General features: G+C 44.7%; 1 protein-coding gene and 1 long non-coding RNA gene across 5 annotated transcripts; one reads left to right on the forward strand and one right to left on the reverse strand.

Moving 5' to 3' along the window:
* Positions 1-12,967: 12,967 nt before the first annotated feature.
* SLC1A4 (solute carrier family 1 member 4) lies at positions 12,968-36,541 on the reverse strand. The gene is made up of 8 exons (XM_036095325.2): positions 35,693-36,541; positions 27,318-27,360; positions 25,065-25,127; positions 23,538-23,704; positions 19,655-19,888; positions 18,327-18,521; positions 17,888-18,022; positions 12,968-15,789 (listed from the first exon to the last, which is right to left on the reverse strand). Exons 1-8 carry the CDS (start codon positions 36,217-36,219, stop codon positions 15,555-15,557), a joined length of 1,599 nt encoding a protein of 532 aa, XP_035951218.1. The 5' UTR covers positions 36,220-36,541; the 3' UTR covers positions 12,968-15,554.
* Positions 36,063-46,000, forward strand: LOC118537693 (uncharacterized). 4 transcript variants are annotated; one of them, XR_013441763.1, is made up of 4 exons: positions 36,809-37,004; positions 39,784-39,905; positions 43,977-44,097; positions 44,621-46,000. It is a non-coding gene; the product is annotated as an uncharacterized LOC118537693 (long non-coding RNA). The 4 variants fall into 4 exon arrangements; XR_013441764.1 differs by lacking the exon at positions 36,809-37,004 and adding an exon at positions 37,098-37,226; XR_013441765.1 differs by lacking the exon at positions 36,809-37,004 and adding an exon at positions 38,205-39,526.
* The last annotated feature ends 11,524 nt before the right edge of the window (positions 46,001-57,524 follow it).

Below are 57,524 nucleotides of genomic sequence, written 5' to 3' on the forward strand. Positions count from 1 at the left end.
GTCTGGGCAATTTGTCTAATCTCAGCTCTCTGTTTTGAAAATCCTACAAATTAGTCTAACTCACAACTTATATTAGTATCCCAATCTATTGTATGTTGGTGTCTCCACTGAAACTTCTAAGCTAATATCCATTACAATAATAATAGCTAACACTGAATGGGCATTTACTATGTACCAGGCAGCATAAGAAATTCACATATTAATAATTCTCATTTAATCTCACCAAGAGTTTTATTATCAAATACTATTGTTAGTATTCATGTACTTTTTAAATCCCCATTTTCTAGATGAGGAAACTGAGATGCATAGAGTTAACTTCCTAAGGCCATACAACTAGCAGGTGATGGAGCTAAAAGTTGAACCCAAATAGTCTGCTTCTACAACTGGCATTCTTTTTTTCCATATCTTCTTTTTGCCTCTTCATGTCTTTCTATTCTTCTGCATGCTGTTCAGTGACCTTGGAAGCTAACCTGGATTACATCGGTGCACTCCCTTGCTCTCTGCCTTCCACTTGGATTTGGCCTGTGTGGAGCACCAGGAGAGCTCAGAGGATGGCTGGGGTATTTATTAAACTTCCATCGCTGTTGGGGTTCCCAAAAGATTGCTTTCAGCCCTCACCTGTGAGGTGACCCTCTCCATACAGCTCTTGCTGTCTCTGCATTCTGGTCATCAACCTCCCGGTAGGTCTAGAGTGGTAATGGCCCCAAGATACTTCACTGTTCTTGAGTTTTCCCTACACCTTGCCCCAACTGTGGATAGTCCATATATATATTTATATATATTAATTGCTCCTCAAATTGCCCAATTTGGCAACTGTTTCCGGTTGGGACCTTGATGGGCTTTCCCCTTGCACAGTAGCAAAATGGTTTGTAGCAGTCCCAAATCATACATCTTCACACCACGCTGCGCAAGGGAAGGGACAAGTTCTCGTTTAGTGGTTTGAAAGTTTTAAAGGGCAAGGGGGGGTAGGTGGTGTGGGGGACATATGGACTAAGACTTACCAATCAATTGCAGTGTGGACCTGATATAGACCCTAATTCAAATAAACCTTTTAAAAGTTACAACTTGTTTGGGGAGGCATGTTAATGATCAGAGACTGAGTAGGACTTTGCCAGCAATTTACAGTTGACCCTTCAACACCATGGGGGCTAGGGGCACCAACCCCCCCCATGCAGTCGAAAATTCACATATAACTTTGACTCCCCCAAAACTTAACTACTAATAGCCTACTGTTGACTGGAAGTCTTCCCAATAACAGTCGATTAATATGTATTTTGTATGTTATATATATTACATACTGTATGCTTACAATAAACTAAAGAAAATATTAAGGAAGAGAAAATATATTTACAGTACTGTACTGTAAAGAAAAAAATCTGCAGAGAAGTGGACCCATGCAGTTCAAACCCATGTTGTTCAAGGGTGAGCAGTGTTTAAGACAGGTTCACCATGGGAATTTCACAAGCCAATAGCATACAGGATAATGTTTCAAGCCAGTAAATAACACACTCCAAACCAATGATAGATTAATCACGTAATTGTTCCAGGCAAGGAAAGACAAAAGGAGTAAAGTCTAAATTTAATTGAGGTATATGATTATACTCAGCTGGTGCTCAGGAGAGATGGTTTAACCAACCCAGAGCTGATGTCCTGCTGCCAGTGCAAAAGTGAAAATCCCCGGTTGCTAGGGCACGTTGCTGGGGACGCGGGCCGAGGATCTCCTTTATGGTTGCTGCTCAGCTTTCACGATTGGAGGAAAGAGTCACCTTTACGGCAGCCTTTCCCAAGGCAGGAGCTAATTGCCCCAAGGTCTTCATAGAGCTATTTAGATCAGCAAAGTATAGTTGAGCCCAGACAAACACTCTCTGATAGTCCTCACAAACTCTTGGTATTTATAGCCTAACTTGCTGTAGTTGCTTCTTATGTCTTTATTGATAAGCCCCAGCAGGGGCCCCCTGCACTGAGCTCCTGAGCTCTTCTCAGTGAGAACAGATGATACCATCCTGACACAACTTACCTCATTCTTAGATCAAAACAACTTTACTTCTAAGAGATTTTTTTTTTTGGTCTTTGTCATAAGCAAGTGGATTAAAACAACTTCACTTAAGTCATAAACAAGTGGATTTGAAATCATATCAAACTAATACATATTGTAACTTTACAAAGCAAATGAAATTCGAACTGACCGGAGTTTGATTTTATTAAATAATTACCGTTTATTTTTTTAGATATGATAATGGAATTTTGGGGATTTCTTTAAAGAGTCCTTACCTGGGGGCGGCTGGGTGGCTAAGTGGGTTAAGTGTCTACCTTCGGCTCAGGTCATGATCCCAGGGTCCTGGGATCAAGCACCGCATTAGGCTGGGCTGAGCGCCCCTGCTCAGTGGGGAGTCTGCTTCTCCCCTCCCCACCCCTGAGCACACGCACTCTCTCTTGCTCTCAAATAAAATCTGAAAAAAAAAAACTTAAAAAAAAAGAGTCCTTACCTGTTAGAGATAGATATATACTGAAATATTCATGGATAAAATTATATGATGTCTGGGATTTGCTTCAAAATAATATAGGAGGGGGATGTGAGTGGATATAGATGAAAGGAGATTGATCAATGGATGATGAACATATGGAGGTTCTTTATGCTATTCTATTACTTTTGTGTGCATTAAAAAAAAAACTTTTACTGTGGGAAATTTTAAAGAAAGGAAAGAACCCAAGGTAACAAATTAGCAATTATTCCCCAGTCCCAGTCCCCCTAGCCTGTAGCCCATTAATGTGAAAAGATCCAAACTAGCAGTCTATTTGGCCAGTCAAGATTCAGTTTTCAAATTCTTCCTTAATAGAACTTTTCAGGTACGTTTACAATACATTTACACTTAATTAACATCCTATTAATTCTAATGGAAATGAGATAGTCCAAATTTAATTAATCATTTATGACAACCAGAGAAGGCCCTTTAAGTTAAAATTATTTTGGTTAAACGTTTTCTAAAATGTCTGTATCATTTCTCAGTAAGAAATTAAGTTACTAACAATTGTTTTTCTGTTTTTTTTTTAAAGATTTTATTTATTTATTTGACCGAAAGAGACACAGCGAGAGAGGGAACACAAGCAGGGGGAGTGGGAGAGAGAGAAGCAGGCTTTCTGCTGAACAGGGAGCCCGACACGGGGCTCGATCCCAGCACCCTGGGATCATGACCTGAGCCGAAAATAGACACTTAACCGACTGAGCCATCCAGGCGCCCGCAATTGTTTTTCTTTTTAATTTTATGACTCATTGTCGTTGTTAGGAAAGCTCAGGCACTGAGCTCGCTGTAATTTAGCCTAGGTTAAATTAATTAATTAATTATCTGGTGTTATTAGTGCTGATTCAAAAGCTCTGAGACTTCTTCTTTCGTAGATGGTGGTCTTCCGTGTTCTCTCTCCTCTTTGTCTCAGCCAGCCGGTCTGCTCCCCCGCCCCATGTGATTGTAATCTGCTCTCTGCTGTCCCTTCTCCACTCCTCATGGCAGCCTAACAGGGTGCCCTGTTCACAGTAGGCACTCAATAAGCACTTATTGAATTGGATTAAACCTGGGAAGAATGGAAGGTTGCCAGAGGAAATCAAATAATTAAGCTCATTAAACCATTACCCTTAATTTTAGACACATCACTTAAGCTGCTGAGTATCGTTTGGGAATTCATACCTGAGTTCCAGATGGTTGAGGTTGCCAGGTATGCGGCTGCTCAGTTAAATGGGGGAGGGTGTGGCTCTATTAGATATGAAAATGTATGTCTGCAGGCATGCATAATTGCTGCTAATTTGTACCGCAGGAAGAACAAAAGTAGCAAATTGGTAAAGGAGTTCTATTTCTACTTCTAAAATGAAGAATAGCCGTTGATTACCTTAAGTACAACCTCTACGTTCTTTGTAGATACCAGTGCATGAAAGTATGGTTTGTGAAATTCCACCAAGTTACTTATTGAAATTAAAACATTTTTATAAAAGATGAAATATATTGACTAAAACAAAGAATTAAGTAAATTATGTGGAAAGAAAAACAACCCATAATCTTCATTTAATTGGTCTTGCCTACTAAAACATTTGATCTTTATGCAATACATTTTAAGTATATCTTTAGTAGGCACTTAATTATTTCCCACTAAATATGTTTTGCTCAGGCACAATACCTTGGAGTCCACCTAGATTCCCTTCGGTCTCATCTCACATCCAATCCATCCGTAAATCCTACTGACTCTACCTTCAAAATCCATCTAGAACCAGCCATCTCAACACGTCTAACTGCCGTACCCCAATCCAAGTCACCACTCCTCCTCTCCTGAGCTTTGTTCTAGCTTCTTATCTGTTCTTTTTTTTTTTTAAGATTCTATTTATTTATTTCTTTGAGAGAGAGGAAGAGAGAGAGGGAGCATGAGCAGGGGGAGGGGCAGAGGGAAAGGGAGAAGCAGACTCCCCGATGAGCAGGGAGCCTGACATGGGGCTCGATCCCAGGACCCTGAGATCATGACCTGAGCCAAAGGCGGATGCTTAACGGACTGAGCCACCCAGGCATCCCTTCTTATCTGTTGAGCTTCCAGCGACGGTCTGCTCTCCATCCATAGCCGAAGCGATTATTTATAAGACAGTCTTCTATCTCTTCTCTGCTAGTTCCCCCCAGCAGCTCCCGTGACACATCAGTTCCCACTGCGGTCTACTTGTCTACACAACCTGGCCCCTGCCTGCCTCTCAAAACTCCTTTCCTCCACTCCCCCTCAGCCACTCTGCTCCAATCACGTAGGCTTTCTTGCTGCCCTTTAAACACACACTAGATATTGTTGAATGAATGCAACACAATGGCTGCTGAATAAGTGACACAATAATTATAATCAGCAACAATTAGTACAGCTGCTATGCTAGCCCAGCCCAGGGAGATGCTCTTTTACCCAGCGGGTCTAAACTGGTGGTTCTCAGGCTTTACCTGGCATCAGGATCACCCAGGGTGATTCTCCGATGGCTGGCCCACCTCTAGTTTCTGATTCAGTGGGGTTGGGGTGGACCTAAAAATCCGCATTTCTAATAAGTTCCTAAGTGATGCTGCTGATGCTGGTCTAAGCACACGCTTGGCCTAAATATTCTAGCTTGGAAAGCCAATTGAACATTCTGAGCAGAAACTTAGCAAATGTTGTCCTGGTGTTCCTGTCTACTCTTTGGATGGAAATATTAATTGTGGAAATGAAGGGGGGGAACCTTGGACCTCATTTTTTGACACTTAGCCACAGGGTGGCCCCCTAGCTCCAGTGACTCCATTGGTCCCCAGCTAAGATGGTTTGGGTTATTTGGTGAAGTTCCAAACCATTTGTTTTTAAAAAGAAAGAGAAGAAGAAAAAAAAGAAGAGAATTCAGTTGTAGGACCAGTCATTGGCTGTTCACAAAAGAATGCCTCCGGAGCAGGCTGGTGGCTTCTTCAGCAACAGGCAGTTCTGGGCTCTGTTGGAAGACACCAGCATCCCTCAGGTGGAAATGACACAGGTGAAAGTATGTTTGTAAGTGGGAGAAGGCAATAGTCAGAAGGTGAAAGGAGATTTCACTGTAGCCAACCAGGAAGCAGCATACACAGGACAAATGTGGAGCTCTGTGTAGCCCGTGGCACCCTGCCCATGACAGACACCGCACAGACTCATCAGCCCCTGACGCCCCTTCCAATCCCTTGCTACTATGGTGAGGAGGGCCTCTTCCCCTCAGCTGCCCTTCCCTCATGTCTTCACTTCTCTCTCAGCCAGATAAGCAGCTTATCTAATGACATTTTGTTCATCGGACATATTTTTCAATGATATAGTTTTAGCAGGGGCGCCTGGCTGGCCCAGTCAGTGGAGTGTGTGACTGTTGATCTCAGGGTTGTGAGTTCGAGCCCCATGTTGGGTGTAGAGATTACTTAAAAAGAAAATCTTAAAATATATATATATGTATGTATGTAGTGTTAAAAGTTTAAATGTGTTCTGTACATATGAATAGGCAACTGATCTTTTTTTCCTCAATAAGGGTCTCATTGAGGCTATAGGTTGACTGCTTTGGGTACTCCTGTTAAGCTTTACTTCAGTTTTATTAAACTTATGAGACCTATGCTTAATATCACAAACATCATCACTCTCAATTCTGTTTTTCTACTCATTTGAGGGATAAAAAAGAAGTGCACGTTCACGTAGCTGTAAAACAAATCCTGCTGAACAAAGATGGTGACACCACAGAGATCCACTGGCTGGTGGGCAGCCGCGCCATGAGAAGGTTTGAAGTGTTCATTCACTCATATGAAAGTCTGCGTTTGTCATAATAGGCATTTAGGGGACTCCTGAACTTGTCTGGAACAGGGGCACGTGTCCTGTAAGTGGGGGCTGTGGCAGACCCATTGGCTCAAGGCCCATTCTAACCTCCCTCAGGTGTAGCTTCCTGAGTTGTGAGGGCTAAGAAATTAGAGACCGCTTTCCTGGATTTCCTCAAAGCTCTGCCAAGCAGAGGCACCTGTGTGAAACTCAGAAGGTGAGCCTGGGAAGGTGGAAGTGGGAAATACAGGGTAGAGATACGCTGGGAGGTTGCAGTTGCTGACGGGGGCGCGAGGTGGAGGGGTGGGTGTCTTTCCCATTAGGTGGTTCCTAATGTCCCAGGTGTGGGGTGGTGGGCAGTGGCAGTGATGCTACTTCTGTTAGAACGGTTCTTCTAGAACTCTGAACTCTTAGCTGCATTTTTCCTGGCTACTAGCAACCTGCCTCTTTCCCTGTCCTCAGAAATTCTGTACACTCCTCACTAATACTGTGTAGTCAATGATTTTTTGCTTTTCGTCAGTACAGTGGATGCTGTTGTCTGCAACTTGGAATCCTTACTAGTGGAGGACTCTACCCAAATCAAAGCTATTCAGCCCGGGCTCAAGGAGATGCGTTGGGATATCATGCTCTTCAAATGCCCTGAAGTTGTGACACGTCTCCTGTTACCCTTTCTTCTAGTTACTGTTCAGTTTCCATCTCGACCTCTCATGTGCTCTGATGTTTATTAGAGGGGTTCTAGCTCTCCATACCTGACTGCCGATTTTTGTCTTGTGTCTTCATCCGGTTCCTCGAAGGTGTTCATCTGGACATCCAGCTGGACTCTCTTCCTTGGTGCTTCTGTGGCACCTCCCACCCTGTCACTTGGATGTCTTGAGAGCTAGTGCCATGAGAACAAAAACTACCATGGGGAAGTACACACTCTGACTTACATGACTCAAAATGAACCCAAGTGCTCCTTGATCTGGGGCTTACAATAGGGCATGCCATGAGATTTCTCACTGGCTGAGGACACAGGATAATTCTCCAAACACTGGCTAACAGGTATTATTTAAGAAAAAAAAAGAAGAAGAAGAAAAGAAGAAAATCTATGTTAACTCTTCTTCAATACTGTAATTCCTCATGTGAACGGCACTATCAGCTTTGCATGGAACAATACTAAATGTAGTATACTTTTATTGTACAAAAAGGCAGATGGCAGGAAGGTTGAATATAGGTACTAATAGCTGCCTAGAGAGGCTTTGTGTCAATAGCACTAACTAGATAGTGAAAGAAGGCACGTGTGCTAAGAAAAGACACGAAGTGGCTAGCTCTGATTCTAAGACCAAATGCCAATGTGTGTGTGTGTGTGTGTGTGTGTGTGTGTGCAGGGGGGCTTCCCCACACCACCAAGCACTTCCCCGTGTTTACCAGCCTGAAAGCTCTCAGCTCTCTGAATCTTGCCCTTCTGGGCTTTTATGCAGGCTTTGTTACATAGGCAAGATTAATTAAATCTCTGTCCACTGGTGATCAATTCAACTCCCAGCCTCTCCTTCCCAGAAATCAGGGGGTGGGACTGAAAGTTCCAACACTTGATTCATGATTGCTTCCCCTGGCAACCAGCCCCCATCCTTGGGCACTTTCCAAAAGTCACCTCGTCAACATGAACTCAGTTGTGGTGGAAAAGGGCTTATTATGAATAACAAGATGCCCGTTTTATCTCTATGGCTCTGAAGTTATTTCAGGAACTGAGGACAAGAGACCAAATATTATGATAAAAGATGCTCCCATTGCTCTTACCGCTCAGGAAATTCCAAGGTTGTGGGGAATTGTGAGCCAGGAACTGTGGACAAAGACCAAATATATATTTCTTATGAATCACCATGTTGCACTAACCCAGTGGTTTGCAGGCTTGGCTGCACATTAGGATCATCTGGGACTTAAAAAAAAAAAAAAAAAGTAAATGATCAGGTCCAAGTCCAAACCTAGACCAAATGAATCAGAATCCCAGGGTGGAGCTGAGGCTTTTTTTTTAAAGCTCAGGTGATTCTAATAAGCCCTCAAGTTTGAGAACCACTGGGTAGGGCTTGCTACTTTGCCACATTTATCCTTGTGATGAACGTGGCTTTTTCTCCCTCTCAGCAGGTGTCTGAGGACTTTAAGATGAAGTAATCACATAGGTTTTTCTAATAAGTCATATTTTTGAGTAGGGGCCAGCTTCCTATTCAAAGACCGCCTGTCTTACACAGATCAGGCCTGCTTGGTGTGGATGGGACCTAGACACTGGTGGAGGGAGCCACCCAAGCATGGTCTCCATGGCGCACAGTGCTGGTCTGCTGGAGCAGTGTCTGAGGGCTGAAAAAAAACAAGCAGTGGGCTGGATTTAACCTGTGGGTCACGGTTAGCTGACCTTTGCTCTAGATGGCCAAGATGCAGTTGGCTGAGAGAATTTCCGATGGGATGTAGGACACCTAAGAAAAGACAATGATCATCCAAAGCGACTGGTGGCCACTGCAGAGTTAGGTCTCCTACCAGGTCCTAGCCCCCACCCCCATTTGTTTTCCTAATGAAGTATGACTCATGTATAGAAACGTGCATGAAACCTATGTGTACAACTAAGTGAGTTATGGCAAAGCAGACACCCATCCAGTCAAGACATAGGATATTGCCAGCACTTCTAGAGGCCCCTCTTTCCCCTCTTCCAATCACCAAGCCCTCTCTCCGCCTGCAGAAGGCTACTAAACTGACTTCTAACTCTATACATCAGTTTTGTTGGTATAAATGTAGTAATACCATACACACCATTTCACTCCTTGGTGTCTGTCCTTTTTCAGTACTGGCCATTATTGCTCTTGTGTTTCTGGAAGGACGGAATGTAGTGCATCACCACTCAGGAGCTCCTGGGGCCACCCTTTTGTCATGAGATCGGTTCTCTTAGAGGGGTTTGGCTGGAGGTAAGTGGGGAGTGGGGGGCTATGAATAATCCAGCCAGCCTGCCCAGGGTGCTCTGCAGACTGGAGAGACAAAAGGTACGTTGATGCTACAAAATGCTTAGCAACAGACCCAGATGCCTTGTGACAGGCATGCTAGCAATTGGGAAAACCAGCCTGACTGGTAAAGTTGATGAAGCAGGTCCCTCTTGACCTCAACCCTATTGCCTCTGAGATTCATTAGTCTCCACTTATTAAAAATAATTTTTTAAGAGATTCATTTATTTATTTGAGAGAGAGAGCCTGAATGGGAGGGCACAGGGGGAAAGGTAACAAGCAGACTCTATGCAGAGCGCAGAGCCCGATGCAGGGCTGGATCCACGACCCTGAGATCACCACCCGAGCCAAAACCAAGAGTCGGATCCTTAGCCGACTGAGCCACCCAGGTGCCCCTAGAATTTTTTTTTTTTTTTACAGGTCATTCAACATGCTTTGAGTGTGAGTCCAATCTTTTAACTGCAACTCACTTCCAGATTCGGGTCTGTCATGTAGAATTGTGAAGCACTGCCCAACTCCAGGGAGCGTCATTTACATGGAATACAATGGAACCACACTGTGCAGTTAGCAGAATGTTAGTAGAATCGGTTGCCTGAATCCAGACCCCATTTTCATTTAGCCTGTGGTGTAGATGCTTAGGCCTTCATCAGGTATACATGTTTGGGGAGAGGTGCTTCAAAGTAATTAGGTGTTCCCATTAACCAGAAATCTTTTTTATTTTTCTTCCTTTTTTTTTTTTGGCCCAACACGCTAAAATGAGTGAGTCTTATTTAATGATTAAGAAGATCTTATAGGGGGCGCCTGGGTGGCTCAGTTGTTAAGCATCTGCCTTCGGCTCAGGTCATGATCCCAGGGTCCTAGGATCGAGCCCCGCATCGGGCTCCCTGCTCGGCGGGAAGCCTGCTTCTCCCTCTCCCACTCCCCCTGCTTGCGTTCCCTCTCTCGCTGTGTCTCTGTCAAATAAATAAATAAAATCTTTCAAAAAAAAAAGAAAAAAGATCTTATAGGATCTCCTTTGGGTATGTGTGGGAAGAATGGAGTGTAGTGGGAATGTGGGCAGTGATTACATTTTGAACATCAATTTTCTTTATCTGGGATGTATCTATGAAAGGAAACATCTCTACCTATAAATACAAAATGTATTTTGTAGGCAAATCCATAGAGACAGAAAGCAAATTAGTGGATGCCAGAGGTCCTAGGTTTCTTTTTGGGGTAATGGAAATGTTTTGGAATTAGAATGTGGTGATGGTTGTGCGACTCTGTGAATATACTAAAAAACACTGAATTGTATACTTTAAAAGGGTGAATTTTATGGTATGTGGACTATATTTCAATAAAACTATTATATTTTTTAAAAAGTGAAGAGACACTGCATCTTTACTGAGCTCAGGACACCCCTGAAACTATTTTTTCAAAGAAGGAAACCTTCTGAGCTTTATGCATGATTTTCTTTTTCCCCTAAAGGCAGAGCTTGGGGACAGTTGTGTCCTAGAACCTGGGGCAAGTTCACCTGTTACAGACCACCCGAGGGATCCCAAGGCTCTCATCTCAGTCTTGTGTCTTCCTCTAAATAATCCTACATCTGCTAAAAAACTCAGCCCAATACTCTTTTATATATTGTTTCTAAGACACACAATTCAGGTTTGAGACTCTGATTTGAGAAATTTTAGGATACTCAGTGCCATTCTCTGAAACGATGAAAAGCCAGTGAGGACTCATGGCTGTCTTTCTTTGAGAGGGGGAAGTTTTCTTTCAAATGACTTAAGATTCTCCCTCTTGCTATGTACTCACTTACTGGCAACCCCAACTAAAGGGGACTGCAGGTGAAAGGCCCCGAGATTGGGAGGTAGGCCAGAACCCCCACACCTAAACCTGCCTGCACCTTCCCCGAGCGTGATGAGGAGGCGTTAAGCTCGACCAGGAAAGCAAATTTCCGTCTGGACGACAGGGTGTTGCCGGCATCCTGAGTGGCAACTTGGAAGGATATAGGTAAAGAGAGAAAGAACGAGTAGAGCACTTCTTCTGTGAATAAGAGACATTCGAATGCATCCTGACAATTGTTTACAGGGCTGGTTCTTTCTAAGCAGTTATCCAAATATTTTTAGAACACATGTTCGAAATGGGCACGCTCCTCTACTCTACAGCCGCAGACCCACCAGCTGAAAGAGATCATCCTCTCTATCTCCTCAAGACAGCAAGGGATCGTACGTGAGCATGCCACTTGCTGGGCCCGCACATAAAGGGACATAGGCCGGTTGGGAACCTTTCCTGCCATTTTGTGTCTGAGCTGAGCGCCAACACTACCACAGCACGTGCCATGTGAGCACTTTATGTAAATTAACTCCTCTACTCTTCACAATAGCCTATGCCCCTCGTAAGATTATTGTCCCCATTTTAAAGATAAGGAGGCTGGGGCGCCTGGGTGGCTCAGTCGGTTAAGCGTCTGTCTTCAGCTCAGGCCCTGATTCCAGGGTCCTGGGATTGAGTCCTCATTGGCTCCTTGCTCAGCAGGGGGTCTGCTTCTCCCTCTCCCTCTGCCTGCCGCTCCCCCTGCTTGTGCTCTCTCTGTCAAATAAAATCTTATTAAAAAAAAGAAAAGAAAAGAAAAGGTAAGGAGGCTGAGGCTCGGAGGGGTTGTTGCGCCTGCGGTCTCAGAAAAAGCAAGCAACAGAGCTCGGATGGAGCCCAGACAGTGCACACTCCTTGCTATGTCACTCATGTCCTCCATGGATGCTGTGGGAAGTGCCTCTTAGCAGGCTCAGGTGACCCCACAGAACAGCACACTTTCCGCTCACCTGGGAAGAGGCAGCTTATGGAATTGCTCTTGATTTGGCTATATTAAAAAGCTGAAGCACTGAGTACCAGTCTCAACCTTCAAACACTCTTCAAAACCGAGAAGCAAGACCACTGTCCTCCAAAGTGGGAATCTGGTCATTAGTAACAGGCCCCATCAGGCCCTTGGTCTGTGTAAACAGCCCTTTGGGGCTTGTCCAGAAATTAAAACCGGTGTCTGTATGATATGAAGAGCTGGAAATGTCCAGGTCAGAATGGGACCTGTTTCTTCAGAGGCCCCAGAGCCTGGAAACTAAGGCTTCCAGTGTGAGCTTGTCGGATAATCTTTTATAAGAGGCTTCTAAGTTCCCTAATTGTGCTGGAATGTGGTGTCACTGAAAATGAGATTATATAAAAGAATGGGCTGGGTGTGGTGTGGATGATGGTGGAGGCCTGGGCAAGTGCCCCACGCAGGGACTTTCTCAGTAATTCTACGGACTAGGGCATTCTTCCAGCATCACTCTTGGTTTACAGATGCTCAGTTAAGGCCTGTTGACCCAGTTCTAACAAGACTTAATTTTATGAAGGTATGTAGCAAAACCACCACTTTTTCATGAGCCCTGCTAGTGTTGACTAGTAGGCATCCAGAAGCAGCTGGACACTCACCTTCCGCGAGCCCCATCAGTGACCGCCCTGCAGCAGCTTGGCCCACCCGAGCGGGCCTACCCTGCTTCAGGGGGTCAGGATGGCTAAAAGCAGCGAGAACAAAATCCATTCAGTCACCCCCAGGTGATCCCCTAGAAGGGCTCCATCGATAACTGCTACTTCACAACACAGGAATGGAATAAAGGAACGTGCAGATCCTAGTAGAAATATTGTATTCATTTTGAGGACTGCTATGTTTTAAGGCAAATGTCACGCACACAAAAAAGAGATGAACAGTATTTGAACAGTATTTATGACAACACGTTAGAAGAGCGGGGAAGACAGCTTCAGACAGTGAGAAAGTGGGATATTCCCCAGCCGGGTCCCTCCTGGTCTGATTGCTCCTACAGACTGAAAACCAGGGAGGCACAGGGCACCTTCTTCCTCCCGGCGCAAGGGGAGCCATCGTGGCGGATTCCTTACAGAAGCACCTGCCCCAGGCCCCGGCACTCTGCCTACCGCCTTGCCGGCTTCAGGACAGAGGAGGCACGCTCACTGGATGGGCAGCTCTAATTTTTACATTTCGTGGAATTTACTTTTAGACACAGGAAAATCAATTTGCAGAAGCCACAACACTGTGGTTAGTTCACCTCTATCCAAATTCAAACTTGCTTGGATTGGAGCTAAAACAATGTGGATACACACATGCATACAAGCATTTGTGTGCATATAGAACCATATCTATATATATGTGTGTGGAAGAAGGAAGGATAAGATCTACCAAAGGCGAAGGCGGAAAAACAGTGAATGTTCATTTGCAATTTGGGATCAAACAATGTGATTGTTTCCCCTTTCAAAACAGAAGGGGATCAGCGAGGAGCCAGAGGGTCAAGGTTTCCAGGCAGCTCTCAGCTCAGTTCCTGGTCCCTCTTGGCCTCACAGGGGATGGGAGCGGCTTGACTGGTTTAAAGAGGGGCCTTCCCACTGGCTGGGCCAGCTCTGTGCCCATGGCTCTTCCCCACTCCTTCCACTCAGGCACACACCCCCAATTTTAAAACGGAGGAGCTTGACTGCCTCTGTCCCCGCCCGCCCATTCTCAACAGCATGGACACACATCTCCAGGGCGTGTTCCCCTTCTGCAGGGTATGGGGGACAGCCATGCCACAGCAACAGGGAAAACAAGAAAACGCACGAGGCCAAACATCAGGAGCTGTTAATGGCCCGTTGTGGGGTGGCCGAGCCGGTGCCTGGGGTCTGGGAGTCACAGGGCAGCCAGGGACCCGGAATGTGCTGCCAGATGGGGTGGTGCATTCAGGAACACCTGAACAACATCAGGAAGAGGTTGCACTTGATGCTAGCAAATACCTACGAAGAGAACAAGCGGCATGATAGAGGTGCTAACGCACACAGAGAACGAAGTTCTGCTCAGAGAAGCTGTTTTTACCAGGAGCATGAGGCCTCCGTGAAGAAAGGTATCATTTGGGTAAAACATAAGAATAGCAAAGGGGTGTTAGCACTTGATATCCAAGAAGTGAAAGGGGTGTTTTCATGGATTCACTCAGTTTGCCTCACCAAATCCCTCTGAGGTAGGTAAGAGGCAGGTGACAACAGCCCATTTTACAAATGGGGTAAAGTGAGGCCCAGGACTCGCTGCAGGTCACACCATGGAGACAGTAACAGCCACAGTGAAAGAGCATTCTTGTGCCTTTCGGTCTCCCTGTCCTGGCAACACCGGTCTTCTTGAAAAAGCCCCCTCACCTAGATTCAGACCAAGTCAGCAGGTATCTGCAGGAACGGGGACATTTGGCTTACAGTTTTAAACTCTTGATCTACTGGCAGGAAAAGAAACCGAGCCCACAGCAATCAGCCAAAGCCAGGGGACCTGGGGACTTGGGAATGGGGGCAGCCCACCCCACCCCAATTAGTGAGTGGCTTAAGTGTTTTCATTTTTGTTTTTGTTTTGCACAGTGCAGCATTTTAGGGGGCTAGCTGAATTCTAAGAATGGATTGATAAACCAGCAGGTCCTGAATGTGATGATCATGGAGGAAGAGGCCCCTCTCGGGCCTGTTGCCAGATCAGATCAGAGTGGATGGGGATAAAGCTACAGTGTTGTCAGAGGCCAGGTCCTGGAAGCAGAAAACTTCCGTGGGGCTGGGACGAGACTGAGGACGACTGTGTGTACCTCTGTGTGTGTGTCTGTCTGTCCTGACAGGGTGCTTCCCTTACCCTTGCCGGCTACACCCCCCCCCCTTTCTCTGACCTCAGCATTGAAACTGTTTATTTCATGCCATTGACCAGAGACCCCCACAGTGCTAAGGCCATCTGGAGTATTTCTAACTGGACCACGTGCAGCGCCTCCAAGCCTACCAGCAACCGGTGAATCAGAACCAGCCACACCTCGAAGTTGGAAATCTCAACACCTCAAGTCGCAGCTCAGTGAATTCCAGCCAAGGGTAAGAATTTGGGAATTTTTCCAATTACTCTGGCTCACGAGGCAGCGTGACAGAGGACTGTAAGCCCCCTACGTCTGCCCAGAAAGCCCCCGCGCGCAGTGAAGGGCACATGTGCGTTGTTCCAAGCGCTAACCCACCCGGCCCTGGGAGCCCACGCCGCCCCCAGCCTGCAGCTCCAGGACGGGCTTCCGAAGTACACGCAGTTGCACCTGGACATGGATCAAGCCATATGGCAGAGCGTCCTGGTCTCCGGGAACCAGTTCCTGCCGGGAAGCCCAATGCCTGCACGGAGGCGCAATCCTCCAACCGGTGACTGGGCCAAAGCATCGCTTAGGGCTGAGAGTCGGTGAGCACGGTGCCCAGGCCGGCTGGCCGCCCTCCCACGGCGGGGCGCCACCGCCCCGGGGGGCCAGCCCGGAGCCAGCCCCCTCACAGAACCGACTCCTTGGATTCCAGTTCCGGGGCGCTGACTGCGGGGCCAGCGGGGTTCTGGTGCGTCACCAGGGGCGACGTCTCCTCCTCCGATTTGCAGTTGGGGACGGCCTCCACCTTCACTTCGCTCAGCTCCTGCTCCCCTTTCTTCATGGTCTTCTGATTGAGGTGGTGGAGAATGCCCGCACCCAGCGCGTCCCCTTCCACGTTCACCACGGTGGTGGTGCGGTCCCTGCGGGGGGAGAAAAGGCAGGCGTTGCCGCGGCTGCCGCCGGGCCGGGCCACCACAGCAGCCTGCGCGCCCTCGTCGTGCTACCCGGGGCCAGGCCTCACTGGGCTCTAAACGGAGTTTCTGCCAGGCTTTCTTATTCTCAGGAAAGCAATAGACCCTGACTGTGGAAAACCTGGAAAGAAGAGAAGTATAAAGAAGAAAACAAGTCACCCACCCACACTTCACAACTCCCAGCGAATCTAGTAACATCTTTCTCTGTATGTATTTTATGTGGAGTAGACACCATGGTATGAGAGTCCTGCGTAGCTGGGACGCAGAGTGTAGACAGGGTTTCGGACCCAGCTTCTCTCCTGCTCAGCAGTACACTGTGGGAACGCCCCTTCTTTTTCTCGCCCCAACACCGTGTCTCTGCTCAATGTTCAACTTCGCACGTATTCCATGGCAGTTGGCAAACACCGTCTCATAGCACTGTCCTTTCCAGGAGCTTGTCTTCCCACAGATGAGTCCAATCACCACCCATCTCTCCTGGGGCTCAGAGCAAGTACAGTGCCCGTTTTGGGGCAAGGAGTGAACTCGCCTGCGCGCACCGGAGAAGCTGAGGGCTGTGCAAGCAGAGGCTGCGGGGTGGTGGACGGCTCATGTGACTTCAGGTCTCTCCTGGGCAGTCTGCCTGGTGCCCTGTTCCTGACTAACTGCCTCTTAAGGGCCTGCCTTCCTCATGCAGAGGCAGCTGGCTGAGGAAGCAGACGGGGCCTCTGACACTCTGCTCTGGTCCTGTCCAACTCACCAGCTCAGGGACTGAGTTCCCTCTGATGAGCTGTGTGGACAATGTGGGTCTCTGCTGCACATTTCACCCTCCTTGTTCTGAGGAACTGTAAGGATTCTGAGAATTCCTTTCAAATTTCCAGGGCTTACACAAAAGGTTGGAAACCACCATTCCCAACCACAATGGGCAGAGCCACAAGCCCAGTGCCAGACTCCAGCGTTTAGGTGATGCCGTGCCTGGCTCTGGCTAGCTGGCCGGCAGTGTCTTTCTTCACTAATGTCTACTGAATGCTTTACCACAAGCCTGGAACTCTTCTATGCACTGTGGATATGCTAACTTAGTTCATCTCCAACACAGCTCTGGTGTAGCTTCTATTATTATTCCCATTTGACAGGTGAGCGGATCAAAGCACAGAACAGTTCCTTTCACACAACTAGTAAAGCTGGGATTTGAACCCAGGTACCTGGGCTCCAGGGCTCCAGGGTTTCACTTTCTTATCCATATGCTCTACTGCCCAACATTAGTACCTCAGGTGACCTTCCCTATATAACAAGTACTGTTTACACCTAAAGAAGGTATCACACAACTCAAGGAATCCACACTCAGAATCAACACTCACTGTCCTATGCCCTTATAGGAGCCCTGGTGATGGTGGCCTGAATCACACCTCCTTCCTAACTCCTCTTCCCCAATCCACTCACATCAGCTGGGTTCATCTTCACTTCCCTCGCCGAAATCACTTGCATGTTCCAGGCCAAGGACAATCATCCCCAAAGGCTCACTGCTCCAATGGCTATGACCCCTATGTAGCCAACAACCTCCATTAGACCCTCGTCCTGCCTGTGCCTACCCTGGGGGCCCAGCCTGGGTCTTGGACCCCCGTTTTCCTGGATGCTCAAACCAAGTTCTCCATAATGACATTTCATGGTCATTCATGGCCTTTGACTCTTACCCTGTTTAATTTTTCCTAGCTCTAAATTTTGTCTTGCTTGGGACACCTGGGTGGCTCAGTCGGTTAAGCATCTGCCTTTGGCTCAGGTCATGATCCCAGGGTTCCTGGGATCGAGTCCTGCATCGGGCTCCTTGCTCAGCGGAGAGCCTGCTTCTCCCTCTGCCCGCCACTCCCCCTGCTTGTGCTCATGCTCTCTCTCTGACAAATAAATAAATAAAATCTCAAAAAAAAAAATTCTGTCTTGCCAGCTCAACTGTAGGCTCCTTCACAAGGCATGTTTGAAGTTTCTCCGCATACCCCAGACCCAGCAGGGTGCCAAGCTCCTACGGAAGTCAACACAGACTTGCTTTTATTCAGTGCCCTTAGGACTTGCTACTTACACAATCCAGTCCACAGCCAGGATCAGAGAAAGGTCATGAGTGGGCAGCCCGATGGCCTCCAGGATAATGGCGATGGTGAGGACCCCTCCAGCTGGCACGCCGGCCGCGCCGACACTGGATGCTGTGGCTGTCACTCTAGGGGACGGCACAGAAGACTAGCCATTGACACAGAGCATGGTGTGAGCACAGAGAAATGCAATATGGCAGCTGTGGCTTAGAAACCGCAAACCACACAACCCTAGGTGCTGGGGCTGAGCCCTTCAGAGATGATTCACTCTCTTCAAGTAATGAACTCACGCTGTCATTCTCCAAATGGGACCCCCCCACCCAAGTCATGGTGAGATTGGTATTCCTGGGGTGTTTCAAAGGAGATCACACACATAACGACAAACCTCTGAAGTTTTGACCCAGACCTGAAGATGAAGAATAATGAACTTACAGAATCGTGAAAATCTGTCCTGCTTTGAGCTCGATGTTGTTGAGCTGGGCAATGAACACCGCGGCCACACACTGGAAGATGGCTGCCCCGTCCATGTTCACAGTGGCCCCGATGGGGAGGATGAACCTGCTGATCCTCTTGTCCACACCGTTGTTCTCCTCAATGCACTTCATCATGGAGGGAAGGGTTGCTGAGCTGGAAAGGGAGAAACGGCCAACCATGACAAGAGTCCTTCCCAGCCTGGCTAAGAGACTACTCAGCTCAGACCCAGGAACAGAGCAATTAGCACCATCCCACTGTCTGGTTTTCTTCCCTTGAAGTAATACTTCCCAAAGTATTCAATATCTGACTCCCTAGATTTACCTGTTATGTTATTTACCTGGATACACCTGTTCCAAATATTTCAAGAAACACCACATCACCTCATGGTGCAAAATGGTCTCAAGACAGCAAAGAACTATTTATTCTACATGCGCATCTCCTCTCTTGAATTGTTCCCCCCAGCAGTCAAAGGCAAACTATGACTTTTTTTTCCTTTTAGGCCAAGAAGTAGCAAGGGCTGTGAGAGCCTGGAGAGGACTATGTTCCTGGATAACTGGAAGAACAAGCCCTGCTCTCTCCAGCTAGCCCCGCGGGTGGCTGCCACAGCTGAGAAGCAGATTTGTTTCTAAGCCAGAGAAACTTTCCTCCCTAATTCTTTTTACCATCACCACCTTATCATAGAAATAGCCATTCAGGATGGGAGGAAACATGCAGCAGAGAGGCAAAAACCAAATGTATGAATGCAATGTGCAGCCATCCTTTGAAAGTTTTCTTTAACATACTTGGAAAGCCCAATTTTTTGGAAGCATTTCCAATAATGACAAGGTGCATCTTTTGTATTAATTAGATAATCCCACAATACTGTGGACTCCCAGAGAGCTAAGCACCCATTCCTCACCGTGATGCCTTGGTCTTATTTTCTAATCCATGTATCCAGAGGGAGAATTGGGCAGGCATCATTCTAGAAACTTCCCTGCAATGCATTTTGAGGTAAGTGGTTGCCTTCTTTTACTAATTAGGGTGAAGATCCACAACTGAGTTAAATAATGATCTGACCTCTAAGGAGCATGAAGGAGAAGGGAATGAGACAATCCCTCATTCTGGCAATCCCAGAAACCCACTTCCATAAAAGTGTAGGCTGGTAATTCAAAAAACCAGACAAGACTAATTTATAGTTTTCAATAAATCAAAATATGTCAAACGCTGGTTGTGCAGCTACGCCCGGACTCAGCTGGTCCCACGGGACTAGGACTCAGAGCAGCCGAGGGCGCCTGAAACCCACTCACCTAGAGCAGGTGGCAAACGCTGTTGCAAATGGCGTGACGAGGCCCAGGAGGAACCTGAATGGGTTTTTTCGCGTGAAAACAAAATAAATAAGTGGCAGAACAATTCCTCCATGAATAAAATGGCCCAATATAGATGTGAAGATATATTTTCCAAGGCTGGTCACCAGCACGATGATGTCCTTCATTTCCAAAATCTTGCTTCCGACCAGGAACATGATGCCCACGGGTACATACCTAGGGCATGAGCATAGGTACCTGTCAGTAAGAGTGATGTGATGATGGGACCGGGACATGCAGGCCCTTCTTGAATACACAACACAGGGACTTTCAACTAAGTGGTCTTCATTTCTCCCTAGGATGATGCTAAGGGCGCCTGGCTGGTTCAGTCAGTACAGCATGCAACTCCTGATCTCAGGGTGGTGAGTTCGAGCCCCAGATTGGGCGTGGAGCCTACTTAAAAAAAAAAAAAAAAAGAAAGAAGCTCTCTCTAGAATCATCCTGAGGAATTGAAAACGATGGGCCCATTTTATAGGCTGTGAAGCTGAGTAGAATAAACATGATAAATCACCATGGGTAATAGAGTCAGGACCAGAATCCAGATTTCTTTCTCCTTGGATATATTATGTTCTTAACAGAGGGATGCTACCAACCACATGGGCTCCAAAATGAAAAGCCGAGGAACTCCTCAAGATCAAAGCCTCTGGGACTGAGAACTTGACTTTCAGCCTTGGTCAGGCTTGTTCTGAGAACTTAGAAACGCAAAAGACTAACACCTATTTTGCAGAATTGCTGTGATACAGAACTGAGCCAAAGCTGGGACTTTTGTTAAGTTTTAAATTCTTTGTGGTTTGGAAAACATGATTCCGTGGGAAAAAGTCATTAACAATGACCCTCAGGGAACACTCCTCGAACGTGGAGATTTTTTTAATGGCAAGACGGGAAGAAGAAAGGGAAGGAATGAACTATGGGAGCCACAAAACCCCAAAGTCAGCTGTTTTAAATTAAAATAAATTTAGGAAGAATTTTATAACCATTGACTTTATTTGTAAGTTTCAATTACATAGATAATAATATCACATAGTTCAAATTTGAAAGGGTTCAAAAGGGCGAATAAAGTCTCCCTTCCACATCTGCCCCCCAAGTACTGAGTTTGTTTCTACCTTTACCTTATTCTTTTTAAATATTAGCCTCAAAACTGAAATACTATAGATTATCTTGCCATTGTTCTGCTGATGGACCTCCAGACTATTCCCAGGTTTTCATCATTATAAACAATGCTGCAAGCAGCCTCTTTGTGCCTACCTGCCTGTGTTCTCTAGGTAGAGACACCAAGAAGTAAAACTGCTGAATTATGGGGTGTGCATATTTTAAATTTTAGTAGATATCAACAAATTGTTCTCTAAAGTAGCTGTTCCAATTCATATTCCCACCAGCTGTCCAGGAGAATAATCTTTTCCCTGAACACTGGTTCTGACGCAGGGATGATTCTCCCCCTGTGGGACATTTGGCAATGTCTGGAGATATTTTTGGTTGTCATAACTTTGAGGAGGGGTGTCACTGGCATCTAGTGGGTAGAGTCCAGGGATGCTGCTAAACACCCCAACGTTCGCTCAAAACTATCCTCACTCTTATCAACGCCTAATAAAACCAAACTTTTCATTTTCCTAATCCTAGTAAGTTGGGCATCCCTTAAAATGTTTATTGATCATTCAGGTTTCCTCTTCTATGAATTGCCTGCTCACATACTTTGTCTATTTTCTAATAGTATATTCAGTCTTTTTTCTTTTTCAACAACCAGAACTCTTTGCATTAGTGCTTCTCAAATGATCTTTGGTGTATTTCTATCCAGTTGGTCATGGACCATATTCTTATAAAAGACAACAGAAATAAAATATTAGAAAAGTGATCATGTGCTTGGATGTTGTAGCAATATGAAATTGCTACAAAAGTTTCTAAACACTTATCCTCAATTTCCCTATAAATCTCATTGCAGCCAGATAAACAGTATGTGAACTTGTACCAGTCCTCTGGAAACTAATGCTTTGAGATGTGTGTGTGTGTGTGTGTGTGTTCATGTATACATTATATGTAAATATATATAAATTTTTTTCAGTGTCTTCTTTTGTTCAAGGTATCTTTTGTATGCAAACATTTTATATTTTGATGTAGTCAAATTTGGCAGCTTTTTATGGCTTTTACTTTTTGCATTCCATTTAGGCAGTTTCCATACCCCTATGTTTTCTTCTAATACTTTTAGGGGACCCCCTCTCCTCCTTTCTTCCTTCCTCCTTGGATGGTTTAATGCATGGGTTAGCACCCTGAATTTTATTGGAACAACCACATTCATTCATTTATAAATAGTCTACAGTTGCTTTCATCCTATAATGGCAGAATTGGTAGTTGTGACAGAGACCATATGGTCTGCCAAGTTTGCTGAGCCTGTATTTAATCAACTGAGGCATTATTTCTGTGAATAGTGCAGGATAGGCAGGTGCTTTGACATTACAGTAGGTAATTAGCAAAGGCAAGATAGCAAAAGAGCTGCTACTGGAGATCCCTCTCAAACCTGGTTGAGATCCTTTAACCAGGTAAGGCATTTTAAACCCTAATTCTGTGTGAGATGCACTTGCTGGGCAACAGATCTCCCACTGCAGTCAAACACACAGCAGGACCTGCCTTACTGAACACCCGCTTATATAACTAGTACATCGAATTGAAGGAATGACTATAAATTGGTTTTCAGATTGAAAACAAATGTCTTAACATCGCAACATCACTTTCTTGCATAATTTCCTTTAATCCAAACTTTGGGAGGATTTTAGACTAAAAAAAATAAGGGAAAGGGAAAGAACCTGACATGTGATGAAAACACTTTTTCCTTTCTGAAAATATTTTTCTCCCCAGAACAACAGCAGTCACATGAACAGTCATGTTTGCAATGATGGAGTCAGACTCTGGAATTTTTGATTGAGGAAGACAAACACCACCAGTGGGGGCTCTGGACTTGGCCTCCCCTTCAATTCCAAACTTTACTACCAAATTCCAGTCTTCTGTCCTAAGATCTGCCACCCCCATGCCATCTGAGAGAGAGAAGTTGTGGGATAGTTAAGGGTTGACGATAAGGAAAATGCTTCATGTATGAAAGGATAAACTACATTTCTGGACAATGTACCAGTAGAAGCTAAAACCCACAGAAGTTTGGTTCAAGTAAAACAGCAAGATGAAGTCTTTGAGGGATAGGCACTGGAATTGGTATGATTTCTGAGAAGTCACTTTGAGACCTCTGGTCAAATTTTTACTTGTTAGCCAGAAATCAATCCAATGGTTTTTATTTAACAACTGTGCTTTTATTGATGTTACATAAAGAAACATTTATGTGAAAAGAGACCATTCCAAGTTTATATATGCATGGGGTGAAAATGAATTTGTCTTCCATGCTGTGAAATATTATAGGAAGGGGCCCCTTTGAAGCTTGAAGTCTACTGTTTTAAGATAAATAAGCCTTATTTTATGCGGCAGGTAGCACACTTACGGAGTTCATTGCCCCACAAGATGATATGGGCATCCCACATGCTATGGATAATGGGGGACACTCATAAATAAATCACCAGTGATAGAACCATAAGGCGTCCCTGTGGGTGTTGAAGAAGGGACTGGTAACTATGGCACATGCCTGATTCTCTGAGGTCCTAGACAAGAGGAGAAACTGTCTCCACCTCCACAAGCCCCTGTATCACTGTACCAAGTTTGGCCCATGGTGCATCAACCATAGGCGGGCACTTAGCCGGGTAGCCCCACAGGGGTGCCCTAGGACAGCAGACTTGGGTTCTTTTCTGGATGGCAAAAGAAATGAGAGGGAGAGTAGCAGGCGGGCCAAACTTACCACATAATCCACGACACCAGCACCATTGTCGCCTCATTGAAGGCATTAAAGAAACGGATGAGCTCTTCTCCTTCAGAGCCGAGTTTCTTTAGGGCCACTCCTAACACTAGGGCAAAGAGGACCAATCCTAAAATGTTCATCCCTTCGATCTCGGTGCCAATGGGAATCTGTGGGATCAGAGGGGACAGAGGGTCTAAGTTTACAACAGATGAGTGAGAATTCAAGTAGTGGTTGGACAATCACTTCAAAGGGTTGCTTTTATTTTATTTTATCAAGTAGCATTTTCAACTCAGGACTTGAACTCATGACCCTGAGATCAAGACCTGAGCTGAGATCAAGAGTTGGATGCTTCACCGACTGAGCCACCCAGACACCCCCCAAAGGTTGCTTTTAAAAGAAGAGCTGGTTAATATAACATTGTATGTCAACTACACTGCAGTAATAAATACAAAAAAATAAATTAAAAAAAATAAAAGAAGAGCTGGTTGGTGAAAAGTTCCTTCAGATCGAGAGTCAATGATTTTAACTGTGCCTCCCAAATGTCAACAAATCTTGTTGCTAGACTGTTACTGTGGCCTCCTAGCTGACAAATTTCACAAAAGATTTTCAGGATATTCTTTCCTGAGTCACTGACTTAAAATAAAATATATGGATATACTATATTCCTTATTTTTTTTCCATAATGCTCAATCTCACTACTACAAGCATACATTGGACAAACGTATTATTCCATCAAAATACATGAAATTCTGAACGGGAAACATGTATCAGCATGGTAAAAAGAGAAAGAACATTTTTACCATAGATCTGAGTTCTAGTCCCAGCTCTGATATTAAATAACTTCTCTGACCTTCAGGTCCTTCATCTGCAAGAGGAAGTGATTTGGACTAACTAGTAGCTTTCAACTTTTTTTTTTTTAAGTACAACTTTTCCTCAAAGAAAGGCTGGTAGAGCTCAGAGCCCCTCAGCCCTGAGAAGCTGTATGTGTGGGGATGGGGAAAGGGCGAAGTACTTCCCTCTTCCCATGACAGCTCTGTAGCAGCACTGAATAATCCTTGGTTATCTTGGTCCCTCTCCTTGTCCTTCCAGCTCTATCATGAAGGCTGGGACCTTACCCAGTGTCCAGCCGATAATGGCTACTCAAAAAATATGTGTGAGTGAATGATGGCTATAGTGAGTTAAGCCCCTGAGACAAGTTCTATGTGTAGAGATAGGTTAAATCACCTATTAGTTATATTTCAGGATAGCAGAAGGGGTGTTATAAAATATTTTTTGAAGAAAGGGACATCAGTTCCAATTTGATGAAATGGATCTGCTAAAGATTACAATGCTGCAGAGGCTGGCCTTGGGCCATGTTGGTAAATGACCTAAGGAGCAAGCCTAATTATGTTCTTCAAATAAATAGTTCCTTCAAACCCCAGAGTTTTCAGCCCTGCTGAGAGGATGCATCTTGTATGCTCCTTCAGTTAAAAAGCATTATTTGCTTTATAAGTTACTAGTCACAAGTGATCTTATAAAGAGCTTTACCTTCTCATGGGTTACATTTCCAGAGCTCGTGTTGTGGGTCACCTCTCTATAATCAGTTGCATACTGGGAAAAAGAGAAAGAAGAAGATGCTGTCAGTTCACAGGTGAAGGCCGACCAGAGAATCTGAGAGGACTGCTGGACCTCTTGCTACTCTTCTTATTCACTCTGAGCGTTCTGGGAATTCCTCTCTTGGTTGGCCTAACGAGGGCCTCTGAGAACCGTACAAAAGTTACTTAAGACCAAGGCAGCATACATCCCAAGAGGCCTCTGAGTTATTTAGGGACCCACACCATTAGGGGCAATGATTTGGAGGAAAAGGTCTGCACAATTTCATGCTGAGAGTTTGATATTTCAAACACCTGACACTTTGAACTTTGGTATTAATTTCATAATGTCGAAGTTCACTTTTCAATGTGTCATTTTATTTTCATTCATATGTTTATGTTCCACTTTGTTCCAGAATTTATTTGAGCTTGACTGCTTTTCAGCATCTACTCCTTTTTTCTTTTTTTTAAAGATTTTATTTATTTATTTGAGAGAGAGAGAGTGAGAGCATGAACCAGGTGTGGGGGAGGGGGTAGGGGCAGAGGGAAAGGGAGAAGAAGACTCCCCGCTAAGCAGGGAGCCCAATGCACGGCGATCCCAGGACCCCAAGATCATGACCTGAGCCAAAAGCAGACACTTAACCTATTGAACCACCCAGGCGCCCCTCAGCATCTACTTCTAATCGGCTTGGCCTCCGCTCTCCAAAGCAAAGGATGTGAGACAAGATGGCATTTTTTGGCTAAGTCTTGTGGGAGACTCACTTATCAGAAGTGAAATGACTCTCCAAACTTAGGTCCTACAATTGACTTCACATACTTCTGCACAATGCATGCAGGTGTCTCCCTATGGCAGAATGCACGACTGAATGGAGTTTCTTATAAAATGCCTTTCCTGACCCCTTCTAAGGACACCTGGCTCTGAACTGTCAAGAGGAACCCATTATGGGGTACTGCTCTGTGCCTGCCTTTGATGCGGCCTGGTCTCTCTCACCTTTGATTTATAAAGCTTTCAGACAAGCAGCGGTGTTCAGCTATCCTGTGATTACAGGTGACAGGGGGAAAAAACCCACCCCATGCCTTCTGTGATAAGCACTGAAAGCCCCATAAACCTTTTGTTTTTTTCTACCTCACATTATATATATAAGCCACAGCTGTACTTATATGCAGATTTAAAAAAATATTTTATTTATTTATTTATTTGAGAAAGAGAGGGAGCGCACGAGCAAGGCGGAGGGGCAGAGGGAGAGGGAGAAGCGGGCTCCCTGCCGGGCTCGATCCCAGAACCCCGAGATCATGACCTGAGCCGAAGGAAGCCGCTTAACCGACTGAGCCACCCAGGCGCCCCGCAGATTTTTTTTTTTGGAAAGATAGAGAGGGAGAGGCTGTAAATAGAAACAGAAAAGTCTTTGCTTGGAAAAGGCAATGAGATAAGTCCATCTAATCTAGACCTTTATACTCCTTCTCCTCACATAGCATGGCTACAGGGATGTTACTTGCAGTCTTGCGAAAATTAGGAAAAACTAGAAACAATCTGAATGTCTATCAATAAGGGAGTGACGGAATAAAATTATGATATGCTCACACAGTGGAATAGGGCCATTAACATTATGCAGAAGGGCATTTACCGACATGAAGAAATGTTTATAATACGCCGCCTTAAAAAAGAGGTTAAAAACAGTATGTGTAGCATGTATACATCCTAACAAAACGTGTAGTACAATTGTTTTTATTTTTAAAACACGTGTGGCACATGCAGAGAAAAAACATATCTGAAGGATGTATACCAAAATGTTAATGGGTATCTCTAGGTAGTGATTATGAGTGATTTGTAATTTCTTCCATATTTTTGCACTTTTTAAAAAATTTTTTTACATGAGCATTTATTACCTTCATAATCAGAAAAAAAGATAAAAGTATATTTTTAAAAAATTCTAAAATATTTAAGGGATCCCCAAAATGTTATTTAAGAGTCTTTCTCAGGTGATATGAAAGGATGGTGGAACCAGTGGGATATTTTAGAAAACCTTTTTGTTTTTTGTCATTTCACTTGTTTTAACTCCAGGGTCCCCTCTACAAAAATTTAGGCCAGGGTTACCAAGTTTTGTTAACAATACTACCCCTCTCTGACCCACCTTACCTAACTCCATGGCATCATTTATACACCACCCCCATAAAAGTTTCTTATTTTTTGCAAAGCATCAAGCCTTACCGTACGGAAAGCGGCAACCACAAGATTTGAGGGAAACAGGTTTCTGTTGGAAAAGAAAGCACTTTGTCAGTGTTCTTAAAATTCAGCACTCAAAGTGTCCACTTTCAGATGCCCATTCCTGACAGCCTAACACACAGTGTTCCCTCTCTGTCCAGCAGTTACTGTGGTCCCTGCTTGATCCAAGCACCCAGCTAGGCCTCGGCTGCCGGGTCACAGTAGATACTCGGCACGCACTGATTTTTATCCTTACCTCCATCATGGTACTCCAGAAAAACTGCATCACTTCCCCTAGAAATTAAAGCCTGTCGCAGTGGTTTTCAACAGTAGTGGTACTGCCCACTGGTGAAATCCAAGGGAGTGTTTTCATTGTCAAAATAACTGGGGGGCATTCCTACCATTGGGGAGTGTGTATAGGGGGGAGTGCCAGGTCCCAGCCATTCATTCTACTGAGTGTGGCCCTCACACTTTCCAAATGTCCTATATGACATACCTGTAGATGAAAGCCTTATTTATAATTACCTCAGCCTAAACTCATTCCAAAACAAGGTATTTTTTTTTTTTTGCACAATTTGAACATACACTGAATTTTCTAGGAATGCAATTACTGTGCAAAACGTGGAATAAGTTTTATTTTGGTTTGTTCATAATGTTTCTAAAGATTGTTCATCTTTCAGGAAAATCACATCACCAATGGCAAATTGTAGGATCTGGGTCCTTAATTGCACACACTAGTATCAAGTACCAGCCGCATTTACAGCTGTCTCATTAACGGTGAACGTAAATTCAGAAGCAAACACCTAATTAGGATCTTTACATATTGAAACACATTAATTTTTATTATACTCTCCTTTTATCTTTCTGTTGAGTCATATTGATGCTTTGAAATTGAAATGAACTGAAATTCTATTTATGGATTTCATTTCAGGATGAAGGATTTTATAAAGTATTTGTTGTAAAAGGAGGGCAATAGGACTGGTCAAGTTAAGCTAGATTTTGAAACCAAAATCTATTCATGTGAACAGTTTTTATTGAGGGCCTCCTTTGGGTCAGGCTCTATGCAGGATCCTGGTCTTGATATATAACAAAATCCCAGTGATGGTCCATTTGTAAAAGACTGAATCATCCTTTACAATTATGCCAGACTTATCCATTAATACTTACTTCTGTGGCTGAGTTGTTTACCTAGCACTAGAATCTCTAGGCAACCATTTGCAGTGCTTTTTGTTTCAGAGGTAGGTAGGTCTGACTGCAACCCAGCTTGGCAAGCAATCTAAGACAGACTCCTGGTAGTTACACCTTGTACGATACCTTCCCCTTGAGTGGTGGGGCCTATGACTTGCTTCTAGCCAATAGAATTCAGCAAAGGTGATGGATGTCATTTTCATGATTAGGTTACATAAAATTGGGGTTTCCTTCTCGCTATTAGACTTTCTTTATTGCAACTCATTCTTTATTAAAACTCATTGAACTGTCACCTAAAATAGGTGCATTTTATTGTGTTTAAATCATATCTCAAAATTGCGTAAAAGGCTAAAAAATAGGATATAGTACTAACTGCAAAGAATTTACAACCAAAAAAATACATACGTTCAAAGGGATGACTGAATTTTCTATAGCTCAGCTCTCAGATATTAATCCCTGGGAAGGCACCACCTGGGGGCAGCGAGACATAGCTCATGCATCCACAAAATCATTCTCCTTTTCCTTGTTCCTCCTGCCCATACATACAATGGCAAGGAGCTGAGGCTGTGAAGTAAAGTAAAAACACTTCTCTGCACCATTCACAGATTGTGTCTTTGGTGTTGTATCTAAAAAGTCATTGCCATAATCAAGTCAAAAAATGGGCAGAAGACATGAACAGACACTTCTCCAAAGAAGACATACAAATGGCTAACAGACACATGAAAAAATGTTCATCATCATTAGCCATCAGGGAAATTCAAATCAAAACCACACTGAGATACCACCTTACACCAGTTAGAATGGCAAAAATTGACAAGGCAAGAAACAACAAATGTTGGACAGGTTGTGGAGAAAGGGGAACCCTCTTACACTGTTGGTAGGAATGCAAGTTGGTACAGCCACTTTGGAAAACAGTGTGGAGGTGCCTCAGAAAATTAAAAATAGAGCTACCTTATGAACCAGCAATTGCACTCCTGGGTATTTACCCCAAAGACACAGATGTAGTGAAAAGAAGGGCCATATGCACCCCAATGTTCACAGCAGCAATGTCTGCAATAGCCAAACTGTGGAAAGAGCCGAGATGCCCTTCAACAGATGAATGGATAAAGAAGATGTGGTCCATATATACAATGGAATATTACTCAGTCATCAGAAAGGATGAATACCCAACTTTTACAAAAACATGGATGGGACTGGAGGAGATTATGCTAAGTGAAATAAGTCAAGCAGAGAAAGTCAATTATCATATAGTTTCACTTATTTGTGGAACATAAGGAATAGCATGGAGGACATTAGGAGAAGGAAGGGAAAAATGAAGGGGGGGAAATTGGAAGGAGAGATGAACCATGAGAGATTATGGACTCTGAGAAACAAACAGGGTTTTAGAGGGGAGGGGGCTGGGAGGATGGGTTAGCCCGGTGATGGGTATTAAGGAGGGCACGTACTGCATGGAGCACTGGGTGTTATACGAAAACAATGAATCATGGATCACTACATCAAAAGCTAATGATGTATTGTATGGTGACTAACATAACATAATAAAATAGAATTTAAAAAAGTAAAAAGTTATTGCCATATTGAAGGTCATTTAGGTTTTCTATGTTTTCTTCCAGGAGTTTTAGAGTTTTCCGTTTTACATTTAAGTCTGTGACCCATTTTGAGTCAATTTTTGTGAAGGGTGCAAGGTCTGTGTCTAGGTGTCGGATGTCCAGCTGTTCCAGCACAATTTGTTGAAAAGATTATCTTTGTGCCATTGTATCGCCTCTACTTCTTTGTCAAAGATCAGTTGACTATATTTACACAGGCTCTCTATTCCGTTCCATTGGTCTATTTGACTGTTCCTTCACCAGCACCACACTGTCTTGACTACTGTTGTTTTATGTTAAGTCTCATATAGTCGGGTAGTGTCAGCCCTCCGACTTTGATCTCCTCTCTGCAAGCTTCTTATTCCTCTTCCCTTTGGCTTTTAAACACAGACGCTGCTGTGAATGAACTCTGGCTTCCTTACTCCTGAGCTCTCTCCTGCGTTCAGGCATCAGCTGTTTGTCATGTAAGCAGGTTTGCCTGCCCCTCAGAGCTCTGTCTTCAGGCACTTTTCCTAACTCCTCACATTCACACAATAACTCCGTGTGCTTTCAAAATAAGAAACATTTGAGCTGGAAGAGATTTTAGAGGTGGTCAAGATCAACACCCTCATTTAGCACATGGGGACACCAAGAACCCAGAGACATTAAGCTGGTACATCTCCCATTCATGCTCCACCTAGACTAACTGTCCAATACAGTAGTCATGTGGTTATTGGATACCTGAAATATGACTGGTGCTACGGAGGATCTGAACTATTTTATTTACATTGAAATGTCTTAAATGTAAACACTTGTGGCTAGTGTCTATCATACTGGACATTGTAGATCTGGAGTTTTGAGATCCAGAGTCTGGGAGTAAGAAGGACCAAATGGTCTTTCCATGCTTTACCTCTCCACAGTACCCAATTTCACTGGGCATTAGGGGGTATGAGAGGAGGCCGAACTTCTGTTAGTGGTGGTATACACACATGCAGCTCACACAATAAAGAACTTCAAAAATGTTCCTTCTTTATACATCTGGTACTGTTTGCTCTTCTGATCCTATTTAAATGTCAAGGGTGGTATGCATTTCCCTGTCCTATATGAGAAGAATGGAAAACAATTTACTTTTGCTTAGGTATATTTTTTTGTTCCAGAAATATTTCCTTTTATTTAAGTTCAAAAATTCTTTACTGAATTTATGAAAATTTCAAAGACTGTTCAGAACAGGATATGGCACGGTATGTACACCTGCTAAATATTTATCATCCTTAGTGTTTATTGTTATAGAGTTGGTTAACAGTGACATGCCCCTTCAGATCTTGGTACCCCCCCACAAGGCTGGGAGCAGAGGAAGGGTTGGGTGTAGTGGGCTTATACTCTGGTGACAGTGGGGGGCAGGGGAGTAATCTACCCTCTTTTTAAGGCCCATATCCAGTTTTAGATTCCAGCTGGAAAGGTTAATGCCAGGCCCCTGGGGTGGGGATTTTTGGGGAAATAAGATTAAAAACAGCACCAATCCTCTGTAACAAGTGGCCTGAGGGCTATCCCTGAGGGGCTGGGACACTTGAGAATATTAGCAAGACACTCCAATATTAACTCACTTAATCCTCATAACAAATGTAGGTAGTAGACACTATTATTAGTCTCATTTTACAGATAAGAACACTGAGGCATAGAGAGGCTTAAAGACTGTCCATACAGCTAGTAAGTGGTAGAGCAGGATTCAAACTCAGGTAGTTGACCCCCGTGTCTGCTTTTAATCACCCCCCATGCCGCCTCACTGGGTGTATGCTCTTTTCAGTCTCTGAACTATTCAGGTAGTCTCCTGGGTGGCAGAAGGAAAGGTGTCAAGGTAAAAGCTTTTATTATTTTTTTAAATAACAAGCTGCCACTTTTTCCCTTTAGTGACTAACTAGGCTGAGAAACCTCCATTAATGGATCCTTGTTAGATTTGCTAAGAGTCTTCTTGCCTATAGAAGAGAGACGTAGGCATATGCCAAACAGCCTGCCATGGCCAACATTTAAAAGAAATTATTCACTATTCACTCCCTTGACTACGATCTAGGGGCTAATATTAGAGCTCGGCCTCCGACAGGTTTCTTTGAAGCTATTCAAGAAGTGTGTTCTTTGCAGGTTGAGAGGCATCATATTCACACCAGTCCTTGACCAGGAAAGTAAGTCCCTCGTGCTTCCCTCTGTGAAGGGAAAGGCTCAAAGCACTGTCCACTGTTGAGAAAATGAGCACAAGAAAAAAATATAAGGCCTAGAAAACTGGGCAACAGGCAAAATCTCATTTGTGTCTACCAGGCAGGCACAGGGCTGCATCCTGCTAAGCTTTTGCAAAAGACAGTGGCCTGGGGCCAGAAGGAGCCCTCGGCCCCACCCAGGAGCTGTCCCTACCTGCCACCTCTGCAGATAAGCCTCTGGTTTTCCATTTGAAAACTACAAATTTTAACACCCAAGGGAATGTTAGAAGCCGGTGGTCTCAATCCTTTCCACTTATAGCGGAAGAAAACTGAGGTCGATGGTCAGCTTTGGAGACCACAAACATGCAATGCGGGGGGCAGGAATGCAGAAACTGGAATGTCAGAGAGGGTATGTGAGGATTTCTGCTCCCTTTTAGAATGGAAGGCTCTTCTGTGCTCAGTTTTGACTTTTCTACATTTTCCAAAATTCCCACGTGTTGATTTTTTTTTAAGATTTTTATTTATTTATTTGAGAGAGAGAGAGCATAAAGGAAGAGTGAGAGGTAGAAGCAGACTCCCTGCTGAGCAGAGAGCCCGACGCAGAGTTCGATCCCAGGACCCTGAGATCATGACCTGAGCCGAAGGCAGATGCTTAACCGAATGAGTCACCCAGGCACCCTCCCCCTTTTTTCCCCACAGTGTTGATTCTGATAGTCCAAAACATAGTAACTGTTCACTTCTTTTTCTCCAAGTTCCATGTAGTTCCCAACACACCTAAAAACATTAGCTTCAAGTCATCCTGAGCTCCCCCAAACATTCCCCCCCACATTTATTCTCTTTTCTTTTAGACTATGAAAAGAGGGCCATGCCCATAAGTTCATGTGAAACAAACACAACTTCCCGATAGCTCTGTAATCCTGCTCCATTTATAACCAGAGTAAGCATAGAGTGGGCCAGCCCTGGTCAAACAGCTTTACAGACATAACTCATGTAACGCTCAGAACAATCTTCCGAGGCAGGTACTTTCATGATGCCCGTTACAGAGATGAGGAAGCTGAGACACAGATATTAGGGACATGCTCTAGGACTCACAATCAATAAGCCTTGTTAGGGACCAAGAAGTTCCATAATGACTGAGTTCCTCATAACCTGTTTCAGCGGCTCTTTGGTGCCGAAAGGACTGCGCCCTGCCTTTACCAAGGAATGTGCCCAGAGTCCCATAAAATCAGTATCTGCGGGGTTTCTTTGAAGGAAGCAAATTTAAAACTTTGACCCAGGGACTCAGGAAGCACTTAGACATGGCTCAGAACTCAGTTCCCTCTCACAAGCTGCTCAATGTGAAGGCAAATCGGAACAGCGGTACACAGGCTTTCCTTCACTGACGGGGCTCAGGTCCTCTGTTTAGAGGAAGTGGGCATCTGCCCTGACCCAAATCATATTCTTACCTGATTCCCTTTTGGCCCAGAGCAAACATTTCTGAGATGGCAGACTGGACCAGCAGCATGGCACCATTACTATGGCATATTGACTTGGGGGAGGGAAGAGTGGGAGAAGCAGAACCCCGAACTGTGGGGCACAAGACCCATAGTTTTGCTAATCCTTCTTTCAATAAACCACTCTGTGACCTTGAGAAAATCACTTAATCTCTCTCTGTCTCAGTTTCCTTAGTCGTAAAACAGGATCATAGCACCTGCCCTACCTTTATCCGTGAGCAGCTGGAGGCTGGCTGTGGAAGCATTATGAAATGCTGCCTATTCCCAACAAGCCATGACAAAGGTTCTCTTAGTCCTTTCCTGCAACTGCAGCCCAAGTCACTGAAAAGTCTGCACCCAGACAGACCACTAAGCCATGATGCTGGGTCACCATTCGCTTCAGAAGCAGCAGCTGTAGGGGCTTGGATCTAAAACTAGAAAACCACGATCAAGAAATAAGATGTCCCTTCTGAGACAGGTGGTAATAAAGTAACCCCTCACCTTACCTTGCGCCATTTGGGGGCTACTGTCCCTCTTTTGGAGATAAAAGAATGCTACTGAGCCTCCCTCTGGGGTACCACCAGCAGATCAGAGCTGGGCATCCATACTCCCTTCCCTGGGCCACTGATCCCTGCAAAAAAGAATCCTTTAACCCCATAACCACCTTCCCTCCTGGGGAAAACTGACTGATACACTGAATGTAATAAGCCCAAAGCACTCTCAACCTCAGCAGACTTTGTTTTCAGCACCCACCTAAAAGTCCCAAAACTTTAAGGATCTCAGAAGACCAAATATCAAGTTGCCAGATACCAAAGACTGTGATCACATCAAAGTCCTCTTAGGCCATCCCCATCTGCCTTTTTGGTATGAACTTTTTGGTCCCCCTCATCGGAGGTTTTTGGGCTGGTTTTGTGTTTTGTTTTTGGGGTTTTTTTTTTTCAATACAAAAGCCTTGGACTTTTTATTGTTGTTGTTGTAGTTTCAAATGAACACACTCTCAAGTGGCAGACATTCATCACATTTTCCAGAGGGAGAAAAGCAAATAGCAGGAAGTCAAGTCACTTTGCCCAGGATTTGCTGTTTTTTGTAGCCTCAGCCACGAGGAGCTCTGCCTCAGTGACTCAAGACAAAACATACCTCCAAGGCTCCGAATCCAGAATTTTCGGAAACCTGGAGGAGCCAGCTGAGCTCCTCATTCAGCTGAACCTGGCCAGGACCGTAAATGCCTCCAGGCTGCAGTTCTCCCATCTGTGAACTCTGGGCTAATGGAGAAACCAAGAGAGGCTGAGGCTTTGGATAATCCAAAAACGACATTGCATCTCAAGGGATAAAATGCAACCTCTAAGAATCACAAAGAGCAGGCAAAACTCCTTCCCCTCTAGAACTCACCCTTCCAGAAATAAAGCTCCTTGAAACCCAACAATACTCTACAGTGATCCTGACTATGGGGTGGAAGCAACCTGTCCCAAGCCCCCCGGAGAGCCATGTTTCTGGGCAGTGGGCCTCATACAACTAACCCCAGCCCTGTTATCCTTGGGTCCCCTGATAAGTCTTCAAAAATTGCCACCTTCCTCTCAGCCTAAGGGCTGAAACAGGGAAGGCCAGAGATTACAGGTGAGGATGATACAGGCAAAATTTAACTAATGCTCCCAACAGCTTTCGGGACAGCGCCGAGAAAACAGGGTGAAGATAATGGGGTATGGTTGGAACGTTCCTACTGGTAAGGGCGGCCAGATGGTACAAGGAGTACAGTACAGGTGGGACAGCTGCTCTTCCCTAACACTCCCACCTAATGGTAGGGCTGGTTCATCACCAGCAGCCAATTAAGAATGAACTCTTAGCAGTGTATGAAGGTGGTGTGTGTGTCTGTGTGTATGTGGGGGGGTGGGGGGGCGCACGCACTGGAATGCATTAGAGAGCTTGTGTCCCTCACTGTGCACTTGGCGAGGTGGGGGGGGGGGCGTTACCTGGCCAGGTCGAGGAAAGAGTCCACTGTCTCTTTGGGGACCGGAGGGGACCCCGACTCCTCCAGCCCCAGGTCGCTGGACTGAAGGGTCTGCGCGCCAGACCCAGGCTTGATGATGAACGCCAAAGCGACAGCGAGCGCCGAGGCGCCAAGCGTGGTGAGGCCGAAGTAGGCGATGGCGATGCCGCCCAGGCGCCCGAGAGAGCTGGCGTCGAGGGAGGCGGCGCCCGACACCAGGCTGCAGACTACCAGCGGCAGGATGATCATGCGCAGCATGCGGAGCAGCATCTCGCCGGGGAAGGACAGGTAGGCGACCTGCGTGCGGGTGAGGCCAAGCCCGCGCAGCGCCGCGCCCAGGCCGGCGCCCGCCACCACTCCGGACACGGTGAACAGCACCAGCGCGTGCCGCCGTAGGAAGCCCGCGCAGCGCCGCGCGTGTCCCACCGCGGACCCGGGCGCGCCAGGCCCTGCTGCAGGCCCCGTCTGGGCGCCGTCCAGGTAGCCGTTGGTTTCGCTACTCTTCTCCATGGCGCTGCTCGCGGCCCCGAACTGGAGGAGGCGGGAGACTTGGCTCTGGGATAAGCCGGGCTCTCAATGAACGGATCAGGCAGAGCTGGCGACGTCCGCCGGTTGCGCTCCGCGGGTTCTGGGAGCCGGCCGGCGGGGAGCTCCCGGCGTGGGTGCAGAAGCAGGTGTGGAAAGGGCCAGGAGAGACGAGGGAGAGCAGGCTGGAGCCCCGGCCTGAGTGGATCTTGCCGCGCCCAGCCTTCCCACAGCGGCCACGGGCTGGAGATGATGCAACGCGGGAGCCGCGAGAGAGGACGCAGATGGGAAGAAGGGAGGGAGCCGGGAGCAGCCCGAGCCCGCCCCCTTCACACCCGCCGCCCCGCCCCCCGCGGCTTCGGCCAATCAGCGCCCGGGAGCCGCCGCCGCGCGCCCCTCGCCCTGGAGGCCGGCGCGGGGGGAGGGGCGGCAGGGCCGGGGGCGCTGCCAGGGCAGCTGGGGCGCCGGCGGAGCCGGCCAATCCGGGCGCCCGCAGCCGCCGTCCGGCCCCGCTAACTGGGGCGGGCTCCGGGTGACCGCGACGGGGCGCGGCCTGAGGCACGGCCCGGGCTCGTTGGCACCTGCCGGGCCGCTCGGGCCGGCCGGGATCTGGGCCCTCGGGGTTAGAGGGCCCGGGAGAATGTGGAGCCCAGCCGCGTTCCCTGGCCTGGGGATTGGGGGAGGGGAGGGGTTCCCTCCCGAGTTGGTGCCTTCGACCCCGCGGTCTGTCCGAGAACACACCGGCCTCTGTTGCAAAAGGGCCGCGCGCGGTGAGGCCCCCCCCACCCCCTCACCCCCCCATCCCCCCACCCGGACGGTCCTCCGGCCGCGTCCTCCTCCTGCCTAAATCCCCTCCTCCAGGAGTCCTGTAGGATAAAGCACGCCAGGGTGCCCAGCGCAGGCCTGGCCCTGAGACGGAAGATGGATGATGGGTGGATGAATTAGAAAAGCCTTATCCCACGTTCGATAAGGGCTGTGACAAATCTTCACCTGTAAGTGAAACCGGGGTGGCACCAAACCCAGCGCCCGGGCTCGCGTGCTAGCGCTCTCCAATGCAGGGGCTTAAAGCCTCCCGGATAGGCCCCCGGTTGCCCGACAGCTGTCTGCGGGCTGTATGTAGCCTGAAGACGCAAAACTCTTCTAGAATCAACAGCTCTCTTGCCACCACTTGCAGTTGCATTTCTACCACGTAGTACACAAGCCACTGGATTTTAACCTCTTCCATCTCTGGCCCCCAGCCGTCACAGGAAAACTGTACATACAGTGGTTTAGCCAGCCTGCAAAGATGGTTTCTTAATGTTAACATTCAATTCATTTCCTTTTTATTTCAACTTTTATGTAATATCTGCTCTGGTCATGGCGGATATATGAGAGACCTCTGCAGAGTCGTTTTACTCTGTCACATGTATTAGTTTTTTCATATTTTCTCATTCTGCTTTTGAAAGGAATTGGTCTTTTAAGACTTCTGGGAAAAGGGAGTCTTCTTACATGTGGCTAACCTGAGCTAAGGAGGAAGGCAATTACTCTAGATCTCTTGCTGAAAAGGAGGCATCTTTGAACATGTCATGACAGATATTTATACAAATCCAAATGCCTTCCTAAGGAACATTAAGGAGCTGTCCAAATTTTGAGACCTGGGAGGATTTCCTTGCTTGAAGCCAGCCAGTCAGCCAGCCATTGGCTGGGGTTTGTAGGGGTTTTTTTGATGGAAGGAGGGGAGCATGCGAACATATTTTTATGTTTTCAGAACACAGTTTATTTCTCTGTGTGCACTGAAGAAAGGATTTTCCACAGATAGACTCTCTATTTTGCCAACCAGCCCCTCCCTTTGTTTTGATGACCACTTTTACCCAAAGGACTCTCAAATCATGCTCCAGAAATGAATTTTCAATTACCTGCTTTAAATCTCCACCTGAATGTCCTGCAAGCATACCCACAGCACGTCCAAAATCAAACTCATGGTGGCATTCCTCAAGGCTTCTGGACCCCCTATATTTGCTAACATTACTAACATTAACATTATTGACCACCTAGTCATGTCTGTATGAAGCCTCAGGTGACCTTTGGTTCGTCCTTCTCTAGTGTCTCTTCTCATCTGATCAATTGCCAAGTCCCACAGACACTCCTTTCAGAATATTTATCACATCCACCCCTCCCATCCATTCCCACTGCTGCCATTCTGGCTCAGGTCTTATTTCCTCACTTCTTATCTCGGCTACCAAAATGTTCTCCTAATTAGTCTTCCTATTTCCAATGCTCTTCTTGTTCCAGCCATCCTATATTTTGCCTTGCCCCAGGCCGATCTTCCTAATGCACAATATACATGTTAGGATTAGGTTCCACTTTTCCAGTAGGAAAAAAAGAAGGAGCAGTGTCCTCTCCCTTTAAGAATATTTCCTAAAAGTTGTTCACGCTATGTGCTTTATATTTCATTAACCAGAATTTACAACATGACCTTACGTAGATGCAAGAGAAGTTAGGAAATGTAATCTTTAGTTTGCACAGGCATATTCCCAGTTAAAAATCGGTGCTTCTGATGAATAAGTTGTGGGAATGAAAGGGACAGTGTAAGGAATATAGTCAATGATATTGTAATAGCGTTGTATGGTGACAGATGGCAGCTACCCTTGGGGTGAGCACAGCTTGACATATAGACTTGCTGAATCACTATGTTGTACACTTGAAACTAATGTAACACTGTGTGTCTGCTATACTTCAATAAATAAATTAATTAAATTAATTTTTTAACAAAAGATTGGTGCTCTGTTACTAAAGAAGCAGGAAAGAATTGTATTCTAGGACATACCACTTCCTTCATACCATACTCTTTCATACCACTTCTTGTTCAAAAGCTTTCAGTGGCTCCCACTGAATTAAGAATACGCTCTTCATCCTGGCATTCAACACCTACCAGGATCTGGTGTCCGTTCCCTCTCCAAGCTTGTACCCTCTAGGCACGCTACAAACATGCGGCTGTGTGCTGCTTCCACATTTTCTTGCCTCTCCATGCAGTCCCAGTTCACTTCTCTTGCAAAGCCTTTCTGAAGCCCCCTTGCTCCCACCGTGCTTGCTGCCCACAGCTTTGTGCAGCCCAGAGCTGTGTTAATAGTTAACCCTCCATTGGGAGTGACGAACGACCTGCCCTGCTGGCACTTTCCCTGGACATAAGTGGTGCCGAGTGGGAGAGCCGTGTTGTGGGCGCCTTATGCTGTGCCTAATGTTTGAACTAGAAACACTTCTCTTTAAGTAGGAACTGGTGTCTGGGGGCCTCTTTCAGGGACTGGCTGCCCAGGTGAGGCAAACCAAGAGACAGGTTATCTGCTCATGGCCTCCCCAACAGTTGCTGAAGGGTTTAACTTTCTGCTTTCTTTCTCTCCTTTTTTTTTTTTTTTCTTAATTCCTCTCCTTCTGCACTTCCATTACATTTCTTTTGTCTTTTCATAATTTTACACGCCTCCTCCTTGTTGGTATTTAGTACAAAAAGTCACTGATTCCTGTATTTAGACACCTCCCCCTGCAACACTTACATGTGTTTTCTCTGGATTTTAGATGTATAAGTACCAAATTACAAAATACCTTACAAGTGGTCCAGTCTGATACCACTCGCCATCACCACCACCACCATCGTTTGATGCTTGAAACTCTCAATAGGTTGGAGTAAGTACTGTTCAGTAAGTATTTCCTCTCTTGTTTCTCCCACTTGGATTGGAGTATATTTACTCACCTTTTTGATTTTGAGCTTGACCATATGACCTACTTGGCCAATGAAATAAGAGGATGTGAAGCAAGCAGAGGCATCGAAATGTTTTGCAGAGTTGTACTTGGACTCCTGCTTACGTGTGAGTCAGCATGCCCCAGGTAGATGCTGTCCCTTTAGCCTGGCAACAGAACAAAGGTGAGAAACGTGTCTGAATCCAGCCTGCCCCTGCAAACCCAACTGCTTTGCTACCTAAAGAAGACATCCCAGGCAGCCCACGGGCCCCTAAGTGAGAAAAATAAAATGCTATTGTTGAAACCTACTGAGATTTGGAGTCATGTGTTATGCTGTATCATTGTGGCAATAGCTGAGTCATATAAACCTTCTTTTCAACATCTGTTCCAGTTATCTATTTTTATTGAACAAACCACTCCAAAACATAGCAGCATAAAGTTACAGCCATTTTCTTATGCTCATGATTCTGTAGGCCAGAAATTCAGGCTGGAGCCTTAGCTGGGTGGCTTCATGACTGGACATGGCTGCACTCCACCAAAGCCACATGCCTGGCTATCTGCTGGGATCCTCAGTTCTTTTCCACATTGTGTCTACTGAGGCTGGAATGTCCAAGATGGCTCTTTCATTCATACCGCGGGTGCCTGGACTATTGTGGCTGGAATAGCTGGGCTGGCTGAGCATCTCTCTCTGTCTGTCTGTAGGTCTGTCTCTCAGTGTGGCTAGCGTGGAATTCCTCACCGCAGAGTGATCTCAGTGTAGTCAAACTTCTTATAGTGGTTGACTTCCCTCAGAGGGAGTGTTCTAAGAAATCTAGGTAGAAGCTGCAAGACTTCTGACCTCGCCTCAGAGTGTCCCTTCTTGCACACGCTGGTGGTCAAGCAAGTCACTAAGACCAGCCCTGATTCAACAGAGGAGAATTAGACTCCACCTCTAAAAAAGGGAGTAGCAAAGAATTTGCTGCCATCTTTGATCCACAGTAACATCCTTAAAGCTTACATGTGTGTGCATTCTAGATCCGCACACATACGTCATTGCTCCCACAAATGCCCTTACTCTGAGGTCTCTTTGGACGACTCTGTTAGAAAGTTCCTTTGGCATCATTTAATCATGTTCCTAAAACCATGACTGCATCATCTATCATGAAGAAGAATTCATTTCCCTCACTAAAGCAATGCTATGGATTTTTTTATTTAAGAAGTAAGAATGGTGTCTTTCCTATATTGTCAACAATGACTGTCTATCACTCCTAATATGCTTATGTATTGGTGAATACTTTGTATAGTACATGCTTGCAGACTTCTGCTAGTAAAGAGATATTCTCAGTTCTGATTTCACATCTGATGCCAGTTCAGTATTTTCCATATTATTTCACTAGAATGATAATGGCGTCACTAGAATCACATAGCAGGAATTATTTTCTGCCATGAATGGACTAAAAAAGGAAAATCGTATCCCACAAAGGCCAATTTGGATTCTAGAGTACTTCTTTACCTTTACTGAGAGATGCCAGATAGTTTAACAATTATACTTAAAAAGTTAAACTTTAGGGGCGCCTGGGTGGCTCAGATGGTTGGGCGTCTGCCTTCGGCTCGGGTCATGATCCTAGGGTCCTGGGATCAAGTCCCACATCGGGCTCCCTGCTGGGCAGGAAGCCTGCTTCTCCCTCTGCCTCTGCCTCTCTCTCTCTCTCTGACTCTCATGAATAAATAAATAAAACATTTAAAAAAAAATTAAAAAAAAAAAAGTTAAACTTTAGCCTCATTCTTTCCATGTCAGCAAAACAGCTTTGTAGAAAATGCAATGTGATTTTTAAAAAAGAATATTTGCCTTTCAAATAGATCAGATTACTTAGCAAACAAAGCAAGTGAGGTGAAAATCCAAAGTAATAAATAAGTTCTTTTCCTTGCACGGTGGACGAACTTCGTGTGCAGGGCATTATGGCAATCAAAGCACTGGTGACTTCGTAATCCATGCTCCTTTCTCAAGGCATCATCTCTACCCACCAAAAAGAAGGCAAAGAAAAAAGGGGGCCGTAAAGAAGCCCCTAGAACCAAAAGGTCAGGTGCACACTCAGATAAACACTGTGAGTCAACACTAAAAGGGAATTTGGTCAGAGTGGGAGTAAAAGGCAGAATGAAACAGAAATAAGTCTGTTTCTATGGTTTTAGAGAGGAGCTAAAGCTATGTTAGCTGACGTGTGCTTCTTAGAACAGTGAACTGGGAGCATCAGAAGAAATGAGTACAAGATGGGAATATAAGTTGGTTTGGTGTCTGTGTTTTGTGGGCAAGGGTTCTGTGGGTAGGAATTTAATTCATTGACACAACCAGATGTTTACTGAGTTGCTTAGTGAACGTAAATCACTCTGCAAGGTCCATTGAGTGAAATACAAAGAAAGGGGTATGGATTACTTGGGGAGCTGATCAAAGTGCATCTTCCTGAGCCTGGTGGATGGCCTAGGAACCTGCATTTCAACAAGCCAACCCTCCTCTCCTGCATTACCCCACCCCACGATTCAATCAAAGAATATTTATAAGGGCATTGAGTTAACAGAGTTTGAATTAAAGAGAAATCCAAGAAAAGGTCTAGGGCTAGGCCTTCGAAGCCTATCAATCAAATCCTTCTTCCTGAGGAGGGATCTTCCTCCACTTAAAGGGTTAACGTCCCAAAATTGAAAATATTGTAAGTTGAAAATACATTTAATATACCTAAACTATGGCCCAACATAGCTTAGCTTAGCCTACCTTGAGCGTACTCAGAACATTTGCATTAACCTACAGCTGGGCAAAATCCCCTACCACAAAGCCTATTTTATAATAAAGTGTTGAATATCCATGTCATTTTTTGAATACTGTACTGAAGGTGAAAAAAAAAATGGAATGATTCTATGGGTGTAGACTGGTTGTAAGTGTATCAGTTGTTGACCCTGTTGATTGTGTGGCTGACTGGGAGCCGGGGCTGCCACTGCCCAGCATCGTGAGAGAGGATCTTACTGCATATCACTAGCCTAGGAAAAATATCCAAATTTAAAATTCAAAGTACTGTTTCTACTGAATGCACATCAATTTCACACCATGGTAAAGTCAAAAAATCATAAGCCATACCACCTGTACAATTCTAAGAAGAGAAGCAGGGGGAATTAGAGGAGAGGGAGGTTAGATAGGGTAGAAAAGAAATGGACATCAATTAGAATGGGTTATGGTTCTCCCAAGAATTTAGTTTAATTTAATTTAAGCCTGGCCCTAGAATTCTCTGAGGTCTGTTTGGGAAACAGTGGTGGACTTCTGAAAAGATAATTAACCTTACAAGTAGAACTCAGTGGTCCCCAAACTTGACTCTCATCAGAGTCATCTAGAAAGAGTTTAGAAAGAATAGATTCCAGGGCTCCAACCCTGGAAATTTTATTTTTGTAGCTCTGGGGTAGGACCCACTCATCAATATATTTTTTATTCTTCCAGCTAACAGATTAATCAGATATAACAACCAAATCCAGTGGAATCTGAATTAAAAGAAAAGCAAAGTATAATTTTGAGACCATTGGGGAAATTTCATGTATGTTAAACCTAATGTTGAGTTTCTTAGATGTGGCAACAGTGTTCTGGATAATAGGGCAGTGGCCCCATTCTTGGGAGAGTGCTGAGAAGTATTTGGGGACAGTGTCAAGGTGTCTGCACAGCATTCTTGGATGGCTTGGCAAAGGGGAAATGTGTGTACTTATACAGAGACCAATGCAGTGGGGGAGGCAAGATGCTACGGCTGACAAACGTAGGTGAGGAGTATATGGGTGTTAACTGTTTTGTTCTTGAGATTTTCTTCAGGCTGAAAAATTTTCAAAATTATAAAACATTAATTATTTTTACAAGAGAGAATAAATGGGGGGGGGGTACGTGGGGTTGGAAGGCTCCATTCTTGATTTTGTTGCACAAGAGATTTGAGAAACATTACCAGAAGGTATGGGTTATAGAAGGTTGAAGCAGTGAGAGAGAGGTCACTGTGGCCTACAATTGAGGTTCTCCACTCATTTTCTTCTAGGACACACATGACAAATGATGCCTATACTCAGTGCCCACAGCTATGGTGAACCTAGGCTTAGATGTGATTCCTGGCTACACAACAGATTTTCCTCCTACTTAAGAAAGAATGTGGCCTGCAAGTAAGTGATGTTATCATATGGATAACTTCGAATTCATTCAAATTTATTTTAAAAATAATCATGCCCGAACTTCTCTATTTTTGTGTGGAAGGGGTTTGAAAATTCAACCAATCACTATAATGCACAAAGAAAATGTAGATTACTTGCTATCTGTAGTTGATCTAATCTTTGTCCTGGGCAGTCACAGCACTGGGTCATCGAGGCGGGGGGTGGGGAGCGGGGAGAAAATGGGCCTTAACTTGACAATGAATGTCATGGAAGTTTTTCTCCAGTTTAAATAGCTTCATGTGGATAACTCAGAGTCTCCTGGTAAATACTCAGCATTTCAGACTTCTTCTCTATCAAGTTACTCTACGTTGATGTGGTTATAGAAAATTTTAAGAGAGGTTACAATTTTCTATAAACTGGGAAAGAGTGGTGCTTCACCAATAGGGAAAATGCACAGACATTGTAGTAGATTCTGAAAATAGCCCCATTCTTCACCTTTCCCTGTATCCTGACTTTTTGTTATGTTACTTTTCAGGGTCCTCCAACTCAGTCTGCACTCAACCATATGATTTTCTTCAGCCAAGGGGTATAGCTGACCCAAGGCAAGCAGAGGTTCGAAATACGCTTACACGTTAGGCTTTTCTCTTGTGCTATTGCCATCAGAACATGCCTGCGGGGGAGAGAGACACGTGGAGCACAGCTGAGGCCTCGGTCATCATAGCAGAGGTCATCCTGGATCAACTACCAGCCCCACTACCCCAAATATGGAAGCAGACCCAGCCAATCAGCAGAGCTGTCTAGTTGCCCGCCCCCCACCACTCTGAGAAATGTGAGCAGTAAATACCATTGTTGTATGCCATGCAGGTTTTGTGGTTCTTTGTTACAGTGTTAGTCCAAATCCACCACGAAGCAGATGCCGAGATGGAATAAAACGTACAAGGATTTTATGCAGGGAATATCAATGCAAGAGAAAAAAGGGAGGAGCGAACTGAGCGCCAGGACACCTGTCAAAAGGCAATGTGAGTCTGACCCAAATGAAGGAAGGAGGGAAGGAAAGTTGGGTAGACATGTCTGCCATGCAGTCTAAGGCAAGTTCAACCTCAGCTGTCAGAGGAGTCTCGAGCCTCCTAGGAACAGGTCTGCCTTAGTATGCCCATGACACTCAGCCATTGGCTGGGAGAAACCTGCGGGAAGCATGGCCTTGGCACAAAATGGGCAGTGGGTTTCAGAGCACACTAATTGGCCAGTTAGACTAATAGGTCTGCGAGGTTTTTTTCTCGTGGCTGCCAAAATCACACAGCATTATTGTGGGAAGACTTAACGGATAGAGGCATGCAGAAGAGCAGTTCCTAACGTGGGTGGTACTGCCTCCTAGGGGGAGTTCTGGGAGTGAAGGGGGCATTTCCTGGCTATCATTGTGATTGGGGGGGTGCTACTGGCAATTAGCGGGCATGGGCCAAAGATGTTTGATATCCTGTAAATCCCTGGACCGTCCTGCACAACCAATCATCCTGTGTCCTTCACAAAGTTTCGGTGTCCTATATGATATCCACAAGGGGAAGAAGCTGTTGAAAATGATCTCAGCCAAGAACCCAATACTGTTTTAGACAGAAACATCAAATATTTTTTGCTCACTACAAATATGCACTGTGTTTCTGTGATTACAATTACTGTGGATTATGAAGAAAGATGGCTCTGTTTCAAACGTGACTAAGTATTGGTGACCCATATTAGGAAATCATGCCTCCAAGCAACATTACTTGTGGTATTTGAGTCACCAATACAATGCTCCTGAGACAGGCTACGTTTATGGCTGTGACCACCATGTGCAACGTGCAAACATTTGATTATTTCATTATATTCCCTGTGTGATCATTCCCAGGTATTTACTCACAATAAAATATATATTATTTCATTATAATGATTTTCCTGAAGCTATGTGGTAGGTGAACTTTATTTATTTTTTTATTTCTAGAACAAGAGAGAGAAAGGGGGGAGGGGCAGAGGGAGAAGGAGAGAGAGAATCTTAAGCAGGTTCCACACCCAGTGCAGAGCCCCACATGGGCCTCGATCTCACGACCCTGAGATCATGACCTGAGCTGAAATCAAGAGTCAGATGCTTAGCCAACTGAGCCACCCAGGTACCCTTATTTTCAAACTTCATTTTTGGCTGAAAGAAAGTGCTAGGTCTGACATGGTTAAGACCCACTCCTGTAGAATGAGGATCAAAAAGCTATATAATAATTATCAAAGAGAAGCGAAATATACCCATGTTCATAGCAGCATTATTCACAATAGCCAAAAAGGTAGAAGCAACCCAAGTATCTATTGACAGATGAATGGATAAATAAAATGTGGTGTATATACGCATATACATAACAGAATATTTAAAAAGCCTTAAGGGGTGCCTGGCTGGCTCAGTCGGAAGAACATGTGACTCTTGATCTTTGGGTTGTGAGTTCAAACCCCACTTTGGGTACAGAGATTACTTAAAAATAAAATCTTTAAAAAAAAAAAAAAGAGAGAGAGAAGGAAATTCTGACATAGGCTACAACATAGATGAACCTTGAAGATATTATGCTAAGTGAAATAAGCCAGTCACAAAAGGACAAATATTGTATGATTCTGCTAAAACCAGTTACCTAGAGTAGGCATATTCATAGAGACAGGAAGTAGAATGGTGGCTGCCATTGGCTGGGGAGAGGGAGATTGTGAGTTATTGTTCCACGGGTACAGAGATTCAGTTTTGCATCATGAAAAGAGTTCTGGAGATCAGTTGCACAACAGTATGAATATACTTAACACTACTAAACTTAAAGATGGTAAATTTTATATTATGTATATTTTACCACAATAAAAAAAGAAAGAAAGAAAGGGAGTATAATTTCAGTCCCCAGGTCAGACCCTGAGTAAACTATAAATGGATACTAGCCTGTGATAGTGTCCATTAATGTTATACTGATATTTAAATACATAGTTTCATGTAAATGTGTATACATATATATTCGATGGCATATCAAAATTGATAAGAAATATGACACATGGAGAACTGGTAACTCAGGAAATATTTTCTACCAGAACAAGATTTTTTTTTTTTAATTTTATTATGTTATGTTAGTCACCATACAATACATCATTGGTTTTTGATGTGGTGATCCACGATCCATTGTTTTTGTATAACACCCAGGGCTCCATGCAGTACGTGCCCTCCTTAATACCCATCACCGGGCTAACCAGTCCCCCCTCCCCCTCAGAACAAGATTTTTAAAAAAATTACTGAAAGAAGTTGGAGTTTAACTGGAAAGTCCCGGTGACCTCATGATCTTTGTGCTGTTTGTCCAGCTATTGTTGCCCACATCAGGCCCACCCTTCTCCGCTGCTGGGGGTGTTGGGGCTGAGCCACATTTTCCACATTTCCCACATTCCCTTGCCAGACTGCTCCCTATGGTTCTGGGGGGCAGTGGTGGGAAATGGGAGGGCAGAAGAAAGGGGGTGTTCTCCTGCTCCTCCCTCCCATTGGGAGATGACTGGCAGCAGCAGACAGCTCTAGCTCCAGCTTCTAGCTTCTCTCCATGGTCCCGGCCACTGTTCCCAGTCTTGCACAGCCCCTCACAGGTGCTCAGCAACCGGAGCTCCCTCGGAGCTGCACCCCCTCAGGGAGGATGGAGCATGCACCTGCAGAGAGAGCTCTGGGCCTCAGCCCTGCTGAGCCCTCCTCGGAAGGCTTGGTTTCTAGAAATACCACCTCTTCCCATTTGCTCCCCAGCCCAGCAGTAGCTGCTAGGTTATTAATCTCTGGTTTACCTCAGCATCCCTTTTTGCTTTCACTCCTCCCCTCCCCCGCCGTTATCTAACACCTTTGTAATCAACTGCCTGTATTATCTTTCATCCAGTGGGAATTCCTACTGTGATTGCTGTTTTCCTGCCTGGATCCTGACTGATGAAATCTTTGAAAGATGTACCACATCTGTCAGTGAAGTGATCTGTTAGTGATGCTGTGTTCCACCTGTGTTCCTAGGGAACAGTCTGCTAGGGATCCCTAGAGCAGCAAGATTTTCAAATACTCTAATACTATTTTCAAAGTTGTTTGTTTGTTTGTTTTGAGAGAGAGAGAGAATGAGTGAGAGTGGGGAGGGGCAGAGGGAGAGGGAGAGAGAATCCCAACCAGGCTCCACACTCAGGGCAGGGCCTGACATGGGGCTCGATCTCACTACCCTGAGATCATGACCTGAGCTGAAACCGGGAGTGGGATGCTTAACCAACTGAGCCACCCAGACACCCCTCTAATATTATTTTCTACTAAAAGGAATCAGGGCTCCTTGGAGAGTGACTGACTTTATGACTCTCTGTTTGGAGCAGAAAGTAGAAATGGGTTGGAAAATCTCATTGTTGCGAAAAAACAAAAATGCTTGCGGAGATTTCAGGAATTCCTATTGGCCAGACTATAACAACTTGAGCATTGAAAAGAAAAAAAAATTCTGTGCAAAACAAGAGTACATAATGATACTCAAAAAGAAACAACTAAGGGGTGTCTGGGTGGCTCCGTTGGTTAAGGGGCTTCCTTCAGCTCAGGTCATGATCCCTGCTTTGAGCCCTGCTTTGGGCCCCCTGCTTGGCGGGGGGGGGCCTTCTTCTCCCTCTCCTGCTCCTCCTGCTTGTGTTCCCTCTTTTGCTCTCTCTCTATATATATCAAATAAATAAATAAAATCTTTTTTAAAAAAAGAAACAACTAAAATATAGTACATTCAAGGAAAAGGCAATTCTGAGTCTGAAATAGTATTTGTAGAAAATGCTCTTTATGCTAATGCAAACCATATACACAGTAGCATCAGATTTAGTTAGCAGCTAAGCACCATCAGGAAAATCCAGGAAGTAGCAATTCAGCTTAGCCCCCAAAAATACTTGCTTGGGAGTAGAACTTTGGAAAGAGAACTTTGATCCTGTGTTTCAGTCCCAAATCGTTAATTCAGGTATTTGGTAATTCAACCAATTATTTCAGCAAATATTTATTGGGTGGCTATTATTCTAAGCACTATTCTAGGCATCTGGGATGCAACAGTGAAGAAAAAAACAACACAAAAACATCTGTCCTCCTGAAGCTTACATTGTAGCTAACAGAGGTCAGTATGCAATAAGCCTAATAAAGCAGTAGACTCACAGTACGTTAGAGCACGTGAACGCTGTGGAACAGGGTGAAAAGGATCCAGAGGTGGGCAATTTGCAGTATGAAGCTGGAAGCCCTCATTGTGAACATGAGATCTGAGCAAAAACTGGAGGAGATGAGGAAGTTAACCAAGTGGGTATCTGGAGAGAACATTCCAGGCATGGAGAATGGCCACAGCATTCCCTAACTTGGGAATGTACCTGGGGTGTTCAAGGAACAGCAAGGAGGCCAGTGTGGCTGGAGTAAAATGAATAAGGGAAAGTGACAAGAGCTGTGGTCAGAGAGGTGTTGAGAGAGCTGCCTGGGCAGGGCCTCGTGGGGCACGACCGTGACTTTGGCTTTTATTGGGAGATGGAGAGCTGCTGCAGAGCTTTGGGGGCATGATTCAGCTGGTTTAAAATGACCTGCTGTGTTAAGAATAAGACCGTCAGAGGAGCGAGAATAGAAGCAGCGAGGCTTGCTGGGAGGCTGTTGTAATCACCCAAGCGTGAGGTGATGGTGGCTTAGTTCAGGGCAGTGGTACAGGAGGTGGTGAGAAATGGTTCAAATCTGAATGTATTTTTGAAGGTAGCGCCAAAGGCATTTGCTAATGGATTAGACACAGGATGTGAGAGAAAGGGAAGAGACAGGGACGACTCCCGAGTTTCTGGCCTAAGCAATTAGAAAAATGGGACTGACATCCACCTGAGCTGGGGAAGGTTGAGAGCAGCAGGATTTTTAGGGAGGAAGATAAGAAAATCAGTTGTGGACCTGTTAGGTTTGAAATATCTATCTAAATATCCAGTGGAGCTGCTGAGTCAGTATCTAAAGTTCAGGAGAGAGGGGTGGGCTGATAAATACTAGTCGGGATGGGCAAGGCTAGGCTGCTGTAACAAACAATTGCAAACTCTCACTAGATTAACACAACAAAAGTGGATTTCTTGCACTGAAGGGCTCTGCTCCATGTCCTTTTCACCCTGGAATCCAGACTAATAGAGGCTTCACTACTGGGACTGTTGTTGTGGCCAGAGGGAAAAAAGAGCTGGAGAGCCTCACACCAGCAATGAAGTGCTTCCACCTTGAAGTGGTCCATACCTCCCACTCACATTTCCTTGGCCAGCATAAGTCCTGTGGCCACAGTTCACCTGAAAGGGGTGAGGAAGTACAGTTCTCTTGTGTTCCTGGAAAAAGAAGACCCGGAAGTATGGGTGAGCAGCATTAATGCCAACTAGAGCTGAAGGTATGCAATAGGGAGTCATTGGCACAAACTTGGCATTTAAAGCCAGAGGACTGGATGAGACAGCCAGGAGTGATCACAGATAGAGAAAATGAGAAGTCCAAGGGCTGAGCCCTGAGGACCACCAATACCCAGATACCATTGACTTCAGTCAATAGAACAAGCCTTACATGGCAATTTTCCTTGGTTACAGGAGTAATTCGTTACTATAGGATGAAGTAATGAATCAACAACATTGATACCTTAGTGTAAATTGTGCTTAAATAGTACAACACCAAGTTTTTAAATTATTGTGCGGCTCATGTATGGTTTGTTTGTTTTGATGCTTTAAAGGGATCAAAGTTAATCTGATTTCTTTATGAAATTTGTAAATCTGCTTCAATTTATGAGTCACTTGAGTAATTAGGAAGATTTTACTTTTTAGATTTATCAGTCTGCTGTTTGGTGTTTGAAGTTCTCGAGAGAATCAGGTATGTTATATTTGCGACCGTGGTTTGACATCTCTAAAGGAATTTAAGGACTCAAGTTTGTAAATGTGTTCAATGTTTAGGGAAAAATTAATCTTTACATGTATAAACTCATTGAGAATAAATCAAAGAGAAAGTGAAAGTGAGTGTTTTTCATTTTAACACAAAAATTACGGAATTTATAAATAAAAAAATCTGTATGTTGGGCTTAGAGTCTTCAGGAAAAAAATAGGTTTATAGGTTTATAAGCTAACACAATATTGATGAAAACACAAGTAACATCCAGTGTTCTTTTTTTTAAGATTTTATTTTTATTTATTTGAGAGAGAGCGAGCGAGAGAGTGCATGCATATGGGCTCGCGCATGAGTGGGGGAGGGGCAGAGGGAGAAGCCGACTCCCCACTGAGCAGGGAGCCCAACTCTGGGACCATGACTGGGCTTGATCCTGGGACTCTGGGACCACGACCAGAACTGAAGGCAGCTGCTTAACTGACTGAGCCATCAAGGCGCCCCATAGTGTTCTTTTTGACAGAAAAAAGAGGTGGAGGCTGAAAACCCAAGCAACCCTCTTCCTCCTTCGGTGCTCCTCGTGCGTGGAGGGAACCTGTGGTGTTAAAGGGTGATCCTGTGGTGATAAAGGGGCCTCTTGGGCATGCACTGCTCCATCTCTGAGGGTTGTCTCAGGGCTAATGTCCAGTCCCTCCTACCTGTTCATAGCTTCCACTGTTTTGATTGGCCTATCCTCTATCTTGATGGGTGTATGTCTTTTCTAATGGGTTGGGACTGACTGACTCTTCAACGTTTTGAATATTGTTAGTTATTTTTGATCATGGTCAAATTCCATGGCCATTTCCTTTGGTCTCAAAGTCACCGCAGCCTGAAGTTCTTTATCCTGACCTGAGGTCTCCTTTGGACAGCCAACTCTCCCAGCACCCCTGAATGTGCTCATAAGCATGTGGGGACTTCTGGATCCCTTGCGCTTCTGGGAAAGAGTGAAGCAACAGTGAGATCTTTTCGGCCAGGACTGTGTTTTATTTATCCACCTTTTCCCAGCACCTTGCAGGTTGCTGAGAGCATTATAGATACTACGATACAGTATGGGGACTTGTTGAGCTGTGTGGCAGCATGGATTAGTGGTATGGTGATTGCTGAACTGTGTGGAGGTATGGAGTTCTGGTTTGTTAAATGGTATAGCATATGGAATGAGGAGTCAGACTGTGTTTCTGTCTTTCCTGGCTATTTATTAGCTATGTGATCTTGGGCAAGTTACTTAACCTTCCTGTGCCACATATAATCATCTAGAAAATAGAGCTAACAACCACAATGTGTTGCTGAAAATTGCATGAGCTACATACATAAAATAATTAGCATAGCTCCTGGTACATTGTAAAATGCTTAATAAATGTTGCCTAAAGTAATAATTACACAACATATTTTTATTACTATTTTGTGTGGTCTAGTGCAATTACTTGAACTAGTTAATGTATCAGAATAAAGAGAAAAGAAAAACAACACTCAAAATCCTAACTCCATCCAAGGAAAATGCATTTGAATTCTTGTCTGTTTATTGCAAGGAAGAATCCAGCAAAGCCTTGCAGTGTAACAGAAAGGCAGGCAGACATCTTCTGGTGAACTTGGCGAATGTAAATCCTTTTCTTTTTTCTTTCCCTTGTATTCTGGCCTAGCTTCCCTGGACTCTTATTGCCTCTGAGAGTGCTGGGGGGTGTAAGTCACCACCCTCAGGAAGGCACTTGCAGAAGAGAGGGGGTTGAAAATCCAAGCCCTACCATGAAAGGTCATCTCCAGTGAACGGGAAGAAGACTGGGCACTTGGCCGTGCTTGGCAGCTGACCTTGGCCCTTGGCAAGCCTCCCCCACGGGTTTGGCATGCTGTAGAAGTGGGCAGGTCATCCTGATTCCTCTCAACCCTGTACCTCCTCCCATGCCCAGGGCTGGTGTGAAGGTCACACATCTCTCTTTTGAATCATCTCCGTGTTTAGGTTGCTCAAGTCCAAGCTAACTGGGAACACTGACTGTTCTAAACTGGAACCAGACGTTCATTTTGATGTGAGAGACAGAAGGTTCCATTTAGTGGTATATGAGGAATGGTTAAATTTGTACAGGAGTCAAGGTCAATATCAACAGTGGTAAGTCATACTGATAATATATACCTTTTTAAAAAGATCTGATGTATTTGAGAGAGAGAGACAGAGATAGTGAGAGAGAGCATGAGCAGGGAGGAGAGGGAGAAGCAGACCCCCAGCTGAGCAGCAAGCCCACTGCAGGGCTTGATCCCAGGACCCTGAGATCAGGACCTGAGACCAAGGCAGACACTTAACCGACTGAGCCACCCAGGTGCTCCGATAATATATACATTTAATGCACTTTACTTCTATGGTTTTCCTTCCTGAAATCCATAACCCCTGTCTAATCATGTGAAGAAGATCAGACAAATCCCAAAAGAGGGCATCCTACAAAATACATGACCAGTACTCAAAACTGCCAGGGTCATCAAAAACAATGACAATCTGAGAAATTATCACAGTCAAAGAGGAGCTTAAAGAGACATGAGGACTAAATGTTGTGTGGCGTCCTGGATGGGATCCTGAGCAGAAAATGACATTAGGTAAAAACTAAGGAAATCTGAATACAGTGTCAGTATTGGTTCGTTAATTGTAACAAATGTACCATTCTAAAGTAAGATGGTAAAAATAGGGGAAAGCGGGTGTGGGTATATGGGAACTCTGTATTACCGTCACAGTCTTTTCTGTAAATCTAAGACCACTCTAAAATTAGAAGTTTATTTTAAAAATCCTGCCAAGGAGAGGTCTGCAAAGCAATACCTTAGCTCGTTAACTGTGGAAAGGGGGTGCTGCCACTTTGAAGCCCTACTATGTGCAGGGTTAGGGATTGGAGAGATTGGAGTAGATAAAACAGGCGTCCTGCCCTAGCAGAGTGTTCAGTCTGGCAGGGAAGGGCTTTGTATACTTTGGCATTGCTGGAATTTCTCTCAATGAACATGACCCAGTTTCATAATCTGATTTTTTATGAATAAAAAAATGTAGTAGGAAGCCGAATAAAAGTGACAACTAGCAGGTTCTCCTTATGAATATTAACCTGGATTTTCTAGGCCACACTGACTCTTATTCTTGGACTATGTTTTTTTGTTTTTAAGTTTATATATTTTTTTCTAGTAATCCCTACACCCAATGTGGGGTTTGAACCCATGACCTGAGATCAAGAGTCGCACACTCTTCTGACTGAGCCAGACAGGTGCCCCTTGGACATTGATTTTTAAACATTTTTTTTATGTTAAACTAGAAATCTTACCAGTTTAGGATAGAGTTTCCCAAACTTCCTTAACCTTGACCACAGAATACACTGAAAAGGATAATATATTGTCGGAATAGCAGCAGATTCTACAGAAAGCAGGGGGAAAGGGTCTCGCAGAGGAATTTCCTTAAGGAAAAACCTCCAAGCAAAACGGCTTTCTATTTTTCATATTCTTATAAAACTTGTAAAGTAATTTTAATATATGTTGTGTCTTTTCTGTGTTTTAACTTTTTGTATATTTTGTGTCTTTTGTATTGTGTTTTAAGTATTGTATGTCTTTTAAAAATCACCTATCTTTCTATTGGGAACAGCCTTGCTGTGGCGGAGAGTCTACCAGGTGCAAGGCCCAGCCTCTGGTTTCAGCGCAGCGTGCTGTGGAAAGCCCCACCTCGGCCAGATGCTTTGGAGCAAAGGCAGAAAGGATGTCAGCTATATGTTGGGTGATATTTGTGTCCTCTGAAGTTAGGCTACTCCAGATCATATTCCTTGTTTCAGCTCGGGCAACACACACCTAAATTTTTTTTTTCTTTTAGTTCAAGCTCAGTTTGTTTATCTTCACTTTAAAGTATTCTCAATTTGTGTTAGGTTCAGATACCATTTAGAACCCCAAGGCCCTTCTTTGCATTTAAAGCTCTCTTATTTTGGCCATAGATTAGAGTTAAACATGTTAGTACTGTATAATTGTTTGCTATTGAATAAGCGGTGCTTAGTAACATGAATATATGCTGAAATTATGTGACCAGGGATGTGACATTTATGGTAATCAATCAATAAATGATGTACATGGGCATACAGTAGGATTACGTTTGCCTGCATTTAACAAGAATCTGACAATGGTTTAACTAAATCGTTTTTTCCCCCATACCAAGAAATCTGGAGGTGAGCAGACCAGAACTGGTACAGTGACTCTATGATGTCATGAAGGACCGAAACTTTGTCTCATTCCTTAGGTCACTATCCTTAGCATGTGACTTTTGTCCTCATGGTCACAAGGTGGCTGCTGCAGCTCCAGATGTGAAGTCTGGATCTCAGGCAGGAGAAAGGGCAAGGACAAAAGGCAAAAGTTGCAAAGCAGCTGAGTCTTTCCCTTTCATCAGGAAAACATCTTTCCAGAAGCCCATTTAGTAGACACATTCTTACATCTCACTGCATCTGCCACACTCTTTTATGTGGCTGCTACTAACTGTGAAGGAGCTCAGAAAAATCGAGTCTTATAGCCTGAGGCACCCTGAACAACACGAGGGTTCTACTGATAAGGAAGGCATTTAGTGTGCGTGTTGTGGAGGCAGTTTCTGGGCATGCGAGCATGAGCTTACATGTCAGTGGGAAAATGCTGCCCCTCCCTCAAAGCAAAGAGCAAATGTCCTCCAGGGATCGCTCCAGTGGGGTGTGCTAAAGGCAGATCATTAAATAATGATATTTGTTTAGTTGATTTTTTACATATATGTTTTTCTAGAATAAATTTTGGTAGAAAAATAGCATTAATATAAATTATTTTCATGGAACATCATTAAATTTCTTCAGAGCACAGTTCAGGAAAATTCTGGCCTAAGTCATAGAAATAACTTATTCCATATGACAGATACAGTTTACGTTAAGAAAACTGAAAACTTACCTCAAGATTTCTTTAAAGTATATCCTCTCTTAGATTAAAATTTTAACTTAGTTTAAAATTTAAAAATTGATTTCAATTTCTCAGCACCAAACCTGTTTTATCCTCCTTAGGACTACAGATTTTCATTTCCAAATTCCAAATGGATAAATAGTAACACATTGCTCACTTCCTGGGTAACTCTTTTTTTTTTTTTTTTTTTTAAGATTTTATTTATTTATTTGACAGAGAGACAGCGAGAGCAGGAACACAAGCAGGGGGAGTGGGAGAGGGAGAAGCAGGCTCCCCGCTGAGCAGGGAGCCCGATGTGGGACTCGATCCCAGGACTCTGGGATCATGACCTGAGCCGAAGGCAGACGCTTAACGACTGAGCCACCCAGGCGCCCCCTGGGTAACTCTTTTAAAAACAGTAATGTGTGCTTGATAATCTGAATCTTTTTTAGTCTCTGCTTCATGGTTTTGACATTCTCCCGGCTAAAGTCACAAGTCTTCTTTTACTCTTTCTACTGACACTAGTCCCTGTCCTGAGTGAAATTGATCCTCCTTTCTTATACTCAATTCTGACTGACTTCATTTTTAAGATAGAAATGATCATGTTATGAAAATAATACATGCTCATTGTAAAAAAACAACACACGTTTATGTCTTAGCTAGCACAAGCTCCCTTTCATAGATAACTGTTAACTCTCTTCCCACACCCCTCCCTTAATCTTCATCTCAGAAGTAGTATCTGGTAGGTGGCTCTAAGATCTGGGCACGCTGGCCCCAGCCCCTTCCTCTTTTGCGGTAGACCTGTGTTCTAACATCTCTGCTGTGCAGAATAAAGCATTCACCCAGCTGGGCCCCAGACTGGGGAGTGTGTCTAATTCAGAGATTAAGCCTTCCTAAACCCACTGGCCACAGACTTTAGTCATGTTATCTTAACAGCTCTACAGACAATAAGAGTGATATTTTCATTTCCACCAGCCAGACTCCTGTGTCCGCATCTCAAATAGTTCAAAACTCAGGAGGGAGGGGGAAAAAAAGCATATTATTTTTTTGACTTCCTAAAACCCTAATAATCTTTTTTTTTTTAAAGATTTTATTTATTTGACAGAGAGAGACATAGCGAGAGCAGGAACACAGCAGGAGGAGTGGGAGAGGGAGAAGCAGGCTTCCCACTGAGCAGGGAGCCCGACGTGGGGCTCGATCCCAGGACCCTGGGATCATGACCTGAGCCGAAGGCAGACGCCTAACGACTGAGCCCCCCAGGCGCCCCAAACCCTAATAATCTTTATCTATGTGTCAGAATGTTCCCCATCCTTAGGCCCAGACCAAATGCCATCCCTAGTACCCCTCCTCCTGAAAGCGTACACAATCTGCCCTTGCTCCGGACTCTTCGATGTCCTTGCCTCACTTGTGGGCACTTGCCAAGTTTGACTTGAGAGTGAGCTGTGTGCTTATTCCTCACTGCTACATAGCATAGGTTGTTCTCAACTTCAATGGTTGGGCTTTAAGACAATCTAAATTTCCTTTTTACATTCTAATGGACACTCCTAAATGGAGGGTTATACACCAAATTCAGACTCTCATGCATCAGCTGAGAAAAATGCACATTTCCAGCTATCACACAGTAGATTTGCTTGCTAGCCAATTGCTCTGTTCTGTA

This window comes from Halichoerus grypus, chromosome 10, assembly GCF_964656455.1.
Source record: "Halichoerus grypus chromosome 10, mHalGry1.hap1.1, whole genome shotgun sequence".
Taxonomy (NCBI): domain Eukaryota; kingdom Metazoa; phylum Chordata; class Mammalia; order Carnivora; family Phocidae; genus Halichoerus; species Halichoerus grypus.

Bases quoted from the DNA above. Each gene is read 5' to 3' on its own strand.
- SLC1A4 (XM_036095325.2), bottom strand. From the start codon at position 36,219: ATGGAGAAGAGTAGCGAAACCAACGGCTACCTGGACGGCGCCCAGACG. The intron at 18,522-19,654 runs GTGAGTGGGTTT...CTCCCTTTCCAG, and splicing joins GCGTTTGCCACCTGCTCTAG to CTCAGCAACCCTTCCCTCCA. The intron at 15,790-17,887 runs GTAAGTAGCAAG...CTCCCCCCGCAG, and splicing joins CTGGCTGTGGACTGGATTGT to GGACCGCACCACCACCGTGG.